We start from the raw sequence: 72,089 nt of genomic DNA, 5'->3' as shown, positions 1-72,089 counted from the left end.
AGGTTGGCTTCTTGCAGTGTTTTATTTTTGCCTCATGGGGTGGTTGACCTCTTTAGACAGTATTTACTGTCATTCTCCCTATGATGTATCCAGTGGCGCGGAGCATTAGAAACATTTAGCTATCGAAAGAAATACCATGAATAACTCTTTAAACAGCACCAGGGTTAAAGCCCCTGCTTTCTCAGTTTCAAACTTAAACCTTGTTTCCCGCGAAACCAATGAACCGTCTTCTCCAAACTCACCAGAGAGAGTTGACGGTGATAGGATTGAGTCTGTAACAAAACCTAAAACACAAAGACTACTAGTTTGCAAACATCCAGCCATTTTTAGCACTTTCAACGTGCGCTCTCTATCTCTTGTTAGTAGAAAACAAGAGCTTCTTTCGTGTTTTTCCAAATTCCAAATTGATGTGCTCAGTATTCAAGAGCATAGATTTCTACACAAAGACATTGAGTTCCTCCACTCAAATCTTGGTAAAAACAAGCTTGTAACCGCCTCAGCATGGAAAAATTCCCAGGGAACAACAATCGGGGGTATTGGTATGCTACTCTCTTCTAGAGCAGCAGAAAATCTTTTATCTCTCCGTAAAATTTCAAATCGAATTATTGTTGCCGAATTTAATAGCAACCCTAAAACAACCTTTGTAGCTTGTTACAGTCCAACTAATGTCTCTGAACAGGTTGATGTCGATAGTTTCTATTCCATTCTTTCTCAAACTATCCTTTCTATTCCTGCGCATAACTTTCTTATATTAGCTGGCGACTTTAATGCCCAGTTAGGGAATGATAATGTAAAATTTTCATACCATAAATCGACAAATAGAAATGGTAATAAACTCTTTGATTTTATGTTACAACATCAGCTTGTTGCTACAAATACACTTTTTATGAAAAATACTAATAAGCTCTGGACTTTCCAACATCCCTCTGGAACTAAATCCCAAATAGACTATGTCCTTGTCCGAAATAAATGGAAAAACAGTGTCAGAAATGCTCAATCATATTTTTCTTTTTCTTCTGTTGGCTCAGACCACAGAGTCGTTTCTGCACACATTTGTCTAAGTTTGAGATCTTCTAAAAAGTGCAAACCCAACCCTCTGAAATCTATTGATTGGCAACAAGTTTATACAAGTTCTAATCTTCGCTCTATTTATGCGGTTGAAGTGAAAAATAGATTTGACCTCCTCTCTCGTCCCGATCACAATATTGAAGAGAAATACCAAACTTTGGTAGACGCAAATGAACATGTCTGTCTCTCTCTTTTGCCCAAAAAAGTTAAAACCAAAAGAACACATCTGTCTGAAAATGATCTTGTCATCGCAGCACGCAATGAATACGATAAAGTCAAAGCAAGGCACCTATCTCGCGCAACCAGAAGAACCTCAAAACGCCTTGCTGACGCCCAAAAATATTTAGATGAAGCTTATTTAACAGCTGAAGCATCTTTTATTCAAGGTAAAATTGACTCTATTTCACATCTTCATTTTTCCAATCAACACTCAGCTGCTTGGAAGACAATCAATGAACTGTCAGGGCGCAAGGATCATCCATCGATCCAGCTCAAAGGAGGATCTCCAGAGAAAAGAAAAGAGAATTGGCTTGCTCATTTTAAGTCACTGCTTGGAAATCCCCCACTTCTCGGACCTGACCAACTTCCTCTGAACCAAGTTTTTGATCTCTTACACATTTCAACAGAGTCTTTTACTAAAGATGAACTTAAAATAGCTTTAAAATCTTTTTCTATCAATAAATCTTCCGGTCTAGACAATATACCCACAGTTTTATGGAAAGACCCTATTTTTCTTGACCTCCTTCTAGAGTTTTGTAACCATACATTTAACGATTTTGTGCCACCTTCTGCATGGTTAACAGGGGGTATCATTCCAGTTCCCAAAAAAGGTGATCTGACCTTAGCCTCAAACTACAGAGGTATCACCTTGATGCCAATTGCCGCAAAAATTTATAACAAACTTTTATTTAACCGTATTGTTCCTATTCTTGACCCCCTCCTTAGGAGAAACCAAAACGGTTTCCGGAAGGGCAGGAGCACACTCTCTCAAATTTTATCTATCAGACGAATTCTGGAAGAAATGAGGAAACTCAATAAAGATGCTTTTATATGTTTTGTTGATTTCAAAAAGGCCTTCGACTCGATCAGTCGAGAAAAAATGTTTCAAATTCTAGGTCTCTATGGTATCCCTGAGAAAATTATAAATGCTATTCAAGCATTGTATACTTCTTCCAAAGCAAAGGTTGTATCACCTGATGGGGATACAGATATTTTTAATATTCAAGCAGGAGTTCTTCAAGGAGACACTCTTGCTCCTTTTCTTTTTATAGTTGTTTTGGATTATGTTTTAAGAATTTCTGTTGATACTTTTAACAAAAAGGGAATTCAAATTAAAACGCCCCAGGGCACACGCGATCCTGGCTTGTTTGTGACTGATCTGGATTTTGCTGATGACCTCGCACTTGTTGCAGAAAGTATTCAAAATCTCGAAATTCTACTCCATTCTTTAGAAACTGCAGCAAGTCAGGTCGGTCTTTACTGTAACGAGAAAAAAACAGAATATCTTTGCTCCTCTGAAAACTTTCTCCCTTTATTTTCTTTGAAAGGTGTTGACATTAAAAAAGTAATCGATTTCAACTACTTAGGCTCTCTTATCAACAGTTCTGATAGCGACTTTAAAACCAGGAAAGCACTTGCGTGGAAAGCTTGTAACAAGCTCAACAAAATCTGGCAATGTGATCTTGACAATAACCTCAAGCTGAAAATTTTCAAGTGTCTTGTGGAGCCCATTCTTCTTTATGGTTCTGAAACCTGGACCATGACAAAATCTATGGAGAAAAGTCTTGATGGGTGTTATACCAATCTCCTAAAAAGGGTTCAAAATCTTGATTGGAGAGATCATCCCAACCTCGCCCAAATCTACCAAGGTCTTCCTAGAATCTCTTCTGTTCTTTTTTCCAGGAGGTTAACTTTCTCCGGCCATTGTTTCAGAGCAAAATCTGAAATCATTTCAGATATCTTATTGTGGTGCCCTACTGGTCCTAGACGCTCAAGGAAGCGAACTTTCCTCGACAATTTGAGGCGGGAAACAGGGCTCGAGTTAGAAGAATTGAAAACAGTTATGTCAGACCGTGAGCTGTGGAGAGAGAGATACTCGGTATTTCCGACCTAACGGTCGAAGGATGATGATGAGTCTAAGACGAGTTTCATCTAAGAGAAACAAACGTGAAGACGGGAATTTTTTTCGGGGGTAGCTGTTGTCTTGAACACAGACTCTATCCGCCGTGAAACATATTACGTTTTAGATAATATACAAACTATGTTATATCATAATAATACATTATACGGACGATAGCATCGTCTACTTCCCAACATCCAAGCTCTCAAACATCACAAGCCGAATTAAATTACTTTCGATTTCCCGTAGAAATTATGCAATGAACAATCCGGGGGTTAATGCAATGAATCAACGATCGAACGCAATCGAACGCAATCGAACATCAATCGAATCGAATGCAATCGAATATCAATCGAATCTGAAAATTGCGGTAATATTCGATTGAGATTCAATTGCGTTCGACAATTGAATTTCAATTGGTCGATTGCGTTCCATTTGGTTCGACTGGTTCGTTCGTCGATTCCGTTCGATTGAGATCGTCTGGAGATTAGAAAGGAAATAAATCTTCTTTTGTCTATCAGTGATTCTGCTGCTCAAGTAGTAGGGTTTCATTTACGTAATACCAAGCAGTAATTTAAATATGCAGAACTGTGATTTCTATTTCTATTTCTATTCAATAATTCAGAGGGTACATACGTACAATTTCCTGAATGTAAAATAAAATGGTAATAAAATAACATTGAAAACAAACTAAAAGGCTAAAAATGTGAACGATAAAAATATGTGAAGGATAAAAACAATTCTGAGTAAAAACATTTTATTAACTAATATATAAAACATAAGATAAATTGAAATAAATTAGATTGCAAGGTTGAATTGAGGAGAAAAACTACAGAAGAAGTTATGACCTCACGCATCACTGAAAGAATTTTGAAAACTTGATAAGACAAGACAAGATTAATTAACACTGAGATTTGAAGCAAACTTAAGAAAATAATCTATTTGAGGAAGGCCACTAATTTATCATTAAATATATCTAACGACTCAGCATTAACCAGACCAGCTGAAAGCATATTCCATTCTTTGATTGTGTATGGGTAGAAGGAGTAGGTATACCGTTGAATTGCACCTTGGATTGGCTGAAATCGAAGATCATTGCATCTCTGAGGTTTAATGGTATTAGGAGGCATGAACTTGATTCCATGGTGAAACTGGTAGAGAGATGTTAAGCGCTTGACTGTACGCCTCTGCTCCAATGTTTGCAGGTCAAGGTTCTTAATCATACTAGTTGGAGAGGCTTCTCGTTGCCATTGATTAGAAATCCATCTAGCTGATTTTCGTTGTACAGACTCTATGTGTCGATTGAGTTTTAGATTTCCTACTGGGTCCCATACTATTGATGCATATTCGATTATGGGTCGTACAAAGGTTTTGTAGCATTGGAGTTTAACTTCCTTGTCACACATTCGAAGATTTCGTTGCAAAAAATGTCGACAGTTATGAGCCTTTGCAGACGTTGTTGTGATATGTTTGTTGAATGTTAATTTGCTATCCAAGATCACTCCTAGATATTTAGCTGATTTTACCAATTCGAGATTGTAGCCATGGATTGAATATGTTTCTTCAGTTTTTTTGTGTTTATTTGTAAATCGCAGGACTTTACATTTGTCAGCATTAAACTCCATGGACCAGTCCTTTTCCCATTGGGTAAGGTGGTTCATGTCATTTTGCAGATCTCTGGCATCTTTGATTGATTTGATGGATTTGTAAAGTAGAGCGTCATCAGCAAAAAGACTTATCTCTGAGGATGTGACTGCTAATGATATGTCATTTATATATACTAAAAACAGCAGGGGTCCCAGTACCGATCCTTGTGGGACTCCGGATGTTACTTTTCCCTCTGGTGATTCTACGCCTCTAACGAGTACTTTTTGGGTTCGGTTACTGAGAAAATCCTCTATCCAAGTCAACAAGTTGTTTTGATTCCATAGAAGCTTAGCTTTAAAAGTAACTTGCGGTGACAAACTTTGTCGAAGGCTTTACTGAAGTCCAAAAGTATAGCATCAGTTTGCCCTTTTTCATTCAATATCTTGACTAGATCATTAACAGTTTTTACTAATTGTGTCTCACAGGATCGTTTCTTTCTAAATCCATGTTGTCGGTCAGTGAGGATGTTTTGCTGCTCTAAATGGTTGATTATGTGACTGTGAATTATGTGTTCGAGTGTTTTACATAGTACAGATGTTAGGCTCACAGGGCGGTAGCTTTCAGGGTTTGATCTGCTTTTGTTGTTGCCTTTATATAGCGGAGTAATGGTTGCTTTGCGCCAGTCATCTGGAATTTTTGATTGCTTCAGCGAAGCTTGAAAGATGAGAGTAAGGGGTTTACTTATTATATCAGCACACTCCTTCAAAATTCTGGTGGAAATTTGATCTGGTCCATTAGCTTTGCTGGGGTTGAGCTCTGAAAGTAATTTTTGAACACCATTTTGTGTTATTTCTAATTCACTGATGGGTGGACAGGTATTTCCTTTTATATCTGGTGTTCGGCCGTCATCTTCTGAAAAAACACTCAGAAATTGATTATTGAGGATTTTTGCAATTTGAGTGTCATCAGTAAAAGTATTTCCATTTGAGAGCAAAGAAGTGATTCCGATATTATCCTGCTTTTTCGATTTGATGTAACTGTAGAACTTTTTCGGATTTGATTTGTGTTCTGATAAAAAATTGTCGTTGATAAATTTATCACAAGTTTGTTTACAAGTCAATCTTGCTTTCTTTGCAGCTTTTATGTATTTGTTCCAGTCAGCTGATTGCTTTGTGCGTTTGTATCTATTATATAATCTTTGCTTTTTTCGAACAGCACGTCTACATGATTGGTTAAACCACCGTTGGTTGTATCGTTTAGTTGAATTTTTGCACGGTACATTGCTTTCTTGAGCAGTGGTAATGATATTTTTGAATTTTAACCACAAGTTATTGATCGGTGTATCGGTTGTTTCGTTTTCCAAGAATTGGTCTGACGCTTGTCTTACATCTTGCTTCATCTGGTCGAAGTTAGCACGGTTCCAGAGGTAGATTTTTCGTTGTACAGGTCGCTGTCTTTTAGGGTGGCAATAAACGTCAGCAAGAACAGCTGTCTGGTGATCTCCAAAACCTGGTGTTGGTCTGCAGCTTTCGATGAAGGACGGTCTGTTGGTAATGAGTAGGTCTAAGATAGATTTTTGTCTGGTTGGAAAATTGACAGCTTGGGAAAGACTGTTTATGTCAAATGCCTCAAGATATTGCTCATTCAGTGCTCGAGGGTATTGAGATCCAGTAATTGTGTATGACTCCCAATCAACATCTGGTAGATTGAAATCTCCTCCGATAAACTGAGGGTTTGATTTGAATTTTTTGGACAGGTTGTTTATTGATTGGACAAGGTCATTGTTTTCCTGAATTGAGCTGTTTGGTGATCGATAGCAAGATGAGATGATTATGGGCTTCTGGAATGTCTCCACTTTTACAGCGATTATTTGATGACTGTTAGAAGCCTTTATGGGTTCAGTGATCAAAGATTCCTTTGCGATGATGATAACGCCTCCGTACCCATCATTACGGTCACACCGATGAACAATTTGATAGCCTGTTTTTGGGATAAGCTCAGAGTTAAGAATGTTACAAGATAGGTGTGTTTCAGTCCCAATCAAAATGTCTATATCATTTGTAATGAGATAATTTGAAAGTTCTTCATTTTTGTTGTAAATACTTTGAAAGTTACAGATAACAATTCGAAGCTTACTGACTTTTTTCTTTGGAAGATTGTTTTCAATACTTGAAGCGGAACTGCAAGAAGAGATTGAGGTGTCAAAGAGACTGTTCGAAATATCTGCCAGTGCACAACCTGGACAAAGCCACTCCAAACTCTCCTCGTTAACATGACAATTGTAAATTTGGTCGCTCATTGACGAACATTTGCGGTGAAACCATTGATTACAAAGGTCACAAGCGATGGAAGCACCTGTAGTGACAGCTTTTCGACATTCGCCACATGGATATTTCACTTTCGAAGCTGGTCCAGGGTTTAATTCGACCGATCCACTGATTATCAATAGTAGTTGTTGAAGCAGGGGGGGGTCGGTAGTAAAATCTCAGACATATATGAGTAGTAAAAGGATTTTTACAAATTTTTACGTACCACCACCCAGACTCTTGGAAGAGGTATTTTACTACCCTGGTAGTAAAAGTTTTTGGGACAATTTGTCATGGAGACCACCTATTTTTTGGTTGCTTTTTGGACTGATTTTACAAAAAAAGCTAAAAAATGATTATTTCTGTGACACATTTTTCACTTAGTGCAAAAATTAATGTTTTGCCCTTAGCATTAAAGTCTTTTTTATTTTGACAAAAAATTTCGAAATTTTTTTGTTTGCAGCAAACAACTTTCCAACAGAAAATTTTTTCAAATTATAAAAATTTTCAGATTCTTTCAGAAAAGTCATCCAAAAAATTAAAAGAATTACAAAAATAGCTAAAATTTGCTAATTTTACCAGCTTTAACTACCCAGGTAGTAAAAATTTTTCAACATTTAACACATAGATACCACCCATTTTAGTATTTAACTACCCTGGGTAGTAAAAAAATTTTTTGATTTTTCGTTACACCACCACCGTAGTAAACGTCATTATGTCTGAGATTTTACTACCGACCCCCCCCCTGGTTGAAGTGTTGCACTTGTGCTCATTTTGTATGGATTGTATGGATAGTTTCGGTGTTCCTGATGAGAAAGGGCAAAGGAGAACAAGGAGATTTCATTCTTAGACAGGATTTTGCAGCAGAGTAGAGAATTCCCTTGGTTTAATGAAACCTCTTCTCTGGTGGGTTGCCAGATGAAAACCAAGAATAAAATTTTAAACAGGTTCATCATGAATCGAGTCAGAGAAGATAGAATAGAATATGAGGTACCTGCTCAGCTGCACGTGGATCCAATCGCACATACAGCCGGTCCTTGGTTATTTGCCGAAACCTCAAGGGTATCTACACACACGTTCCTTGGTTTGCCCACTTGTGTCCACTTGTGTCCTTGTGTCCTTGTCAGTTTCAAACCAAATGCTTCTTGTTGTTTGTATTGTCTTGTTTGTTTTTGTAAATTTTCTTTTTAGTTACACTGAAAAAGATGGCTCCACCGGTTTCCCAGGTTTTGCCTTATTCACTAATTCTTAATGGAGTGAATTTTTTTTATCTGTCAAAATTATTCATCAAAATTAAGTGTTGATAGGACATCAGATGGAAGATTACCCTGGAGGTATTTTTGAATAAATAAGATATTCATTACTTTCACCTGATCAAAGATTTTGAGTAATTTAAGTTCAGCAAACAGGGGAGTGGCAGAAGTTCTTGGTTCACTAAAGGTCATGAGTCTTAGTGCAGTGTTTTGAAGAGTAAGAATTCTATGTGTGACAGTATTGTCACACAGTCCCCAGAGTTGACTAGCATAGCGAACATGAGAAGCAAAAATTGCATGATAAATGTTTAGAAGGATGTGAATTGGAACATAGTGACGAAGTTTGGATATTGCCCCATTTGCCCTTCTCAATGTAGCAGCAACAAAAGAAGTATGAACCTTCCAGTTTAGATGATTGTCAAGGTGAACACCCAAATACTTCACACTCTTACTTGGTGATAGAATTTTCCCGCAAAGCTTAATTCTTGGAATACAGTCCATCTGTCTCCAAGAGGAACGAAAAATAACAAACTCAGTTTTGCTAGCATTCAAAGAAATTTTGTTGGCATTAAGCCAGCTGACTAAAACTCTGAGATCAGCATTAATGATAATTCGTACAACCCCCTACCGGTAGGTATTAATACCTACCAGTAGGGTGTTTTCACCATGCCTCATTTAAAGACTTCCACACCCTTATTTCTTGTGTCTGAAATATAACTTTTGCTACATTCTCTAAGCTTATACCCCTGCAGAATGGAAAATAACAATTATTTTCAATGAGAAATTGCAGGGTCTAAAAAAACTCTGGTGGTCCCCCATCAGTTTTATTCAAAAATACCAAAATTTGTCAAAAAAGCAACAAGTAATAATTTATTATGGAAAAGAAGTTGTGGTAAGTTAGAACAGTAATTTTGGTTGAAAAGTGTCTGATATATATTGGATCACCAAAAGCAGGGTAAAAATACATGCCTGTTCTCCTAAAAAAATATTTTTCCTAATTTTGCCCTGTCGGACAGCCAAAAAATCAAAACCTGTTGCTAGCTAAATTCAGTATGACTAGAATATTCCCACACAGCTAAAAAGCATTATACCATGAATTGCTACAATATGTAGGAGTCGAATGATACATTGAAACTTCATGTAAATCTGAAATATCTGGAACAAAAACCGAAAAGGCTCTATTTGTGAAAAACCCCTACCGGTAGGGGATTTTCACTCGCACTAAGAAATACTTTGAACTGTCATATTTTAAGATTTATTTACATACCCTCTGAAGTATTTAACAATTTTATTGAGTTTTAAGACTTTTCCATTCCTTCAGATCATTCCTTAAGGGCTAAGAGAGTTCATGATAGAAAAACCCCTACCGGTAGGTATTTTTCATAATTTGGATTTTGTTGTCCGCAATAGGCTTAAACAAATAAATGAACTAGTTTCCTATGGTAAAATGGTTCCTACAATAATGTCAATGTAAATAATGTAAATGAACTAAGGTAAAATATATGGTAAAAATACAGCAATGCCTAGGCAAAAGAGTCTAAAATTTCAATGTTTTGGATAATATCTAAAATAAAGTTATTTGCGTGAAAATCGACGCTTCACAGGTAAGCCGTGAGAAATGTGAAGCTCATAACAATTTCTCCCAGTACTTGGGTTACACAAAGGATAGACTTTCTGCCCATTAAGTCCAGCACAACCATCACAGTGATAACTCGTCTTACTCTCAATTGGCATTTGCATTGGGTTGTGTTGACAATAGAAGCAGTTTTTTTGAAATCTGCTGTTTTTCTTGCCATCCTTACTTACTGGCTTTTCAAGCAGCCTAAGCACATGCACTCGCTGAACTTTGGGCTCAACCTCAACCATATCTAAAGATAAGCGACGTGCCCTTTGTTCAGTCTCTTTGAACTTTGTCATGGCATTGGCAAGATTTATTTTAAACTGTGAATGCTTTATTGCTGATTTTTGGAAATGTTTATAAGCCAGAAAGGCATTGGTAAGCAGGAAGCCAATAACACCTGCAACCTGTCTCATGTTGGCATTTTTAGTCTGCCAAGCATCCTCTAATCCAGTTGAGCCAGTCCTAAAATGATTGTGTACATCTATACTAGCGCTTGATGACAAGTAGTCGTAAGCAACCATTGGTCGAGGAACATTGCCATGATACTTTGTGACCCTTGGGGGGCCACTCAATGTTGTGGAGCAGGAAGATATAAATAGCTTTTCTTGCAGATCAAGAAAGCGTGTAGCCATCACACCAACTCCATCAATCTCGGCTGCTTTTGAAATCCATTCCCCTCTTGTGATTTTGGTTTCACGCAGAAGAAGGCGGGGGTATCGTTTGTGTGCTGTTTTGACCAATAGGTTGGAATACAGGCCATTGACATTCCACAATTCAACACAAGTTTTGACTGATCCAAACCATGAATCTCCTACAACAATCCTGCCAGAACCTAAAAAGTGATTTTTATTGAATTATACTCAATAATATTACCTTTCCAATAATTTGTAATGCGGAGATTGCAGGCTGCTGTTGCTCCTAACTCTTTGACATATTCCTTGTCTGCCATGTCTTCCTTTGGTTCATGGAGTTCCATATGAAGCACAATATTAGTGGAGGCATCGCTGACGGTTTTTAATTCATTGCCAATCGGTCGAGGTTTTCTTATAATCTTCATCTTTCCATTAAGCCCTCTGTGGTAAGCCTTAATCATAGACTCATCCATGCACAATACATCCCCTGCTTTCATTGCTCCCTTGAGATGGGTGTTAACAGCATCAATGAATTCTAATACTTGCTTATCAATGTCATCTGAATCAGATAGCTGCCATACATTTACAAATTCCTCAAATCGATGGAGATCCATTATCTTCCCAAAGTTCAAAGCAGGGAATAGACAATCAGCTTCTTTTCGCCAGTACATTCTTCTTTCAGGAAGATGCACTACTTCCATCATATAGAGCAGGCCAAGGAAGTGAACAAATTCCTCAAAACTGAATGGCTTCTCCCAGCCATTTTCTTTAGCAACTTTATTTGTTGCTGGAAGCATTACATTCCTAGTATAGTCAACTGGGAAGAAAGTCAAAAAGTACTCTAGAAAGGAGTCCTGATTCCAAATTGCAGATGCTGGGTCTAGCAGTTGTGCTCTTGGAAGTGAGACTGTCCTTGGATTAATCTTCCAACCTGCTGTTTTCCACAGCTTTTTCTCCTCCTCTTTCTTCACCTCAACCTGGTCAACAGGAGTCTCTTATTCCTGCTCTTCAACTTCCTCTTCATAATCGAATTCGTTATCTGCTTCATAGACCTTTTTATTTCTTTCTGTAAGTTTTTCTGCTGCCTTTTTTCCCACAGTTACTTTGACAGGTACTTTCCTTACTTTTCTTGGTTTAGCCTTCTTTTTAGGAATGCTTTCTGAGCCATTCTCTTTATCAGATCCATCATGTTCTTTGACTACAGGTTTTGTTGTTCTTTTTACTGCTTTATGTTTTCCTTTGTTGCTGGATTTGGTCTCATTAGAAGTCTTTGCTTCATTAGTTGGTTTAATACTTTCTGAGAAATATTTATCTTTATCCCAAGCAACAAAAGCTCCAGCAGTATGGAAATCAGCATCAAAGCCTTTCCAAGTGTTATCAAGTACTTTAGTTATGAAGAACTTAGAGCGTTTCTCAGTTAGCTTTTTACCATGAACTAGGCTATCATCAGCAGAGGAAATAAGTCTCCCAAGCAAGCAGTTTTTTCTTGTTTTCCCAGAATCAACAAAAAGGGTGTATGTAGTAGCATCCAGATTTTCTTTATCAGCTGTCTTTTCATCCATGGCTCCAGCAAAATCCTCATAGAGGAGGGCATGTGTCTCTGCTGCTTTACTAGCACTACATTGTTCTTGATCACCAGCCAAGCCCTCAAAGTCTTCAGCAGTAATAACAGTTTTTGGCTTGGCTTGTAAAGGTGTATCAAACTGTTCGTATTGGACCTTTTCAAGGGACATAGAGTAAGTTATCTCTTGATCAAAATCCCACTTTACAGCAAAATTCCTGTTTCCTTCACAAATACTTGCCACACGTCCATAGATACGTTGATGATCAAGCCCTGCATCCGTTATTGATTGCAAATATCCATTGCCAAAATAATTGTTGGAAACTGATACACAATCCCCAACTTTGATTTTTGTTCTTCCAAATTTTACTGTGTCCATTTTTTATAATCTTATTCTTTTTCTATTGATTCTATTACTAATCCTTAATTTTTGATTATTTATAATTTCCTATTTTCCTAAAATATAAAGCTTGTGCTTGTGGCCAAGAAGAGCATGAAAAATATTCAAGTACATGAATTCTCTCATAGTATGAACCCCCCCTTTTTTAAGGGGGGGGATTCGAGTTTTCAAGGAAGGCTTTATAGGGGGGGATGGGCAATTTTCCAGTTAAAATGGGGGGTTTGAGCTTATAGGGGGGGATCAAATAAAAATGGGGGGGATAGTAACTTTTTGGTTAAAAAATTATTAGTTTACTGTTTATTTGCTAGTGTTTTCAAGTTCATTGACTATTGGTACGAATTCACACTGAATAATATATTTCATTCATCAAAATTCTTCCCCAATACTGGGAGTACAAATTTTATGCTGGGGGCTCGGACCCCTGTAAATGGTGCGGGATCAAAAAAATTTAAAAATAGGGGGGATACCTTTATAGGGGGGGATGAAATATTAATGGGGGGGTTCAGACCCCTCTGCACACTATGTCTCTTCCCTATTTTTTTCACCCCTCATAACATTACACATTACTCTCTCAAAAAGCTAATGAAACTTGGTACGAAAAATTCATGATTTCAAGAGAAAAAAAGTCATAAAATATGCCTAAAGTTATTGACATAATAGTATCATATAAATCTGTATTGCTATAGACTTAAAATGGGAGAAAATCTTTTAATTTAACTCATTATTCAGCATGCTTCTTTTGATTTGGTGAAGGCATAACCTCAAAGTACTCTAAGAATGTACAGAAGGCCTTTTTACCACCCTAACATCACTTTCTTAGAAGATTTCTGGGAAAAACAAGCTGATTCTCTCATTCTAAAGCCTAATCTTTTTACCCCCTACCGGTAGGGGGTTTTCTATGATGACTCTTCTTAGACTTTCAACAGGAATAATGAGAGGTTCTGTAGTTACAAGTTAGCTAAATCTCACTTGGGATTCAATTTTCTTATATCATGAATTAATAAAACCCCTTTAATCTGGTTTATAGTATCATTAACCTTGAAAGGTCCAAGGCAAATTTGATATTTTTGTGATAAAACCCCTTAAGATCAAGAAAATACTTCACTGTAACTGGCTGTAGATGTAAAATGAGACTTGTTATTATGGATAATGATAAAATTAACCAAAAAACTGCTTCACTCATATTCAATTTGATTTTTTATGAAGCTTTGTGCCAACTTAGGTTGGAAAAAGTTACCCCCTACCGGTAGGTATTTTTCTTAAGTAGACCCTATCCTGATAATTACAGCTGACCATTCAGCTTTTTCCTTTAGTTTTTCAGTGTATCTTACCTGCCTTAGATACCACAATCTAGTATATTACTATGAATAGGACCACTGAATTTATTGGGTCATTATTTTTGGATATAGCTAAAAGATGATGACTTAAAATTCAATATTTATGCAGGAATCTCAAAAAAAAGAAAAAAAGAACATCTTACTAGTAAATTTTGCTTTGTAATGCTAGGATTAGTTAAGTATGATGAGAAAAATCAAAAGATATCATTTAAAAGCACTTACTTAGGTCAGTATTAGTGAAATCATTCTGCTCCTACCCTGTATAGAAAACCCCCTACCGGTAGGGGGTTTTATACTCTACTTCAAAAGCTATTTTTCTAAGTTACACTGTAGCTGAAACTTTCTTCTCTGGAAATATTGTCATAATAACCTTGAAGTATCAGCACATTGAGAGAAAATAGCTACAGGCTAGTATATTTGAAAAAAATACATTTTATTTTAGAAAATCAATTTTTTGACTATTTTTTGAAAAAAATGCAATTTTTGATGAAAGACCCTGAGGTGACCACCCTAGATAAGAACTAACTGTTTGATAGAAAAAGAGCTCTGCCATATTACTAATAACATGAAATAATTCTTGTTTCTCATTTGGTGGGTGGGGTTTCTGAGAGTGGTGTCTCAAAAATTGCTAGAAAACACCCTACCGGTAGGGGATTTCTTGTACGAATTATCATTAACCCTCCCACAAAGACTCCATACAGTTTTTGAAAAATTTAGTAAATGAGTATCATCAGCAAAATGATATGTTTCAGAGGTTCTTATACAGCGGTGAAGATCGTTTATATACAACAAGAACAGCAGAGGACCCAAGACTGAACCCTGAGGAACTCCATGATTAATAGATTTTAAAAGGGAATTTGAGCCTGAAAGAGAAACATACTGGGAGCGGTTAGTGAGGTAAGATCGGAACCAGTCATTAACAATGCCTCTGACTCCGTAGTGATCGAGTTTTTCAAGTAAGATTTCGTGATCAACTGTGTCGAAAGCCTTTTGTAGATCGACAAATACACCACAGGCAAACCCACCATTGTCAAGATAGTTTCGGATACGTTCGACAATATTAATGAGTGTATGCTCAGTAGAGTGAGCCTTACGAAAACCAAATTGTCGAGAGTAGATTTGATTATGGTTTTCAGGAAAATCAGAAAGACGTGAGTACATCGCTTTCTCAAAAATTTTTTCAATGTTAGATAAAAGTGAAATTGGCCTATAATTAGAGACTTCAAGGGGAGAACCTTTGTGTTTGAAGACAGGCACAACTTTGGATATTTTGAGAGTAGAGGGAAAAATACCACTGAGAAAGGAGTAGTTTATCAGCGCCGATATTGGCACAGAAATATCAAGTCTTAAAAGTTTAAGGATTTTTATAGGAATACTATGAGGACCACTTGCTTTATTTATTGAGAAAGAGCCAATCACCTTCGCAATTTCTTGATTAGTGGTTGGTGCTAAGAGGATGGAATGCAGATTTGGATCTTTCATGAAACTGCTGAAGTGATTGTAAGAAGGCGGCATTTTTTCACGAATAGAATCAGCTATAGTAGTGAAAAAATCATTGAAGGAATTGGCTACTTTCTCAGGATCTGATGTCAAAGAGTCACCTGTGATGATTGAAATGGGTGATTCTGAGTTAGCCCTTGTTGAGATTATATCGCGAACACCAGACCAGACTTTTCTAGAGTTTTTAGAATGGAAATCAAAATATCTGATGTAGTGGTTTTTTTTACTACGTCTAGTCAAAGTGACTATCATATTTCGATACCTACGATATAATTCATAGAGTCGATCTTTGGACTCCTTAGTTTTAGCCTTAGCGTGTTTTGTTTGGTAGTGGTCACGTTTTTTGATTGTTTTCAAAATTCCTGGCGTTATCCATGGTTTTGTTTTTGATCTAACTTGACGTTTGGTAAGTTTGACTGCGGGTAGATGTCTCTCTACAAGTACTTTCATTCTGTCATTAAAAATATTGAAACAGGAGTCTGGATTATGACCAAATCTCAAAAAAAGGGTGTCCCAATCAACTTCAAGAAAATCCAGAATAAATTCTTCTCGGTTGAAACGAGACCAGTTTTGCTGAAAAAAAGTAATATCTTCACCGGGAAACTTACCTTCAAATGATGGAAAGAGACAAAACTGGGGGAGATGATCTGATATGGAAAAGCATATGTTGCCAGATACAGTTCCATTATCAGATGGGCTAGAAATAATATTATCAATGAGAGTCCTTGAGTCCTCAGTTATTCTTGTTGGTAAAAGGATCTGTGGAAGTATAAGATTAGAATCGAGGATATCCATGAAGGACATTATTTCTGAATCATCCTCGCATTTTAAAAGATTAAGATTGAAGTCTCCAAGAAGGAGGAGTTGCTTTTTCTCAGAAGAAATTTTACTAAGCAGAGGTTTTAGAAAATCTTGATTGAAGCCAACCATTTTTGGATGGCGATATATAGTACCAACAATGATATTGGTACTGTTTGGTAGGATAATTTCAGCAAAGCATGATTCAAGACTACATGAAGAATAGCAAACTTGGTCTAGGTCTGTCCTAGGTTTGTAAGAGAAAGAGTGTGAAATATATAAGGCTACTCCACCTTTAGAAGATTCAGTTGGTGTAAAAAACTTTTCGTAACCTGGTATAGCAAAGTCCTCTTTTTTTTCGAGAGGACTTTCTGTTTCGGTGTCAACAAGGCTTTTGGTTTCTGAAATCCCTATGACACTAAATTTAGAATTGAGGAGGGCAAGCAAATCTTCAAGGTCGTCAAAATGTTTTGAAAGTGAAGCAATGTTCAGGTGAAAGGCAGAAAATTTAGATGGAGTGTTGGCTGCAAGCGATTTGAATTCATCGCAGTCAACAAGCCTGAACCTTTCATGTCTTTAAAAACACATTGCTTACCTGGTTTGCAGAAAACACTTTTGAACACGAATGGTTCAGTTTTCAAAGTTTTTAAAAACACCGAATGTCCTGTTGAAGCCGACTGTTAAAAAAGTCCCGACTGGCTAATTTTCCCGATTTTTTCCCGATTTTCTAACCGGATTTTCAACCCGATTTTTATCTGATTGGTTCAGTCAGGACACTGCAAGAGCTTCAAAATCGTCTTGAAAAATACCAGGAACACCAGGAAAAAGACTGAATGGTTCACAAAATGGTGGTGTTTCTGGGAAATGGCATTTTTGCCTGAGTTTAGTGGAGAAAATTGAGAGTTGATTTATGGAAATACCAGGAACACAGGAAATGCTGGAAACACACCACCTCGAGAGGTAAGGTGTTTCTGGTAAAATGTTTTTGCCAAAAACACCCAGAAAACCATGAAAGGTTCAGAAAAGGTGTTTCAGGTAAAAGTGTTTTCAGTGTTTTCGGGACTTTTTTGACATGAAAGGTTCAGGCTCAACATAACTACAGCTATGAGCTTGAAACTGAAATTCAAGTTCATCATCAATTTCGTCACTAAGGCTAGTGACGACCTTGTTGAGATCAGATATTAAGGATCGAAGTTTATCACTCATGTCACCAGGGGCATCACCATTAGAATTATTAATGTTTAATTCAACAGGAAAAGGAAGGGAGTAATTGATGCAATTCGGACAAAACCAGGTCCCAGAAAGGGAAAGGACTTCAAATTGTTTTAACGTGAGACCAGAGCATTTTCTTTGGTGGATCCAATGGTCACAAATATCACATTGGATTGAGTTACATTTTTCACTGACATTCTTAGTACAAACTGAGCAAGGGAATATTTCAGGCATAGATTCTAAAAAACAGACACACTCGGGACACACAGCACAGGTCAGGCAGAGAATAAAAGGGATGGAAGAAACTTATACAAACAAAACTGACACAAATAGGTATAAAATAAAATAATCTAGATTTTTAAAGAAGAAAAAAGAACAAACCTCTGACAGGGCAATTGGCATTATATTAAAGTGTAATCTTGTATAATCTTGTAGAAGAAAGATTAAATTTTCTTCTCTTGAAAACTAAAAATAATTATATTCGCTCATCTCTTAGAACAAGCACTTTAAAAATCCATAACATTAGACATAAACTCAAACTGAAAAATCACCAACAAAGGTAAAAAATTATCCTTATTCGGCTGACGGTAAATTATTCTCCTGGGAATAGAGCCGCCAAATGATCCAATCAAAACATTGATAATGTGTGACGTCATAATTACTGCTTTTTGAAAGCTTGATGTGTGTACTCCGTGTTCGTGGAATTTCTTAATGGCATGAAAACAGAATATGCTATGTCTTTAAGAACAAATTTCTAAAAGGCTTTTGTTGTTCTGTAAATATTACTTTTTGGATTAAGAAATTCCATCTTTTATTGTTCTAATGATTATAATATTTATTTATAAGATGCTTTGTTGTCTTTTTAATCTTTGTGTAAACTTGCATATGTTTTGCATACTTTCCAACTAAATCCAACCACAGCTTTTTCGTTCCTGTATTTCTGCATACAATTCAAGATGGCGGATGGAAAGGCGAAAAGGTCTATTCATGTGGCTCTTTCAGCCTTGCACTCCATCCTATTTGAGATATTTTACTAACTAGCCCAGAGAAAAATTTTAAACCTTTATTATTTGAATGCATGCCTTTTTAATACTCAAATATAAAAAAGTTAAAATTTTTTAACTTGGTCATTAGTCAATAAAGTCATTAAAATTGATTAGCCTCTGCGATGGAGTGCAAGGCTGAAAGCCACATGAATGCCGTAACTTGGTCTAATAATGTCGACACCCCTCCTCTAATTCAGACACCCTTTTTATCAGCTGAAATTTATAGAAAGGTTGAAACTGTTTTTCTTTGCTTAGTGATTCAAGCTTTCATATTAATCCTTTCTCTAATCTAAAGAAGGATGTCGGAATTAGACAAGGGATGTCGATATTAGACCAACTTACGGTATGGTTCATCCTATAAAAGGAAGTTCATTCTATGGTGGCCTATCTTGAAGTGAAGGTGGTTGAACAACTTGCATCAGTGGAGGGAAACTTGCATAGCCCTCCAATGACTGACCAAACAAAACAGCAGAATTTCAAAACAAATGAATTACGCAGCCTCGCTCACAGCTCTATAGTACTCTACCATTTTTGTTTTGATTTAACTTTGTATTTTGATGACCAGAGGCACAGGTCATTCATTTGAGGGGTATGCAAGTTTCCCTCCACACGACCCACGGCATGGCCCGAACATGTTTGGGCCTCTTGATTAATACTTTTTTTTAAATGGCCCGCGCAGTTTCGGACCATGTTCGGGCCAGATTTTCGAAAACTTGCTACGATCGCGCGTGTAATTTCAGGACCCAATATTTATATTTTAAATTCCTTATTTTAGTAAACAAATTTAAAAAATCTTCATCTTTATTCAAATATATATTGTTCAAATATAAAAGTTAATCATCTATTTTCCAATTAAGTTAGGAAAATTATTAAAAAGAATGATTTGAATCTTACATAATAATATGGTCTTCTTTTTATTCTTTGTTCCCTTTTCTCGTGGTCTTCTCCTATTCAAAGCAGAATTTTTCTGGATCGTTTTTTGTACTGTTATACAACTTTGTGAATCAAACTGGTATTTGGAACTTTGAATTTGTCTAATGAAAATATTTAACAATGGACGATGATAAACAGGAAAGGTAAATAAAATTAACATGGCCCGAGCAAGTAAATCCGTATTATGAATTGTAAATACATGGCCCAACATGGTCCGAACAAAATGTTCGGGCCGATTCAATAGTACTTTTTTGTGGCCTGAGCATGGTCCGAACAGGCCCTAACATGTTCGGGCCATGCCGTGGGTCGTCCCTCCACTGATGCAAGTTACCAACTTCCACTACTGGGTCAGAAACCGTTCGATTCGGACACACGAACACTTTTCCATTCGTGACGAACGGGTTAACCGTTCGCAATGAATGCTTTTCCATCCTTCTTCGCGAACGCCCTACAAAAAAGTTTGATTGCGACCGTTCGCGACGATCGCTTTTGCTTTTTAACCCGTTTGTGACGAACAGCTTGAAAAGAAAAGTGTTTGTGAAGAACGCTTACAAACATTTGAGAAATGAAACCGTGCGCGAAGAGTGCTTTTCCGTTTGCCGTGAATGCTTTTAAAGAATTATTCAAAAAATCGTTCGCCACAAACGGTTTAACATACGCAACGAAGGGATTCTAATGGGAAAGATTTCTAAGAATATTTTTGGAACGGGGAATGAATTTACTTATTGAGTTACTTCTTTCATTAATGTTTTTTTCAAAAGGATAACTTTATAGAAGGGGTCAAAATTGAAATAAAAGTCATTAAAGATTTGCAGCAACATTGCTTTAAAAACTGTTCTGGTTCGATAACGTATAAGGAAACTTTAGGTAAAAATCATTTGTAACTTTTCTTTTCAAATCAAATCTTCATTCCGTCTAGAAAGTCAAAACCAGAATATTTAAGAAAAACTTTGAAGATACCCCTGTCTGACCGCGAATGATCTTTTAGAGAGCACCTGTATTAGAATGACCTAATAAAAAATTAAGTTTGGTATATATACCACTGTCCCACTCATTCAAATTCTTTGTTATTATTTTTGATAATGCAGGGCTGCAATCGGACTTTGATAAAAGTGATATTTGAAACAGTCTTAAAAGTTTCGAAAAAAGCGATTTGATAAAAGTGATCTTAGAAAACACTCTTAAAAGTTTCAAAGAAAGCGATTTGATAAAAGTTATATTTGAAACACTCTTAAAAGTTTTGAAGAAAGCGATTTGATAAAAGTGATCTTTGAAACACTCTTAAAAGTTTCGAGACGATACGACATCTCCTATAACAAATCATATCAGAAGGGATGTGTGCAGCCTACAACGTGGCCGAAATTATAGCCGGTAAAAACAAGTGCGACAAGATTAGAAAAAGGATTTGAAAAAATGAGAATACATTGAATAAAAAAACATTCCTCATTCCTCAGACTTTTACTGATACTCTTTGGAATCTTTTTATGTTTATAATAAATAGAACGTTTTCTATCTTATAATCAAAACATTCGATTGTAAATTTGCTCGAAATCAACTTTGTTATTTTTTTTGGAGGCTCGGAAAACACGAGTTAAAGAGGCCCCCTCAGTCGACCCTCAATTCACATATTCACGCAAATTTTTTTGCCAATTCACGTATTCACGCGTGAAAAAAACCATTTTCACGTTCACGCGCTGATTTTGCTTTTAATTCATTTTGTTAAACGATTGTGACCTTATTGGGCTAAATTTGACCTTTTTATGGCCAACATGAAGTTTTCTGCAGTTTTTTGACCTTATTCTCGACAGCGTCGACCTTTTAAGACCTCTTACAATTATTGGAGGTTTCATAGGGCAATGTTTAAGGTCTGTCTATCACGTCTATCACGCCAAAGTTACAAAACACTACCTCTCTGGCGTACGGTGGTATAAACCCTTCCTGAATTTGCTTTTTAAGGGAGGTAAGTGTAAAGTCAAGCCTTAGCTTTAAGGTTTCCCCCCGAATTTTCTTTGTCGCAGGCACAAAATATATTTTATTTTGAAAATAAATTTAAATCGAGGTTTGGCCCAAATTCATGGTCTGGAAAGGCGCGAGCTTCAAAGAGGTGGTACAACCAGAGGACACAAATTCCCCCTGTCTCATTGAAGAAAAGGTGTGGAAAGGAAAAAGCGAGCGAAGCGAGCGCGAAAATTTTTTGACAACTTTCACTCTTTCATTGCTGAGAAAACGGCCTTAACACACTATTGTTACCCTAATATGCCTTGTTTGGTCATACAATGCCTTGCTTGATTGTCAAACAATTCATTCAGAATCTTTGATTATTTTCAACACTGACCATTTACTGGTACAAATCTGGTACGGCGAGTGACGTACCTGCCTTACACGGTGCGGTGTCCCAAGAGTTTTTTTCTGAATGTTCGATGATGCAATCATATAAAATTTTTTAGAACTATCTACCTACTTTTGTAAATTATCGAAGACTCAAATACCCTTCACTGTCTCCAAGTTCATGCGGTATCATTTTGTGTACTGCATTTAGTAACAATATAAGCGATTACAGAAAGACGACCATCATTAGCGCCGACAAAGAAAATTTTCTCATTTAGACTTTTTTGTTTTGGCTCAAAACACTCTCGCCGGATGCAATATTTGCATCACAAAATGCGCCCTTAGAAAAATAAGGAAAAAATATTGGTTTCTGTTTCAATTTTTGATTATTTTGAATAACTTTACAATGGCAATAGGTCAATATGATATCAAGGATTATGCGAGCGAAGCAAGCAAGAAAATTTTACATATTTAGGTTTATTCAGTTTTGTTTTAGACAATAATTTGCTTTTCACGTTCATGCTCAAAATCTCAATTCACGAATTCACGCTGGTAAAATCTTATCTTCACGTTCACGCGGATATCTCAACTCACGTATTCAAGCGTTGAAAAAGTCCAATTCACGTATTCACGACAGAAAAAAGGGTCATTCACGCGTCGCGCCAGCCCCTGGGGAGCCCCGTTAAAAAACACGAGTTAAAAAACACGAGTTACAAAAAACAAGCGTTAATTAAATGTGACGTCATCAATGGGAAATTATGACGTCACAAGTAGATAATTTAACTCGTCAATTTATGGTGCACCATAAATTGACGAGTTCATTAACTCCTAAGATTAAGGTGCACCATAGATTGACGAGTTAATTAACTCCTAAGATTAAGGTGCACCATAAATTGACGAGTTAATTAACTCCTAAGATTAAGGTGCACCATAGATTGACGAGTTAATTAACTCCTAAGATTAAGGTGCACCATAAATTGACGAGTTAATTAACTCCTAAGATTAAGGTGCACCATAAATTGACGAGTTAATTAACTCCTAAGATTAAGGTGCACCATAGATTGACGAGTTAATTAACTCCTAAGATTAAGGTGCACCATAGATTGACGAGTTAATTAACTCCTAAGATTAAGGTGCACCATAGATTGACGAGTTAATTAACTCCTAAGATTAAGTGCACCATAGATTGAACGAGTTAATTAACTCCTAAGATTAAGGTGCACCATAGATTGACGAGTTAATTAACTCCTAAGATTAAGGTGCACCATAATTGACGAGTTAATTACTCTCTAAGATTAAGGTGCACCATAGATTGACGAGTTAATTAACTCCTAAGATTAAGGTGCACCATAATTGACGAGTTAATTAACTCCTAAGATTAAGGTGCACCATAAATTGACGAGTTAATTAACTCCTAAGATTAAGGTGCACCATAGATTGACGAGTTAATTAACTCCTAAGATTAAGGTGCACCATAGATTGACGAGTTAATTAACTCCTAAGATTAAGGTGCACCATAGAATTGACGAGTTAATTAACTCCTAAGATTAAGGTGCACCATAAATTGACGAGTTAATTAACTCCTAAGATTAAGGTGAGTAATAACACCCATAGAATTGACGAGTTAATTAACTCCTAAGATTAAGGTGCACCATAGATTGACGAGTTAATTAACTCCTAAGTTAAGGTAGACCATAATTATTAAGATTAAGGTAATTAAGTAAATTAAAATTAACAAATTAATTAACTTGACTAAATTAAACTCAAGAAGGTGCACCAAGATTGACGAGTTAATTAAACTCATTAAGGTGCATAAATTTTAATTCTCCTAAGAGAATTTACCAGATTAAGATTTAATTAACTTAATAAGATTAGGTGCACCATAATTACGATTAATTAACTCCTAAGATTAGGTGCACCATAGATTGACGAGTTAATTAACTCCTAAGATTAAGGTGCACCATAGATTGACGAGTTAATTAACTCCTAAGATTAAGGTGCACCATAATTGACGAGTTAATTAACTCCTAAGATTAAGGTGCACCATAAATTGACGAGTTAATTAACTCCTAAGATTAAGGTGCACCATAGATTGACGAGTTAATTAACTCCTAAGATTAAGGTGCACCATAAATTGACGAGTTAAATTATCTACTTGTGACGTCATAATTTCCCATTGATGACGTCACATTTAACGTAACTCGTGTTATTTGTAACTCGTGTTTTTTAACTCGTGTTTTTTAACTTGTGTTTTTTAACTCGTGTTTTCCGAGCCTCTTTTTTTTGTTTACAAATGCAAAAGAATGTGAGGTCACATCTCGAAACAACTTTTCGCTACCTTAATTCAAAAGGGGCCTAAGTCCTGTGAGCCTTAATTCAAAAGGGGCCTAAGTCCATTTGGGTCATTTTGAGAAAATTGCAATTAAAGTTTTTCCTTGATTCTGAAACCATTTTTGATGGTAAAGCTTTGAAGTAAATGTTTTCTGAAAGCCATAGCTATAAGTTGTTTTTCCAATGAAAAGGCATTCGTTTGAAAGGAATGTATTTTTGTATGTAACAGGTGCAACTTAGTATATCTTGCAGAGTGGACTTAGGCCTTTTTTGAATTAAACATGAATTTTGAAAAACGTGTGAGGGTTAATTTCTGCCTTTTAGAGTTCAAAACCTGCACATATGACACTCCAAAATAAAACCACTTACACCTAGATTCAAGATAAAGAGAAAAGACAATCTCAGTAAAATAAAGAAAAACTCAATTAAACTTTTTAGGATGCATGGACTTAGGCCCATTTGCAATTCAATTGGACTTAGGCCTCTTCAAAACTTAACAAACTTATTTTGGTGGACTTAGGCCTTTTTATTGTAAAAAGTTGATGGACTTAGGCCCTTAATTGTAAAAAGATGATGGACTTAGGCCTCTTTTGAATTAAACATCACTTTTATCAGAGCTTCAGTATGAAGTTTTGAACCTTTTTAACTTTAAAAACTACTTGTTATGTACATCAAAAGAGAGCAAATGAGCCAGAGATTGAAAAAAACTAAAGATCTCAAATTTCATAAAAATGGACTTAGGCCCCTTTTGAACTGGGGGGTACCTGGACTTAGGCCCCTTTTGAATTAAGGTAGCGTTTTGATCTTTCACTTGTTTACAGGATATCGTTGCATAAAAAATAGCTTTGATTTATCTGACTCAGCATAAAGACACTGCCTAAAATAAGCTCCTTTTATTCCCAAAGAATACCTTTAAGGACGATGATCTTGACAATTGTTAAGAAGGGCCATTCAGCACACATTTTTAAAAACTTATAACCGTTTGTGACGAACGATTTTAAAACGATTGTTCAAAAGCATTCACGGTAAATGGAAAAGCATTCTTCGCGTATGGTTTTATATCTTGAAGTTTTTAAAGCGTTCTTCACGAACGGTTTTATTTAAAAACCGTTCGTCACAAACGGTTTCCCGTTCGTGACTAACGCCTTTATTAAAATAAGTTTATGGTTCCACTGCCTAATTCCGACCCCCAAATAACTGTTATGAAAAAAAAATTCTATGTTTACAAACATTCCCTCTCCAAGTTGAACGATAAACTATTGCTAGAACTCTCGAAACAAAACATCTAACAAGATAGCTGTAATGTCAAGATGTCAATTAATGTAATTAAAAAGTGTGAGTTGTAAAAATAATTACCTTTTATTCTGGATCAGTTGCTCATTTTTAAAACGATAACAGTTTTGTAATAAAAGTGACTTGTGCGGGAAAAATATGAAACAACTTGGGCTGGTTTCCATCAAGAAACAATCAGACTAAATTGTAAAAATGGCGCAAACGAAGTTAAAAAAAGGGCGGATGCGGTATCACTTAATTTGAATAACAAACATCGAATCAATGAAGTGGCAACTATCAACGCCCTCTTTACCACCCATAAGTCCGGATGTTTATTTACGGAAGGCCCAAACCAAGCCAAGTGTAAAGTAATAAAAACCAGGCTTGATTACGTAACGTTTCAAAATGAGCATGCTCGTACACAGACCTCTTTTATATTTTCGTGTGCTTTGGAAAATCAAAACATCTCATTACTTTTTACGATGCTGTTACTACTGTTGTCATTTATGATGTTGAGCATATTGCAATAAAAAAATATGTTTTGCTATAAGAAGCAATTATTGTTATTTGGTTCAATTGGTTCAGTGTATCAAATCTCTCAGTTTAGTTGACACTTTGGTATCTTCGTTGCGTCACAGCGAAAGGTTTGTTTTTATTTTATTTTGTATCTTTGAAAGACCCCATCAGATTTAGGCAGTGGTGTCGGATTTAGGACCTCTCACGGTAGTATATTGAAGCTGAATATGACCAGACGGTGTCAATCGAACGAATTGAACGTCAAATCAATTGATTGCAATCAAACACAATCGAATAATTGCAATTCGATTGTCGAACGCAATTGAATTGCAGTCGAATATTACCCAGGATTTGCCGTTCAATTGCTTCGATTACGTTCGATTACGTTCCATTATATTCGGGACGAGTGTACGCAACATGGGACTCTTTGACAACAAATTTGTTTTGATAACTCCACCAAGTTTATCAATCATACTGTCATAACATGTCACTATAACTTTCACTGATAGCGCGCCCTTTTTAACTTTTGTTTTCATTTAAAATGACCGGACGCTGAATGGAGAATTAGAGAACGCCCACCGCCTAACCGCCTACCACCTGATGAGATTAACAAATAGCAAGCAAGTGTGTAACTTGCTGCGTGAGTGACATCAAACGCTCACATTTCGCGCCTGTTCCACTATGGATTTTTTTCATATTTCGATTTAAAAGCTTACTCGGTGCGAAAGAGAAATTGTGTATCTTTTAATACGCGGTTCATTAAACTCAAATCAAATGAATTTGGTGGTTTGGTGAAAGGGTGGTGGAATGGCCGTCCCATGTTGCATAGTCCCAAGTTGGAGCAGTTGACGGTACATTCGATTGATTCAATTGTATTCAATTTTATTTGCCCTCATACGTACTTAAAACGCTCGGAATAATTTAATCGCAATCAATCTTATCGAACATGATTGTAATCGATTAAAATCGAAGATCAATCGAATGTAATCGAACCAATCGAAAATAGTCGACTATAGAGAACGAGCTGGGGCGTCTTTTTATTCTGTGGTACAATTTTCTATAGAGAAAGAGCTGGGCGTCTTTTTATTCTGTGGTACAATTTTCTATAGAGAAAGAGCCGGAGCGTCTTTTTATTCTGTGTTACAATTTTCTCTAGAAAAAGTGCCAGGAATTTGATGAGAGAGTTAGATTGTCAACAAAGTGCCATAAAAAATCATTGAATAAAAGAAGAATTTTAAATCTTAAATATTTTCATTTTGAAGAATTGGTGCAAAAAAGTGAAACATGGAAAAGTTTTATCTTTTATTGGTTCAATCGAAATATGGGATTCAGAAAATTTTCTATGTTTGCTTTTTTGCACAAACCCCTTTAACTATGGGTAAGTACCCCGTTGCTAAGATTTTGGCTTGAAATCGAAAGTGAAACCACTAAAAACGAAATTAAAATCGGCCAGCACTCCAAATCCCGTAATCTTGATATATAGGAGTTTTGGTCTATACTGAGGATACTGACAGCCCTTTTTTTGCATGTTAGGTGGTGGCCAGCCCCCTAAAAAAATTTCACTTTTTTTCAAAATGTCGGTGAACAAGCTTTGACCATTGATTTTAGTCGATTTGAGGTTGCTGATTTGGAATGAAAATGTTACCAAGCTTGAAAACTGACAGTTTTTGGGTAATTTGCGATTTTTTGATTTTTTTTAGTATCAATATTATTAAAGGTATTCATATTTTATGATTTTAGCATACAAATTATAATAACTTTTGGAGCAATTAAGATGAGTAATATTTATATTCAAGAGCCACCTACCAACGGAAAGGTGAGTTATTCTTCCAAATATGTCAGAAATAAGTCCCTTGTTAAAATTCGCCTTGAGTGATTTCAGAAGATAGATTTTTTTTATTTTAGTATATAGCTTTTGATGTAATGGATGAAATTTTATCTTCCAATAGGATATAGTTTGATTCAAAAAAACTTTACAGAACTCAAGAAATTTCAACTGGGAGTAGCTTATTTATGACACACCTAGTAGATGTTGTTTTAATTCAATTTTACTTTCCATAAGACGTTTTTCTTAAGAGGCGGTTAGATCAGTCGCTATTAAAAATCTTTTTGCATTTAAGTATCCTTTACAATTTGAATTAATTCTCAAATCTTGTCAAAGGGAAACCCTGTTAAAATACTTTCCTTCAAATCTCCTTCCTTGTAATTCGAACAAATTAGACTAATTAGTAAAGTCAACTTCTATGTATAAAGGGATGAGTTGGAGTTTTAACAAGCTTTTATTTGATTTGGTTGGTCGTTAACCTGCAATAAAAGAATTTTGATACTTTTTTTGAAAAGTCTATTACTACAAATGACGAAATAGTGAAGCATCTTATAAAAACTCCAGCTCATCCCTGTATAAGTACATGACATATCTTTTTATCAGGTTTTGATGAAAACATCCCTGGGTGAGATTGACATTGAGTTATGGTCTAAAGAAACACCCAAAGCATGTCGCAATTTCATTCAGTTGTGTATGGAAGGTTACTACGATGAAACTGCTTTTCACCGAGTTGTTAAAGGTATCTGTCAATTAATATTTACATGTCTTTCTTTTTATAAAAACATCCAATATTTTTGAAGCTGAAAACATTAAGTGTTGAACTTTGTCAATATATTTATTAAAGTTATTTTGGGATTTTTTCAAACATAGTAGTGGGATGGGTTGATAAAGACATTCAAATCTAAACCTGGACTCCTTTTTACTATGCTCAGCTATGCTAATAAAAGTCAAAAGTAACTATTTAGTTTAGGGACAATCCTATTCACCACAAGTCAAAATTGCTTCACTTTGATAATCTTATTTGTTAATAATTATTTTAAAACCTTGAAAATTACTTCAAAGGTGGAAACATTTTTTGCGGCACACAGCATTTTAGTTCACAAGTAAATTAAACCAAGCCAATTCTCGCCAAAATTCTAAAGGCATTTTTCAAAGCCTCTGCAATAGAAGGAAAACTATTTTTAGCATTGGAATAACTTAAAAAACAATATTGACGTTACTTTATCGCTTCAATGCAAGGCTATTTTGCATTTTTAACAAGAGCACTCCTGCACTTGTTCATCATCGAGAAGGATTTTCCATTTATTTTCGCTACCAGTCTCCTCAAAAGCATTCAGATGGTGATAAAAGGCTGAAATTTAGCACAGATGACCCTTAGGGGTTGTAAGAAGAGGGTTGATAGATGTTTTAAGTTAATAGTAAGTTTTTCCAATATATATTTCTTTTTATCCAAACAGGTTTCATAGCACAAGGTGGAGATCCGACAGGTACTGGTACAGGTGAGACAGTTATGAAGTAAGGTTTAAAAAGAATGGTAATCTCTGATAGGAATTTAAAACTTGCTTGCATTGAGGAGACATTTCAATTATAAGGGTTTGAGTTGAATACTCCATTGTACTACGATTTTCTGTCCAAGTTGTTTACAAGCCTTGGAAGAGTGACTGAAATTCGGTAAAGTTTTTGTATTAATTTGAACTTTCCATCCACATTTACCAAAGGTGTTAAATGCACCATTGTTGTATGCGTGTTCTTTGTATTGAGATCTGATCTAGACATGAAATGCTCGGTGAAATTGAATAAAAGCTAGGCCCTTATCTTAGAAAAAAACAATAGGATACAGTGGTTACTAGGCTTTTGAACAGTTTCAAAAATTAAGGGGGGTTTTGTGACATTTTTTTGACTTTCTTATTTGAGCCACATTTTTCTTTATAATTTTTTGTCAAGGTGGGTTACATTTTTCAAATAACTTTAGAAAGAGAGCCTGATTGTTGAGCTTTCCAATGATATAATTATTAAATTTTGTGGGTAACTAGGTATGATTTTATTCGAGTTTTTCACAGGTAAAGTTTTGTGGGTTACAATAGCATGTGGGTTACAACATGGCCTGGTTTGTATTACATGTTGTACATTATAGGAACAAGATATTTGAAAAAAAATTGCTGGTATTGTTAGAGAATGTCTCAAATATGATTTAAACAAGTTTTGTGGGTAACATTCTTCCAAATAGAAGCAAGAAATGCGGGTTACATTTCTGAATAAGGGACCCATTGGTTTCACATTGATATTTGAGCGTAATTTTTTGTACAGACATTTTCCAACCTATTCATAGCTTCCTCAAATAAAAAAAATTGCTCTTTGTCAAAGTTTGTGGGTTACATTTTCGATTTCATCTTATTATATATAAGTTGTGTTTGCTAAACATCTTCCTTGCTTATACATAACTACTAAGAAGTTTTTGTACAAATTGTTCTAGAAACAATTCTTAGAAATAGTGTTTACCTTAAGCAAATGCATTTTATCTTTTAGAGAATTAAGGCAAGAATTGTGGGTAACTTATCCCGTTTAATACACTGAAGCTAAGTTTTGAATGCTTTGCCAGTGACCTAACTTTTTTATTTTTTTCTCCAAATTGTTTTTTAGTGTTCTTTTTCTCTCCAAGTAAAATATTGAATTAAATGAAGACATAAATAATAATGTTTCGTTGAAGAATTGTGGGTTACATTCAAGGTTACAAAGTTACTATTCTTTCACAGAGGACATTGCATTGCATAGCGTTTTTAGAAAGAAGAATGTTTAGAATTTTTTTGAAGGAGTTTTTACTAAACTTTTGAGAAAGTTTTGTTTTACAAATGAATCAGTAGTGAGAAAGGTTTTGTGGGTTACAGTCCAACAGTGGAACAGTTTTTTTCAATTCTAGTTGCCGAAGACATTGCATTGTAGTTTTAACATTTGTTACAAAAACATTTCCTTTTTTTAACCATTCTTCTGTGTAACCCACAAAAGTTGCTCAGAAGATAGTGTTGTATGAATATTATGATGAAAAAGCTAGAAAGAAAGATATTAGGCTTTTAGAAACCTGTCATCTTGATAATTTTCATTGATTACCAATTCATCCTTTATGCTATGATGGTTTTCATCGAATTTAGGCTCTGGCTGATGTAAATCTTGTAACCCACACTATTTGATGAAAAGTTCTTATTTTTAGTTAAAGTTGTGTACAGTTGTTTTTAGGGTTTCTAGGTTATTGAAAGAGTTATAGATTTCTATTTTATGAAATAAAATGACACAGGGTTACATCCTGTAAAATCTTCTTTTTTTAAGGCGTGTAACCCACAAAAATTGCTCGGAAGTAATTTTAACTTATATACGATGAAATTAAAACCACCATAGAATAACCTCAGTGAGTTTCAACAGCATTGAACAATGTAACCCACACTTATCTAAGATTTTCAATAACACATACAATAAATATTACTCGAGTTTGACCCACAATATTTGCCAAGAACCTTATCCGACTACTTTCCTTTTTCTTACTGATGTCCGCCAAGCTATTTTGAACTAATTCTATGTAATTGTTAAAATGAATCTTGTTTTCAAAAACTTGTGGGTTACGTTAATAAAGAGGACTTATATTTTAATGTAACCCACAAAATTTGACTTAAAACAAAAATAAAAGTTACCCACACTGTTAAGCATATTGTAACCCACCTTTCTACAAATTTTTATAAATTTTCGATAAAGTAACCCACAGATATTGCAATTTTCCTAATTCTAAGAAAAATAGAAACTTTTTTTAATGTCACACTATTTTTGAACCTGTTTACTATTAAAAGTGGTGGATAGTATGCCTGTCCTCCTGGGTTGGTCCCCCCTATTAAAAATCCAAATTTTTCTCGATTCCCCCTCTTTTTTATCCCCACCATGTTATAAAAATTTTTGGCTCCCCCCTTCTTTTTTGCTTTCCCCACGTTATTTGACAATTTTGCAGTTCCCAGATATGTTTAACATAAAAATGCCGTAGATCAAGTTTAAAGTTTTGGAAAGCTTGAAATCAATCGTAAAAGGGGTTACGCACGGAGAACGAGTCTCGTGTTCGCAAAGCGAAAGGGATTCTATAGAGCCAACTATTTCCCGAGTTAGAAGATCAATAATAACTCGGAAAGCTAAGGAAGCAAAAATTCCAAAGTTAAAAAATGAAAAATAACTTCCGGGTCTCTATAATTTCGAATGTTTTTGTTCGAAAATCTTGTTAGATTCGAATTTTAGATTCGAACAAAAACATTCGACCGAAGTTCCCGCCAAAATTATGCACATCAAAATAAAGAAAAATTTTGTCGATCCAGAAGCTTCAAAATAAATGAGCAGCTTTTTCAGAGATGTGAAATTATTATACATTACAGTAAACACAGAAAAAGAAGATGCATTGAATTTTTTCGATTGAGAAGAAATTCTTCATTAATGAGTTTCTCTATCAGATTGATAACACTTTCGATGTTTTTGTTTATCGATGCATAGATGAGAAAATGCATACTGGTTTAAAAGCTATGAATGGTCTGAAACAACATTTTTGCAACAAAAACTAATTGGGTTGAATTTTCGAAGTAAAAAGTGTTGATTGTTGAAGAATTGATGCTGAAAAGTCAAAGACACAGTTTTGTGGAGGATTGGCAGAGACACAAGAGACTTTTTACACAAATCCCTCGTTTTACCTGGTTTATGGTTTAATCAAAGAAAAAGACATTGAATTTCCCTCGTTTTGTTATGGAAAATATTCTTGACAAGTATTAAAGAATTTCAAGTTTTTATCCATACATTGATAAAAAGAACTGTTTGGTTTTCGCAAAACGAACGAAAGAGCCGAAAACTGAATCCATTTACTTTGGGTCGTGTCACGTGTGTGTCGAGTAGTTTTGTAATAATTTCTATATATTTCATCAGTTTTAATTTCACTGACTTTTTGGAAAGAATGGAGTAAGAGCTCATCAAAAAATAGTTTTTTAACGCTTTTCCATTATTTATTTCGAGAGTTCAGTTCTTTTCGGCTGTTTAGTTTTGATTTTCTCACGCTGCTTACCCAAATGTTAACCAATTTTTATTTAAAGTCGTCCTAAGGCCTCATAACACCCCTCTCTCATTGCATTCTCGATAAATTTCCCGATCTAAAGAGGGGTCAACGACCTCCTAATTCCTTTCCAATCTCGAGTTATCGCATTTTTTTTTGATGACGTCATCAACTGAAAATGGCTAAAAATTCAGCCAAATTTGAAAGTCCTACTCAAGCCTTATAAACCCTCCAATCTCATTCCCCATAAAATTAAAGATAGAATGAGGGGTCAACGACCTCCCAACTCCTTTCCAATCTCACGTTATCGCATTTTTTTTGTTTTGATGACGTCATCAACTTAAAATGGCTGAAAATTCAGCCAAATTTGAAAGTCCTACTCAAGCCTTATAAACCCTCCAATCTCATTCCCCGTAAAATTCCCGATAGAATGAGGGGTCAACGACCTCCCAACTCCTCTTCAAACTCGAGATTTCGCATTTTGAACTTTTTCCCAAACCCGTGACGTCATTGGATCCCTTTACCCCTAATGTTATCAACGGTCAATTCGCAAATTTTGGAATTTTTGCGGTCAACAGGTACTTTATACCCCAAGGGTCCCAAAAAACCAAAAAACGTCAATTTTTTCCAAGGGAAAGTGGGTTTTTAAATTTGCGAAAGATTGACACTGCAACGACTTCTCTTAAAAACGCTAATTTTCACGAAATTTTCAAAGTTGAACCATTCCAGAGGCTAAACATGTTTGAATAGCGGCTAGACGAAAAAAAATCGTGAAAAAAAACTGAATTTCCATTTTTAGGGCCCGCATATCATTGAAATTTTGTAAATTTTGCTTACGCGCATGCGTTTGCCAAAAGAGTCGCACTCCGCTCGCTTACGCTCGCTCCGTGCGTAATTATAGCCTTGAAACTGCTTGAAAATGAAAAATTGATTTGGTTCAAGTAAGGTTTGCTGATTTTATTGTTTAACAGGTCTTCCGCAAGATTACCTTGAGATCAGTGAAGTTCCCCCATCAAAATTTCCAAAATTTATGGTTTTTCCCCCTCTTTATTTTCTCCCCTCAAATTTCAAATTTTTCATTCCCCCCCCCATACCTCAAAAGTTTGGGCGAAATCAGAATCCAGGGGGGGGGACAGCTAAATTCAGATGTTAGGAGTGTGATCGACCACACGTTTGAAGTTTTCAAACGACAAAGCCTGTGAATGATGATTGAATTTTTTTTTAATCAGGTGGTGAATCTATTTATGGAGCACCTTTCAAAGTAAGTTCTTTTTAGCAACTTATAACTATATTGTTCTACTAATTATCATATTCAAGTACTCCAAATATTAAGTCAAAGCGTCCTACCCTTATGGATAAACCTTTAAAAGATTTTATGGAAAAGAACGGTCCTTGAAACTAATAAACAGCTCAAGGTTTGTTGTAGGCAAGCGTTCTAACCATGGGTGGTTGTAGGACCAAATCAAAGGGTGGGATAGATTTTCGGCCAGGACCACTATTGTCTTTTCACATTTCTCACATCATTCCAACAGCTAATTGTTTATAAGTGACGTGTATAATCACTCAATACGTCACTTGCAACCAATCAGGTGTTAGGTCTGTAATGTCATTTTGGAATGTCATAAACAGGTCAAGGTTTGTTTTAGGACTGAATCAAAGAATAGGGTGAACTCCAATTTTGGGGGTATGGCTGCCATCCTTAGAGAACGCTATATGAACAGGTCAAATGTCTGATTGTCAATCCAAAACATAACACATAAAAAGTTACTTCTAAAATATCTATGACGTTAGTTTTTCATAGGCTAATTGCGAATGATTTACCTGGCTTATTAACGTGAAATTGTCAAAACTAACTTCACGTCATTGAGGGAATGAAGCTAAATCGACGACAAAGATTTTGATTAACATCGTAAACAGCTTCATCCTTTTTCTCACAGGATGAGTTTCATCAACGGTTGAAGTTCAACAGGCGTGGCTTGGTTGCCATGGCAAATGCAGGCAAAGACGATAATGCAAGCCAGTTCTTCTTCACGTTGGACCGAACTGAAGAATTACAAAAGAAACATACCATTTTCGGAAAGGTTTGTTGCTTTATGTAAAATTTGTACACTTTAAACGCTTGATAACCAATATTGCCTGGTCTTCAGCTACTAAAGTTAAAATGATTATATTTTTATCAAACTTGACCAACCAGTCTCGACTGTAATTAGAGGTAGTACTTACTTACAGTTCTTTAAAAACAGTTTAAAGGAGCAATGGGATCATGGCGGGGGAGTGGCGGCTTAGCAAAAGCTTACGTCTATTTTTTAGATATTTTCGAGACCAATCTTAACGGGCATATTGTGATGGAAATGAGTTTGTTTGAAAAACTACATTATCGTTAGTTACATTCGAAATTTACTAAATTGAAATAATATTTTACACAATCATGAGAATAATTAGTCTAATTAATCATGCTATAGATTAAATTAAAATTTACCCTAAAACCCATTTTATTCAAGTTAGTGGGATTTTCAATTTAATTGTTATTATTGATCAATGTTCTGTCAAAATGTTCAAGAAAGCTTAATAGATTATTTTAGTCCTCATGGAATCTTTCCACTGTAGAATCCATCGGACTATTTTGAATTTCCGCATCATTATCCACTACTTTTTCATTTTGATTTGAATTGGCAACTTCGTCGACATCCATCACTTGAATGTTCCCACCATCGTTTTGTTCTTGGTCTTGTTCTAACTCTTCGCCCTTATTTTCATCTTCGTCTTCGTTTTCATTATCTTGTTGTTCAGTCACATATTCCTCATCTTCGTTGTCAAGAGAAGATTCATCTTCCCTATTTTGCTGCTCCTCTTGTTGTTGCTCACTAATATCTTCGTCATCTAAATCCTTCTCTTCATCATTAAGATATTCGTCATTTTGATCCTTCTCTTCGTATTCAAGAGAAGCTTCCTCTTCTTCTTGTTGCTCACTCATATCTAAATCCTTCTCCTCCTGTTCGTCCTTCTCTTCTATGTCATTTTCCGAATTTGTCTCTTCTTCATCTTTCACACTTCTCTCGCTCTCATCTTCGATATTATCTGTTTCTTCGTCAGCACTTCTCATCACATCATCAACTTCTTCGTCACTTTCGAAGGAATCGCCCTCGTCATTGCTCAAGAGATCGTCGTTCTTTTTGAGTGAATTATCCTCGTCATTGCTCAAGGAATTCTCGTTGCTTGCGAAGGAATCACTCTCGTCATTTCTCAAGGGATCATCCTCGTTGTTTTCGAAGGGATCCTCTGTGTTGTTTTCCAAGGAATTGTCCGTAGAATCCTTTGTGTTTTCAAACGAATTCTCCTTTGGATCATTGGAATTTTCCACAGATTTGCCCTGAGAATCATTTGTGTTCTCATCATCATTTTGCTCTTCAGAGTTGTCAACAGAATTATCTATTATTGGTTCAGCATCATTTTCGATTGTTTCTTTTTCGTCCTTAGTCAATTCTTCACCAGTGTTATTGATTTCAAATGCATCTTGTTGGGCAACATCTCCCTCCTCACTGTTGATGTCAATTTCATCTGAAATGGATTCATCTTGGTTTGTTTCAACTCCATCAGCTTTGTTTTCTGGTGTTTTCTTGGCAACAGTTGGCATGTCTTGCTCACTTGAATTCGCTTTATCTAAATTTGATGATTCTTTTTTGTCATTCGTCTGATTTGGGGTATCGTTCTGTCCGTTCGAACTATCAGCAGCAACAACATCTTGAGCATCATTTCCGGTACTGTCTTTATCATCTTTGTGGTCATTTGAGTTTTCTTTCTCGTCTTTTTGCAGTAATTTGATTGGCTTTTCCCCAGTGGGTTTTTCGTCTTTAGCAAGAACTTTGAGCGGCTCGTTCGATTCATCAGCGCTGTCGTTGAGGAGATTTACAGGAACTTTGTTTGGTTTTTCCTCTTCATCTTTTTGTGTTTTACCTTGTTGTTGTTCGTCTTTTTGTGCGCTATTGTCTGGTTGCATTGCATTTTGAACGGATGGTGAATCTCTCTCAATGACCTGCTCGTCGTCCTTCAAATCTGGTTAAGAAAAATGGTGAAATGATAGTTTTAGATTTAGTTAGTTATTTTCCATAACTCGAACAAATTTACGCCCCCCCCTCTGGGCTTGCGCTGTGGGGACTCCACTGTTTACATCCATTACACATTTTTTATAAGAACAAACAATATTATAAGAACATAAGGCTTCGATGGCCATAATGCTACGAACAAGTTAAGAACATTTTAAGGCCTTGCGGACTCTAAAACACACGATTTCATTAAGAAAATAGGCATAAATGCTCATGAAATGGTGAAAATAAGAACATGCTAAGAACATTCTTAGGCTTAAAACTCAAAAAGTTAAGAACATCAATGGCTTCAAAAATTTTGGATGTTCTTATAAAAAAACGTATAGCTAATTTCTAAGTTAGTTACCTTCAGAAAAAATGGAAGAGCATGGAAAAAAATGATCAAAAAAGCATAATAATTAGAACTGTCTTGTACCTGCTAATGGATAACAGTAAGCATTATACACCAAACAGGATAGTAAAACACACAACTGTAAATTCTTCATAATTCCCTACAAAGGTGTAACGTACGGATTTATTCTTGAGCCGTGTGTTTCGATAATTCCGTTCTGAACGATTGCTACTGCACAAATCAACGAAATGCTTCTGAAATAAGATTTATAACTTTCTCTCCCAGCTGGCACACAATGTTGTTTCAACGTTAATCTAATGTCCAGAACGTCCCCGACTAATTTATAACTTCCGCTGATACAAGGAAGTGACTTGAATAGATTAGCGTTCATATTTTCTTTTCAGAAAGTCTCTAAGGAGACTTGACACAGACCAATATTATAATGTAATATGATTTGCTGACAATAATTAAATGACTTGCTCTTATAAAAGTCAATCGTCAATAAAGTTTTCTTTTGATAGAAATATGATCTATCTATTTCGAATCTTCAAATGAAAATATAATTGAATCTTATTAATTCTTACTCCCAGTGCCGTAGGAAGCATGCTGATGGAGGGGGAGCATAAGTCCAGTGACATCGTGAGAGGCAACCATGGTTTGGGCCGAGGGGAGGGGGGATTTTGAAATCTAGAGCTCTAGATTGGCTAAAAAGACACTCAAAAAACTAAAATAATTAGAAAAAAGGCAAAATTTAAAGGTAAAATACTCCATTTCATGAAAAAAATCACTCTTAAAGATACCTACCCCCCGGTAGCTACGGCACTGCTCACTATTTTTGTATATTTTATCCAATTATAATTCTGACGATGACCAAAACCGTCTAAAATGCCGAAAATGCCACCGCATGGTACACTATGAGTGCACCAATTACCGCTTTATCAGCTGCAAATTTTTGCCAACACTTATAACGAACAATATCTATGTCAGAATTGCGTGCGGATAACACGATCTCCAATGAGTAAAATAGGTGAGAACTCGTATCATATGATGCAGAGGGAGATTGAGAAGAAAGACGACGTCATTAAAAAGCTTAAAAACCAGCTAGCAGCCTTAAGAACGATATCGAAAGCATCTTAACCAATAAGATGGCTGACTTTGAAATAAAAACCAAGCAGATTATAAAAGAAGAAATAAAGCAAACGACGAATTACATAGAAAAAACATCAGAAAAAACATACGCTGAAATAACTAAGAAACACAAGGATAATTTCAAATCAGCAGTGAGAGAACACCAACAAGAAAACAAGAATGAAGAAAGAGACATCGAATCAAGAAAAAGAAATATTATTATACATGGAATGGTGGAATTAGAGGTAGATAACAAAGAGGAACAACAGGAACAAGACAAAATAGATATTGAAGGTATACTAGGTAACATTGGCGTCCAAGATATCAAACCGTCCCACCATTATCGCATTGGACAAAACAAAAAAGGGCTACATTGGCGTCCAATCAAGTTGATCTTAAAAAGTATAGAGGAAAAAGAACGGATAATGCAAAATCTGCATAAGCTGAAACGATTCAATGAAATTGGTGGCTTTAGCATTACAGACGACTTCACCATCAACGAAACAAAAATTATTAAAGATATGTGCCAAAAGGCGAAAAAAATGAATTTAAAAAATGATGATTTCGTTTGGCATGTAAGAGGAAGCCCTAGAACAAAGCTTCGCCTAGTTCAAAAACCTAGGATAAAGACCAAAACAACGTCTTCTCTGTCCATATCTTCTGACGACTGGACGACAGATGAAGAATTAGACAATATTTTATAAATCTAAAATTATTTCGTAGAGGTCGATAGACCTGTGAAATATAATTCTATGAATATAAAAATATCGGGTACATGATAAGCCCGACCTCTAGTACAGTTGTATTTTTTCGAATTAGAGAAATATTCGAACCACAGAGAGTAAAATTTTAACCACTTTCCAGTAGGGGGGGGGGCAATACTTTTTTCAGATTTGAACTAGAGAGAGAGAGAGTTGAATGTATTAGTTTAGCCTAAGTGTAACAATTTGATCACTTTTTCTTGACAGGTGACAGGAAACACGATTTATAACATGATACGTTTCAACGATTTGGAAGTCGATCAAGAAGACCGCCCTTTATCTCCGCCCAAAATTCTTAAAACCGAAGTAAGTACGATTTCTTAATTTCTTTTATGATTAAGATTCAAAGCTCCACCCTCCCCTCCCTGTCAGATTTCCACCTTTAGCCAAGTACAAAAAATTACATTCCAATTTCCAAATTGTCTTGGGAAATTTTGTTGTATAAGCATCGTCTGAAAAAGTTCGAAAAAGTTCGACGTTTAAACCTCTATGGTTTTTTTATGCCTTTTGCGAAAATTTGATTCCAAGAAATTCCTTGAATCAAATTATTGGTTTTGTATATAGTGTTGAATTTTGTGGGTGTGTGCGCTGCTCGCCACACTGCATTCTGCTTAATGGTTGGTTTGGAGAATCTTAAAATTAGAAGCATACAAAACCCTCTATTTCTGGAGAAGAAATTCCTCCCTGGTGGCACACAACGTTGTCTTAACGTGATCTAATATTCAGAACGTCCATATAACGATAAATAAAACAACGCTGGGCACCAGCTGGGATTATTGATATCAGATCTTGTAGCGCAGGTTAACAAAATCTAGTCAAAACAAGATAGTTCTTGACATTTTATTCTGCTATTTAAAATCAACATTTTCTTTTCCTTCTCACGTAGATTTTATCCAATCCCTTTGAAGATATCGAGCCACGTGATCGTAAGAAAAAGAAACAAAAAGATGATTCCGAAAAGGCCGGCAAAATCAAAAGCAAATCTAAAGCGACAAAGTAAGAATTACAACAATGATTTTGAATCTGTATCTGTGAGCTTGTCACTGCAATGGAATATTTTGGCAACATCTGACCCTGCTAAGCTTGAACTAGTCTCCTTCATCAGGCTTTTGGTTGATAGTTTTTAACTCTTAATAGCATGCATCGATCCTCATATTATGATTATTACATGACCCAAGCTTCCAATTTCACTTTGTACAGGAATAATATTGAGTTTATGTATTTGCCCTTTTGAGGACGACGGAGTAGCTGAAGCGATTTCGAATAACCTTCTGACCCGCGTAATCGAGGACGGTAAAAGTGCTTGTTTACCGTCGTTCTCAGTTGATCAGGATCTAAACAAATCAGAAGCTAACCGTCTCCGTCGCTGAAGAACACATAAACTCGCTAATGGCTAATTTTATAGAAGGATGGAAATACGGTGACATTCTATTGTATGGTTAATGAAAGACGATTACGTCATTTCTTACCAATAGTATTCATTGTTTAAAGGAATTACAAGTTGCTTTCGTTTGGTGAAGAAGCAGAAGACGACGAAAATGAAGATGAAAGCACAGAGGTTGGTTTTAAAAACTTTTCAATTCTTTTATATCCAATCTGTTGTGTATTAGTCCACTAGAACTTCATAGAAAATTAATTCATTAAAAGGTTTCTTCTATACACCGTTGGAATGATGATTTTATCAGCCTTCGAATGAGGGATAAAGTCAATTTGTAGGTGCTGGGAAAAAAAGTTATGGACAAAGAGTGACAGGTGGTAAAAATCTTAAATACCGGAGATTATATTATGGAGAATTAAATTTTGGTTTGAAATAAGTGCTTTCCGCCTGAATTTTATGACACGTTTATTTTATAAGAACAAACCATATAAGAGCATAAGGCTTCGATGGCCAAAATGTTAAGAACAAATTAAGAACATTTTAAGGCTTTGCGGGCTCTAGAACACCGAATTTCATAGGAAAATGGATGGACAAAGATACTCAAAAAATGGCGAAAATAAGAACATGTTAAAACATTATTAGGCTTCAAAAATTTTGAATGTTCTTATAAAAAAAACCTGTTCTCACTCACATTACACAGTTTACACAGCATCTCTGTCATAAAGTTTGTGAGGAGCTCTTATCTCCTGAGCTTGACGATTATGACGTATTAAAGTGCTCATTATAAGGCAGAATTTTGATTATCATCATTAAGTAAGTCAGTGAATAGAAATAAACTTATGCGTACAACTGCGGAGGTAACGATTTTTTATAAGAATGGTGTTTTTCTATTTCATCATGGATATTCTTAACTTTTTTGGGAAAACTATCCTAAAATATTCTTACACTACAGTATTCTTATTCTTACATTATTCATTTTTGTGAAAGTTAAACTAAAGATATTCTAAAGAATGGCAATCTTAGGTTCAGTTTGCAATTCCATAATTGTGATATTCTTATCACATTCTTAATTTTTTTGGCCAATTCAATTATGAATATTCCATTTATTCGCCGTATAAAGAAAGCAATGCATTCTTATCAAATGCATGAAAGAAAAGATCATTTTTTCAAAAGATTATTCTGTTGTCAAGCCTCGCGTCTTTTTTTAAAGCCCCTTCGAATTAATCCCTGTTAAAGGTTTCATATTTACATGAGTGTTCCCGTTTCATATCATATAGATACTTAATCCCAAGACAGTGTTTGCCTATTGTTATATCATGCTGGCATAAGCAAAAAATATTTTTCTTTTTTGACCAATCTTGCTGCGCATATGTGTCAATACACCTTTTCGACCGTAATCGCGCGGTCAGGCGCGTGCCACTTAATTATTTAAGAGCCATTTTTTTTAAAAATCTTCAGAATAAAGAAAGTGTGATACCTCACCCTCTTAGATTTTGATGAAATTTTGACCAAATGATCCATCACACAAGAAAATAAGACCATGAAAATTTCACCTTGATATCTCATGTAGTTTTGAAGATACAGCGTCTCAAAGATAGGCTACTAAGCGAAAATTGACCCCTAAAAATCATGAACTCTGGTGGGGAGCAGATTTTGAAAGCCAATGAATTTTTATTCAAGTACATTAGAAAGCTGATTTACAGTGGATTTCAAGAACTTTTTGTAGGGAATCAGAAAAAATCAAATTGAGTCTCCAAAATTTTCCCCGAAAATCTTTAGTATCTCCTGTAGAGGGCTTCAAACTTTGTGTAATCTGGGTTTAGAAGCACTTTTAGCTGTCTGCTGATGTTCCTTGGAGACTTTTTTGAAGCAAACTTTTGACCTGGAGTGGTTTACTGGTGGGTTTTGGCCACAAAAATAACATTTTCAGGATTTCTATTTTTGCGTAACCGTCAAAAATGGCCGAAAAAATTGCTATTTTGGCAGATCTGGAGCAAAATTCAAGATGGCGTATCTTTTTGAACCCCCTACAAATTATTTTGAAACTTTCAGTAATGCTTCCTAAGTAGGTCTAGTTTATAACCTCAAAAAATCTCAATGGGGGCTTGAAGTCTCTTAAAGATATGATCGATTGAAATATTGCTTAACTTCGTCGTTTTTTCCCAGTCTAAAGTTAATCACGACACTTGGACTTAGAAATTTTGCGGTAAAGCGCAAATTATTGTCAAAGTAGGATTTCTGAATGAGTCTAAAAAGTTTTTGAATAGGAATTAAGTACTGTTAAACCCATTTAGTTGAAGTAACCTGCTTATATTTAGGAATAATATTTACCAAACTGTGAAAGGTTGAGGCTTTTCCTGAAAATATAGGCCCTGGAATGGTAGGAAAGGCCAGATGTCAGTCCCATTTTTTTACATATTCTAAACTTAAAAATAAAGAAACAGTCATAAAATGTCATCTGTTAATGGAAATGACCTGAATTTTTTTACAGTTGTTCCCTTAATGCCAATGATTAGTTGGCTAGAGAAGATCAACCAATATTTTGACAAAAATTTACCATTAGAGCCCTTAAGTGGGCCTGATTTAGCATTTTAGGAGGGAAAAAAAAAACAACGAAGTTAAGCAAATTTTCAATTTCAATCATTTTCTTTAAGAGACTTCAAGCCCCCACTGAGATTTTTTGAGGTTATAAACTAGACCTACTTAGGAAGCATTACTGAAAGTTTCAAAAAAATTTGTAGGGGGTTCAAAAAGATACGCCATCTTGAATTTTGCTCCAGATCAGCCAAAATAGCAATTTTTTCGGCCATTTTTTACGGTTACGCAAAAATAGAAATCCTGAAAATGTTATTTTTGTGGCCAAAACCCACCAGTAAACCACTCCAGGTCAAAAGTTTGCTTCAAAAAAGTCTCAAGGACCATCAGCAGACAGCTAAAAGTGCTTCCAAACCCAGATTACACAAAGTTTGAAGCCCTCTACAGGAGGTGCTAGAGATTTTTGGGGAAAATTTTGGAGACTCAATTTGATTTTTTCTGATTCCCTACAAAAAGTTCTTGAAATCCACTGTAAATCAGCTTTCTAATGTACTTGAATAAAAATTCATTGGCTTTCAAAATCTGCTCCCCACCAGAGTTCATGATTTTTAGGGGTCAATTTCCGCTTAGTAGCCTATCTTTGAGACGCTGTATCTTCAAAACTACTTGAGATATCAAGGTGAAATTTTCAGGGTCTTATTTTCTTGTGTGATGGATCATTTGGTCAAAATTTCATCAAAATCCAAGAGGATGAGGTATCACACCCTGAAGACTCTTAAAAAAAATGGCTCTTAATCATCCCCTAAACTCGATCCAATCCTTTTTTGACACATTTTTCTATTGTCTATAGGTGCGAAAAAAGGACTGGGACGGTTTTAGTGGGATAAAGCGTACAAAAAAATGCCCGCGCGGCAATTGGCAGCTACGGTGGAAAAGGTCTATCCAATGTGAAAAAGGTTGTAAATTGAAATTAATGAGTAAGCAAACGATATCACTCTTATTTAAAAACAAAACCTTCAATCCCTGTTAAAGTATAGATGGATGGTTTTAAATGAAATGAGTAATTACTATTACTAGATCAACTAATCAGCCTGCATGAGATCAAACATCAATCAAACTAATTAAAGTTGTCTTTTATTCTCTGTGCTATTGATTAAATAAAAGGTATTCAACGTTCTTTCTTTTATAAGAACTTTAGGGTTTTGCCATTTAGGCTGTGCGAAAATTCTTATTTTCTTCACTTTTGCCACCGAACTAAAGAATTGGATCTACCTATGTATATATTCAGCTGTTATTATTTCAGTTTGCATTTAGATTTTTTCTTCTTTTCAACCAAATGTTTCTGTAATGTTTTAAGATCCTTTCTTTGGAATTTAGATTGCTTAAAAATGTTGTGTTCTTAAATTTGTTCTTAATATTAATTTTAGTTTTTACCGTTGAAAAAAATTGGGTGTATTTTTTTGTGTATTAGTAATGCGTGTAGAGTTGATTTTTTTTGACGGCTGAATTTTTTTTGCTTGATTCTGATGTTGTTGATGTTATTATTATTTTTTGTTGACTTTCACGCTTTTTTAGTCGATTCCTTTTGTTAGTACTTGTAGAGTTGATTTTTTTTGACTGCAGAATTGTTTTTGCTTATTCTGATGTTGTTGATGTTATCATTATTTTTTGTTGACTTTTACACTTATTTAGTCAATTTCTTTTGTTAATACTTGTAGAGTTGATTTGTTTTGACTGCAGAATTGTTTTTGCTTATTCTGGATGTTGTTGATGTTTATCATTATTTTTTTTGTTTGACTTTTACACTTTTTTAGTCAATTTCTTTTGTTAATACTTGTAGAGTTGATTTGTTTTGACTGCAGAATTGTTTTTGCTTATTCTGATGTTGTTGATGTTATCATTATTATTTGTTGACTTTTACACTTTTTTAGTCAATTTCTTTTGTTAATACTTGTAGAGTTGATTTGTTTTGACTGCAGAATTGTTTTTGCTTATTCTGATGTTGTTGATGTTATTATTATTTTTTGTTGACTTTTACACTTTTTTAGTCAATTTCTTTTGTTAATACTTGTAGAGTTGATTTGTTTTGACTGCAGAATTGTTTTTGCTTATTCTGATGTTGTTGATGTTATTATTATTTTTTGTTGACTTTTACACTTATTTAGTCAATTTCTTTTGTTAATACTTGTAGAGTTGATTTGTTTTGACTGCAGAATTGTTTTTGCTTATTCTGATGTTGTTGATGTTATCATTATTTTTTGTTGACTTTTACACTTTTTTAGTCAATTTCTTTTGTTAATACTTGTAGAGTTGATTTGTTTTGACTACAGAATTGTTTTTGCTTATTCTGATGTTGTTGATGTTATCATTATTATTTGTTGACTTTTATACTTTTTTAGTCAATTTCTTTTGTTCAATGTTATCAAATTCTTAGAACGAGTTTTGTAATTTTCGTAATTTGAAATTAACGCCAACAGCTTGCTTTTTGGACCTACATTGAAATTCTTTAAATTAAGTCATATTGTCAATTCGGCCGTTCATTCGTTCGTTACCAGCTTTTCTTCTAGGGCACCATTATGGATTTGTAGGAAATTTTTGAAGACTCAAAATTGATATTTCCTGGAGCTATCTCTGAAATGTTTCATTGCTGAAAATTTCAAGTGTGTACCTTGAAAAGTTTAAAAGTTGTGGGTACCCAGAATCAGAGAAAATCGGCCTGTTTAGCCTGAAATTGAAACATTGAGCAATCTCACTGGGGTTATTTTGTCTTTTTATGTTGAATATTAGTACAAGACACCATGTTGTGCGCAGATTTGTTATACTTGCGCAGATTTGTAATACCTGCGCAGATTTGTAATACTTTCTGCGCAGATTTGTAATACCTGCGCAGATTTGTAATAAATTTTGCGCAAATTTGTAATACTTGAGCTGCGCAGAAATCTAATACTTCTCTGCGCAGATTTGTAATTTGGAATTTAGATTTTTACTTCGAGGGCATATGTTTCCCACGAAGAAAAGTTTCGAAAAAAGACTTAGAAAATAATCAGAAAATCACACAAAGGTTGTATATCTTTAGTATGAACATTAACTTTATAAGAAACGAATCAATATCTTTTAATCTAATGAAAATTGGCTTTTGGCAGTTGGTTCATTCAATACAAACATGGGATTTTGATGAATTTCCATATTTTCATTTTTCTTATAACATCAACTTTATAAGAAACGAATCAATATATTTTAATCTAATGAAAATTGGCTTTCGGCAGTTGGTTCTTTCAATACAAACATGGGATTTTGAATAATTTCGATAGTTTCATTTTTCTTATAAGCATCAACTTTATAAAAAACGAATCAATATATTTCAATCTAATGAAAATTGGCTTTCGGCAGTTGGTTCTTTCAATACAAACATGGGATTTTGAATACAATTTCAATATTTTCATTTTTCCTATAAGCATCAACTTTATAAGAATGGAATCAATATATTTTAATCTAATGAAAATTGGCTTTTGGCAGTTGGTTCATTCAATACAAACATGGATTGGGAATAATTTTAAGCATTTTCATTTTTCTTATAAGCATCAACTTTATAAGAAACGAATCAATATCTTTCAATCTAATGGAAATTGGCTTTCGGCAGTTGGTACTTTCAATACAAACATGGGATTTTGAACAATTTCGATATTTTCATTTTTCTTATAAGCATCAACTTTATAAGAAACGAATCAATATCTTTTAATCTAACGAAAATTGGCTTTTGGCAGTTGGTTCTTTCAATACAAACATGGGATTTTGAACAATTTCCATATTTTCATTTTTCTTATAAGCATCAACTTTATAAGAAACGAATCAATATATTTTAATCTAATGAAAATTGGCTTTCGGCAGTTGGTTCTTTCAATACAAACATGGGATTTTGAACAATTTCGATATTTTCATTTTTCTTATAAGCATCAACTTTATAAAAAACGAATCAATATATTTCAATCTAATGAAAATTGGCTTTCGGCAGTTGGTTCTTTCAATACAAACATGGGATTTTGAATACAATTTCAATATTTTCATTTTTCCTATAAGCATCAACTTTTTAAGAAACGATATATTTCGACATTTTTTGTCATCATCAGGTCTAAAAACAAATAAAATCAGTTTAAAAACAGATTAAAAACAAACAAACTTTATACACGATATAATATGTACATACTCTCTCTCTCGTAACACTCTCTCTATACACATATTGACAAATTAAAAGTAAAACGAATAATGTCGCTTAAAATTGCAAGCAATCCCAAGGGACATTTCCCGTCATGACACTAATTAAAATTTTATTATTAATGTGTGGCTTTTAAATTCATCCTTTGTGTTGAGTGATGGTCTCAGTTCTTTTATGTACAACGCTTCTTTAATGAGTAATTGTCTTTGATACTTTGCTCTTGCAAGAATTACGACATCGTTTTCCATTGTTATTTTTACGTCACATGCTTTACAATGAATTCCCACTGGAGTCGACTGATTTGATTGTCATGTCAAGGATGATGCTTGTTTGTTTGCCAGGTATATGGATGACTACTTACGTAACATTAGAGCAGATAAGATCAACGAAAAATTGGAGGAGATAAACAATCTACACCAATCGCTTAAATTCACGATTGAATACGAAAAGGGCCGTTCCTTACCATTTCTTGACATGCTTATTCAACGTAGCCCAGATGGAGACCTGACATCTACTTGGTACAGTAAAGAGACCGACACTGGGTTACTTATGAATTTCCACGCGTTAGCTCCCATTACTTACAAACGTTCAGTAGTAGCTGGTATGGTACATCGAATTTTTCGTGCATGTAATACATGGAAAAACATTCACCAAAGTCTTGAGAAGGCAAAAAAGATATTGGAAAATAACCAATATCCACCTGCGTTCTACGATCCAATTATTGAGAAATGTTTAAATTCAATAATCCAGCCGGAAGTTGTAAATGTGGAAGAAGAATCCATCGAGGAGGAAGAAAAGCTCTTTTTCCTTCAATATCGTGGAAAATTGACGGACAAGTTTAAGTGTACGTTAAAACGAATGCAAGCCCCGTGTAAAACCGTCTTAACTTTACGAAAGTTAAAAACCGTACTTCCTCCATTGAAACCACCTATTGAGAAAGCTCTTCAAAGCAGTGTAGTGTATATGATTTCGTGTCCGCGATGTGATTCGCGCTATGTCGGACAGTCAGTTCTGCATCTAACTACCCGAATTAAAGAGCACGCAAAACCGTCAACTCCAGTGGGAATTCATTGTAAAGCATGTGACGTAAAAATAACAATGGAAAACGATGTCGTAATTCTTGCAAGAGCAAAGTATCAAAGACAATTACTCATTAAAGAAGCGTTGTACATAAAAGAACTGAGACCATCACTCAACACAAAGGATGAATTTAAAAGCCACACATTAATAATAAAATTTTAATTAGTGTCATGACGGGAAATGTCCCTTGGGATTGCTTGCAATTTTAAGCGACATTATTCGTTTTACTTTTAATTTGTCAATATGTGTATAGAGAGAGTGTTATGAGAGAGAGAGTATGTACATATTATATCGTGTATAAAGTTTGTTTGTTTTTAATCTGTTTTTAAACTGATTTTATTTGTTTTTAGACCTGATGATGACAAAAAATGTCGAAATATATTGTTTAAATTGTTGGTTACATTCCTTATTAATGTATGAAAAGCCACAATGTTTTTGAGCTATTATAAGAAACGAATCAATATATTTTAATCTAATGGAAATTGTTCCAATAATTTTCTACTTGAGATATTATGCTGGAATGTAATGTAGGTGCTATGAAAGGTTATAAAAGAAATCCAGTCAGAGGGGACAGGTTTCCTAGCTGGGTAGAAGGTGGTTTTAGAGCAAATCAATATTTTCTTATCATATCATCTTATGAATTGTTCATCAATTTTGGTACTACATCTTGAAATGTTAAAATGTTGACAAAAATATTTTTATATCATTAATTGTTTTTTCATAACAAAGTGCATCCCGTACACCCTGTGCCCAAGTTCAGGAGTTGCCATAAAGCCATTATGGTAATAACTGGGAGGGCACATTTCTATACTTTGTAACAAAGTTCTTATAAAAATAAACATGTTCATGTTATTCTTCGTACCTTGTTTACTTCGAAATAAACAGTTACCGACAAGAAATAATTTTTATTTTACGAGTTATTGGTTAGTTTCTTATAAAAGCAGTGCTTATAAAAAATATGTTAATGTTATTCTTCGTACCTTGCTCACTTCGAAATAAACAATTACCGACAAGAAATTATTTTTATTTTACGATTTATTGATTAGTTTCTTATAAAAGCAGTTCTTATAAAAAATGTACATGTTCATGTTATTCTTCGTACCTTGTTTACTTCGAAATAAACAATTACCGACAAGAAATAATTTTTATTTTACGAGTTATTGATTAGTTTCTTATAAAAGCAGTTCTTATAAAAAATGAATACGTTCATGTTATTCTTCGCACCTTTTTTACTTTGAAATAAACAGTTACCGACAAGAAATTATTTTTATTTTACGAGTTATTGGTTAGTTTCTTATAAAAGCAGTGCTTATAAAAAATATGTTAATGTTATTCTTCGTACCTTGCTCACTTCGAAATAAACAATTACCGACAAGAAATTATTTTTATTTTACGATTTATTGATTAGTTTCTTATAAAAGCAGTTCTTATAAAAAATGTACATGTTCATGTTATTCTTCGTACCTTGTTTACTTCGAAATAAACAATTACCGACAAGAAATAATTTTTATTTTACGAGTTATTGATTAGTTTCTTATAAAAGCAGTTCTCATAAAAAATTATGTCCGTGCTATTCTCATAAACAATTTTTATATTACCAGATAAATTTCTTATAAAAGCTCTGCTTACAAAAGAAATATTAATTGATTATTTATTCGATGTGCTCAATAATCACAACTTTAGTTGGGTATTATTTTCTAAGTCTTTTTAATGCATTTTGTTCGCAGAATAGAATTTGGTTACCAATGAAAATATCAATTCCAAATTACAAATCTGCGCAGAGAAGTATTACAAACCTGCGCAGAAAGTATTACAAATCTGCGCACAACACACCATTTAGAAACCATTTTGACCTTTTCCTGGATTTTCATGGCCTTAAAATGGCCAAAAATGCCATTTTTACTCATTTTTCGCTTGAGTGAGAATCAAAGACTCCCTGAGGAATGCTGGGTTTTTAATCAAGGAGGTTAAAAATTGCGCGAAATGTCTTACAATAGATAAAATTTTCACAAAAAAATACTACACTTTGAGATTTTTGACATCATGCTAAAAATGGTAGTTGACGATCTACCCTATCTTTGGACTAGACCACTGAAAAATGTGCAATGGTAGTACCCAAAATGTGAGGGATCCCGATTTTGAAAAAAAAAAAATTTGGGGTAAATTTAAGCTAAAACCAGCTTAAGGTATAAAAAGAAATATTCATAGGGTTTTTTGCATAGTTTGCCATTTTCCAGGGGGTATCAACACATTTTCAAGAAATGTTTTTTGACTTAAAAAAGGTTCGCCAAACCCCAATGATCCATTTTGATTTTGAAAGGTCTGTTCTATACAAACAGTAAGATATGAAAGATCGACAAAAGCACGTGGTTGAGTTGTCACGTTTGAAATGGTTTTAAGTGAATGAAATAGAGGCGGAGTATTGTATAGATAAATTTTTTTAGCTTTTGAGATATTTTCCTTTTGAATTGAATTAATTAGAGCTGTACCTGTCATCACTAACCAGTAACTTGTAACCTGTGTTATACAGCAACCTGATCTCTCAAAGACGCTTTAAAAAGTGATATTTACACGAAAACGAGGCCGAGGGCGGTAAAGTAGGCTACATCATATCTTCCTCCGTTTCGAGCGTAAAACTCCTACTATTCGGGATATGAGCACTGCTCTTGTTTTGAATATTGAAATTCTCCGGATAAATCGCATGCGCACTAAGGTTTTAATGAAACTATAGAGAGTTTCGAAACCTAAACCAATCAGCTGTGTTTTAAACATTCTATTTTTGAAATCTCTATTGATAAACATCTTTTGTGAAAGTTGTCTATTGTGTTTAAACCTAATAAGCATTTCCCGGTGGGGGTTACTAGTGGCCGCCTATAGCAGTGCCTATAGACCAAGAGTAACGCATAAAAGCCTGGAGCTGTCTATTGTGTAGACTAGGTTAATGCCAATATTTATATTAAGTTTGAGAAGAGTTTATATAAGCAATTTTTGTTAGTTGTGGCGTTATTTACCGCTGTTTACCACTGGCGTGAGCCCAAAATTTGTCAGTGTCGGATAAAGAGCCGTCATCAAAACACAGATATCCTAAATAAAACACTAGATAGAACTTCTTCGTCTTCAGCTGAAGTAAAATAACGCGCCATCTTTAAAATAAGCTGACCACTGTTTAGCGCCGGCAATTTGATCGATCAGGTCCATTTCCTCGCCGCCTCGCTTCGCGCTATGCAGGATTGCCGGTACCAAACTACTATGATCTACTCAGCAAAGATTACCCATTATTTGTTTCAACTGCTGTGACTATGGTCGCACGGTGAGACCTAGCACATATTTCTGTTCTTGTATTTTGATTGGCTTAGAAAACTCAAGAAAGCAATTATCTTACGCGTAATGACTTTAGGAAATTCATACCCAGAATCGTGTCAAAAGACAAAAAATGTTTGAGAGATGAAAAGACAAAAAAAAATTTAACATAAAGTTTATAATTTAAAGACACTTCTTAGAGTCATGAGAAGGAGTGTGTAGTAGGTGTAATCTGGCTCTCTCGCGAACAGTATAACAGAAAAAATGTCAGAGCCAGATTTTTTTGGCTATGTCTTTTAGGGAATCAAATTTTTAGTATTATGAATTTTATCTTCCAGCATGTAATTGAAATTATCTAAATCAAACAAGAATGTAGAAAGCAATGAAGTAACCATGGCTACCCTAGAACAAGAAATAAACAGTCTTGCATCTCGAGTTATTGATCATACAAAATGTACACCATCGACTTCATTACACCAACAAATTGCAGGATCAATAGGCAACCAAAAAGCAGTATTGACCGGTCAAATCAAACAATTCGATCTTGGTAATGGCCAAACGTTTCAAGACCCTTTTCTAGCAGCTGAAGAACTTTTGAAGAGAGAATATGGAGAAACTTTCTTGTTCGATTCAAACCGGCATGATCCAATCTTCATACCGGAAGAGTTTATGTGCAGCCAATATTCAAGAGAATGTGCAACTGCAAACTTAGATCCTAACATAATGGGTCAGCTGAAAAAGGTACTTAATAACCTCAAGGAACAATCACCAGACGATTGGTTTACCAAAGACTTGGATCAATTTCTTCAAACTCAAACTACTACTGAAATCAATCAAACAGAATATGATAAATGGATCTTTAATGCGAAAGTGATGTACCTTGTGACCCAAGAGCACGACATTCAAAGATTGAATTTGCCTTCCACGACATCTTCGCAATTTATTCCTGCGCTGGACAATATCAAACCAAAGTCACCTCTCTTGAATATCTTAGTAGGAAAGAATAAGAAGGCTAAGGTCGATAAAAGAATTGCTAAGCTACCGCCACAAGACCCAAGACTTAGTTATTGTTTCAATTTGAACCTTAATGAGTGTGGAGAAAAAACTGAGCGTTCAATATTCGAAAAGTTAATCTCTCTTAAGAACAATGAAACCCTCCAAGATATTGTCGTTTTATCATCACCTAATTTCATGACAGAGGTTACTAGTAAAAAACACCAAGAATTTGATATGCTCATCTTTTCGTGGACACGTAAGCTCATTATTGGCGTTGAAGTCAAAAGAACATTAACGAATAACACAACAGCATTTGAACAACTCACAAGTACCATTCAATACTCGAGAAACAACTCGGTGACCAATTCGGTCCAGGGTGGTCATTTGTCCCTGTTCTATGTGTAGAAAAAAACAACACCAAATTTTCGAATCATCCTTATTATATTGATTTAGATACTGATTTAGAGACATGGCTTTCAGACGTTTTCAATAAATGTTCAACATCTCAACCGCTCCAAACCTCCTTAGAACAACTCAAAAAGATTCTTCAAATGATCGTCTTTTCAATCCACGTATCGACCAAAGACAAACCGAAACCTATCACTACATCATACTTATTTGACTATGTTAGGAATGCAATCGATTCACTCTCTACTGCGCGTAACATAGTTTTCTACTCAAAACAACAACTCCCTGTTATAAGCAGTAACGACCCATGCTTCAATAAAATCATATTCATGGCTGGTTTTGGGACAGGAAAGACTTTCTTATTAAGAGAGAAAGTCATGATTTTAAGTAAAGATGATTTGTATAAAGGTAGAATATTGTATGTTGTTTGTAACGGAGAGGGATTGTTGTATCACGACCGAAAAACTGAACTCGAGCAGCAAGGGATTACTGTTGTTACTGGTAAATCAGCAATTGTAAGTTTTTTTTGCTGCACTGAAAATCCATTAAAATGTTTTTCAACCAATGTTCTATTCTTGATATGCAACATTGCAATGTCTTCTGACTTTATATCACAGACCCAATAGCTGATTGGTTGTAAGTGACATAAAATCAGTCAATACGTCACTTTCAACCAATCAGCTGTTGGTTCCGTGGAAGACAATTTGCATTAGTGCATATCATGAATGATGACAAAGCAAAGCAATCTCTTACTCAAAGGTATTGCCTCGGCCGAAGAACAAGAAAAATAGAACGAGAATCTAACATGAATGAACTTTTTTTTTTTGTAGGAAAGTCTAAAGATTCCGTGGATAAGGCGACATTTCAAAGCTATCGTGTTTGACGAATGGAGCGAAAACTATGAAAAGGAAATTGACCTAAAATGGCTGGACAATTTTCCTGTGTGTTGGATTGCGCCGAACTCATCTTATCGTGCCAAAGCAAAAGTTTTCGTTTCTATTAAAACCAATTTCAAGGGTTTTGAAGTCATTCAACTACACACAAACCTAAGGAATACAAAGGAAATAGTGGAGAAAACGAAAAATATAGCTGAAACTCAACTCTATAAATATGTGCAAGGTGTTTCGGAAACTCCAGTTAACTTTCTTACTGGTGATCCTCCTATTTACGTGTCCTCTATCGGCGAGGCTGTATTTAAAGCAAGCTCGCTAAGAAAGAAAGGATTGTTAATCGTCACAGATACAATCGAATTTCCCATACCGCCAAGTGAACCAATCAAATTCTACCATTTATCACGTAATGATTTTGATGAAAATAACAACCCATGCGACTACCTAAGCCAAGGAAATATTTTAGTTACATCGCGAAATTACGTATCAGGTTTCGAATGTCCTGTGGTTATTTACGAAAACGATCAAACGGCACGAGAAAACCTTGAACACCACGAATGTAATATTTCTATGCGATGTACGACACAGCTTATTATCGTTGGCCAAAACAACGATTCTTCTCAAACTTTAGCATATTTCGAGATTGCCAACCTACTTCAGCATTCAGTGGAAGAAAGCGCACTTTTAAGCCAGTTTAAGGTTTTGACGATGAATTACATAATTGACCATGTGAAACATTTTGCACGGCGAGATATTCTTACGAATATTTTATACATTCTTAAAATTACTCTTAAAGACTTGACCGAATTCGATGAAAAGAACTTTTCTGCAGAATCTATCTCTAAAGTTTTACATGATTTTCTGACATTTATCGTTGATGATCTTGTGGAGGAGCAATCGTCAAAAGAGGATTTCAGCCCAAAAACTTTAAAAGCTATTTCATTCCTCAAAAAAATTATCATGCATGTTTTCTGTGATTGCAAGAACATTGAACAAACTAACAACAAGCTTCGCCGTTTTCTAAGCTTCAAATCATTAGTAGATTTATTTGAAAAGAGTAAGTCTGGTCTATTGAACTACTTTGATTTTTTGGAGAGATTTTTGGGGCTGGATTTTCAGGTGTTTTTCCTTTCACCCAATAACAATCTTTTTATGCAAAATTTCAAGATATACTTTGGAGAATATATTGTAGATCATTTTTTACATTTCGGGGAAACCGATTGGCTTCTTGAACTTTCGCGTTTGTTGGAAAGGACATTTAGAATTTGTTCACAAGCAACACACGTAAACTCCTTTTCAAAACGTGAGCAACTTTCGCTGTTGGAAAGCATCATTAATTTTGTTATCGAGGATCTCGTAAAAAGGCAGAAAAACATTCAAGACAAAGAATTTTGCAGAAGTTTCCTCAAAGCTTATTTTACCGCGGACTGTATATCTAAGAAAGATGTATATTATGTTGTCTCTAGCTTGAATTTCAAGGACCTTTTGGAACTTTCTGCAGATTTTGATGGTTCCAAACTATCGCGTATAATTGCAAAGAGAAATTTGGAATTTGAAATTCCTTTCTGGAAAGAAATTAAGCACTACCAAATACCTTTTGTACTCCGGTCCGAGCTCGATATGTTAAATTTCCAATCCATTGACAGTGCCTTTTCAAAAATGTTTAAATTATATGCAGCAATTTACATCAGAGATCATTGCAATCATTACAACAAAGATAGCGAATGGCTTAAAGAGATTAAGCCTGTATTGGAAAGTACATTAGAAAAGATTTCCAAAATCGAAGAAGTTCCACCGAAATTCAAATTATTGTCGATTTTGAACGACTATCTCAACTTCATCACATCTGCCATCATCAAAAGACATAATCTGACGAGCGTGGTGGCAGCAAATTTGGTTCTTGACAAAATCTTCCTGTATTCTTCTATTGATGATAAACGATTTATGATATTTTCTTGGCTTCGTAATTTCATATTATCTCATGTACCCTGACAGGCCCCTGAAGAAGAAAAGTAATTTGAAAACTCAAACGTACATTTTTTATCATAGTGATCCCAGAAACATTTTCTGGAACTTTTTTTTTTCTACAGAACACTAGCACTAGCTATATTTCTTATTATACTGATAAGTGCTAAATTGGGAAAAATTTTAATTTATTGTATTATCTTGACTTTCTTTTAAGATAATTTTAAATGCTGTATTAGGCTAGACAAATTTAATTTGTTGTTCTACGGGGTCGGTCGGTCGGTCGGTCGGTCGGTCGGTCGGTCGGTCGGTCGGTCGGTCGGTCGGTGTAATAAAAATAAAATGCGAATTCAATATTATTATTTTTTGATTTTGGAAAAAAAACAGAGAGACAGAACAACAAATTAATTTGGTCTTGTCTTACTTTGAACAACTGCCCGAGTGTTTATAAAAATTTTTGTGTTTTTAGGAGAAGCATTTGTTCAAAGCGGGCATTTGAAATAATAGGAAACAAAGGAAACCATATTTTGCCTTTTCCGTTCTTCGAGTATAAAAGTATCATTTTTAGGGATGACGAAATGGGTCAGAATTAGTTGGAATGGGCTCTTTCAGAAAATGTCCGTACATGGGGGGTGGATGATATATTTTCCGGGGGTAGCGAAAAGTCATCAAAATTTGCCTTGTCCGGGAGGTAAATTTGCTCTGTTCGAGGGTAATTTGGGTTATCCGGGTGGGGGGGTTCAACTGATGCTTGTCCGGGGGGTAAATCACTGAAAATTGTTATATCCTCCACCCACCATATTCAAATTTTTTCTGGAAAAGCCCAATACTAAAAGAATGTAATTACTGACATAGAACTAAAGTGTTTTTTTTTCATATAACACTTCTTTACAGCTACTTGTTTCAACTAAACGCCCCTCTTAGGGGAAAGCTTTATTTGAAGTGGGTGGTTATTGAAGATTTTTCCTTTGATTTAGGGACGCTTGGGGGGGGGAGCTTTATTTAAACGTGCGTTTATTTGAAGTAATGTATTACAGTATTAAATGTATTAAAAAATTTGTTTTTGTAATATAGAAAGTTTTGTAAAGTAAAAGTCTTAAAGAGAATTCTTAAAACTCATTATCTCACTGAAGTTTGAATAATTTAATAAAGGGGAAATTACTTTGTTCGATCAATAACGTAAGTTGGTCTAATATCGACATCCCTCGTCTAATTCCGACTACCTTCTTTAGAGAAAGGAGTAAAATGAAAGCTTGAATCACTGATTGAAAAAGGATTATTTCTCTCTGACCACTAAGCAAAGAAAAACAGTTTCAACCTTTCTATAAATTTCAGCTGATAAAAAGGGTGTTGGAATTAGACCAAGTTACGGTAGATAATCAATTTACAAGGTCATTTTAGTTCGTCCGAGTCTTCTACCTAGCGCTTTTTCGCTACCATATGGAAACTACTCTCAAGGAAGTTACATTAATGAAAAATCTTGGAAGTTTTTTATATTGGTGAGAACCTATTTTGGCGGATGGCAGGCTTAATCAATCTGACCTATATTGCATTATTTTCAGCAATTTTGATGAATTTTAGGGACTATTTTTGCAAAATACAAAAATTTAATTTTGGCGAGAACTAATTTTGGCACATTTTGTTATAACTTCTTTATGTTGTCTTGAATGAAAAATAATGAGTGTAGCATTTTTTGGGAGGTTAAACTAAACGAGATTCTAATAGGCTGTTTTACATTCTTCTAATCTTCAGGACTTTGGCATCAAAAGCAGTCATGATGTTTTGAAAGAAGATAAGAAATTGAGTGCACTACCGGCCGTTGATGAAAATACTCTCAAACGGAAAGACCAACAGGTAAATGTTTTTTTTATCTATAGTATCTATAGTACATGAACAAATAGTACAAAACTAAAGGTTTCTAACTTCCCGCAAAAGGACCACCAGATCATACCGCCCTGGGGAAGGAACCCAAAATAAGCTAACAATAAACTAATAAATGGAGAAAAAAAACTAACTATTACTATGATAATTACTAACAGAAATGAAAAACAAAAACAAAAAGAGCTAGGAGAGCAGTTAGAGTAAAAGACTAGAATAACGGTCTCCCAAAACGGTTAGTATCGCAGATGAATTTTTATCGTTATGCTCAATGATTTGGACAATGCTAAAATCGAGGTAGAGGTAAATGTTTTGCTTATGAATGAATGAATGAGGTACGCACAATGAATGAATGAATGAATGAATGAGGCCTCGGACTTTATAAAACTCATGGATTTACCTTTAAAAAAGGAATTTTAGCTCAAGCTCTTTACTTTTTACTTTTTACTTTAAATCGTCCACTTTGACGCTGGCGACTTCCTCGTTCAGTTAACTTGTCGTATTGGGGCTTCAGAAATACTGGATACACGTTTTCTTTTATGAGAAGAAACTACATATAAGGACATAAGGCTTGCTTAGATGGCCAAACTATTTAGAAAAGGAAAACATTTTAACGCTTTTCGGACCTTTACAACGTTTGCTTCTCACTTACGAAAAGACTATACTCTTTTCAGTTAGATTCAGCATCGATAGCTCGCAAGAAATTGAAGAAAGACACAGAAGTATCAGCACCACAAAAAGAGGATCTATTCAGGAACAAACAAAAAGTTGAAAATGGCGAAGATGAGGAGGAGAAGAAAAAAGCTGAACGGAGGTTTGTGTCTTGTGCCGATAGACCTTATTAGGTTCTAGTCTGTTAAAAAAAGAGGAACGGAGGGTTGTGCTTGTGCCGATAGACATTAACTTCGAATTCTAGTCTGTTAAGAAAAAAAACTGAATAGAGGTTAGAATAGGTTAGAGTTCTCTTAGAATTCTCGTATAGAAAAAGATCTAGTGATGGTTTTTGCTTTTTGAGGAAAAAGCTGATCTGAGTTGTGGGCTTGTGCTTTTGTTAATGATTCTAAAAGAAGGTTTGCGCTTGTTGGGATATACCAAATGTTGTGTCTGTGTCGCTTCTTTTAACACAAAAGGCTAGCGGAAGTTTGTCTTTGTGTTGGCAAGTAAGGTAAGTAAGTAACTATATCATCTGATGGCTGTCCCCTTTTCTATTTGCGCTAGACCTGGGAGGTCCAATGCTGAGGTGGAGCGCCACACCTACTCTCAGCTCCCAATAACTTACCGCTTGGATCAGATTACCCAATCTAAGCTACTCATTCGCTGAGTTTGGTGACCCGGGATCGAACCCACAGCCATTGGATTGGAAGGCGTATGCTCTACCGACTGAGCTACCTGACCGGTGTTGATAGACACTGGGAATTAGATGAAAATTTGGATTTTGACGACTCTATTTTAGGGAATTTGTTTTTTCTTTAAGTACACGAGCGAAAAGAGAGAGAATTATTTCTTTTTTTTTTCTGCTAAAATACCTGTTTAGGGGTGGAAAAGAGGTGGGAAAAAGAGGTGGAGCATCTTTCGGCACCCCCTAGAAAAATAGACACTCCGCCACTTCCTCTCTGCCTTCCACCACTCTTCTGTTGACTCTATTATTGAATAATTAGAGGTCAACGATTTTGTGTTTGACAGGAAAGCGCTACAAGAAGAAGCCAAACAACTGAAGAAGGAATTGAAATCGAAAACTTCTTCATTCACTGATGCTGATCCGAAACAAGAAAGGGATGACAAAAAGAAAAGTATGCTCACACTTTTAGAATTAGAAATCACTGTTTGTCCGAGTTTTAATCCCATCATCCTTTGCATGAATTACACTTATTGACAACACAAAAGTAATATCTAATGCACGCATTTCGAATCAATATGAAAAGGATTGTGGGATTGAATTTCGGTCAAATGTCAAAAGTAATAATTATGACGGTGTGTTATTAGAAATCACCGTTCGATGGGGTGTAATCGGTTACACTCTTTATCCTGGGTGGAAGTTCTTATCATTTTCTCAGCCGCATTCATAGCTATGGATGTAAAACCATCTGAAATAATTGCCCTGATCACTGCGTCAGTGAAAGTTAATTTCCTCGACCTCTCAGCAATCTACTTGGGCACGAAAATGATGGCCAGTGAAGAAATAGGTTTAAGAGAGCCATGGATATTTTCCAAATGATACGAGTCTTAGGGGTAGTTTTGACACCGGGGATTTTTAAAATTCCTATTTGGAAGGAGGTCCTGCCAGGTCTGATAAACAGGGAAGTCTCTATATTCTGTGGTTCAATTGGTGCATTATCGGGCCTTCCATTAGCATGTCGCTGTCTGTGGTGCAGTATGTCCGTTTTTGATGAAGATGCGCTTTGTTTATTCAAATTCGTTTTGGAATGCTGCTTCGGTTTCTTGTTTTCTATAGAGCCGCAGCGTCTTTTTATTCTGTGGTACAATTTTCTATAGAGAAAGAGCCAATCAACGACTTGATGAAGCAACTCACTGAAGAAAGAGACCAGTATAAAAATAAGAAGAAGAAAGAAAAGTTGTTACGGAAAGGAGATGACAGGCAAGCTGAGGTATACGGGTATCTAACTCACTGATCTCTAACTTCTTGACTAGATCGGGTTTCTATATAAAAGTAGTACATATTCTAGTTTTTATTGTGGTTTCTTCCGAAGCAAGTTATCCTATGATACCTTTTTCGGTTGGTTAGAACTCTACCTTCTTGACTAGATCGGGTTTCTAGATCAAAGTCAACACTTCCTAACATCTATTTCTACTATATGTGTAGTTATGTAAAGATCCGTAAATCTACTACCTTATCGGGGAAAAATCTCGGAGTTTTATTTTGTCGGGGAAAAATTTCGTCACCTAGATCTTGCAATTCGACGTTTAAAGCACTAATTTCGGTTTATAAAGGTGTAAGAAATTTAGATTTTAATTTTGGTTGGGGTTTAAAAAATCGGGTAAAAGTTTTGGTCGGGGACAATAGAATTTCCTCGAGGAACACCTAAGAGATTTCTGTTGTAATACCCCCGAAACAATCCCACAATGGATCGCTTTTTCAGAAAAATCAAAAACTCCAATAAGGTCTTGTTCGAAGGAACAGTTGTGTAATAGAGGTTAGAATTATGGAGATTCTACTTTACTTTTGTTTAGACACTGGCTTTACTACAAAGTTTCCAATCATCGATCGCTTCAAAAATTGAGGAGAACTCTACAAACAATGAAAATGAAACAAATGAAGAAGATGATGATGACGAAGGGTGGTGAGTATCACTGAGCTTTATATAAACCCTTGAATCAGTGGTACCTTAATGCTAATGGTAGCACTACTCAATGTCGGTGTAAATACATCGAGAGCGCTTTCCGTCCATTGAGTTTAAAGCCCGAAGGGCTAGAGTAGAATCTCTAACCTTTCTCAGGCAAGAAAAAGTGAAGCCTTAAAAAACGTACGGTATTTTTGACGACAGATTGAATCTAGCAATTCCTTTGTTTACGATTGATATTTTTTTCGAAATTTAGCGGTAAATTTTAGTTTAATCTGTCATTTGTGTAAAAAACCAGGCGAGCCGCTCAAGGCTGCGCAACTTTGGTAGGATTTGTTGGCTTCAAATCCTACCAAGGAGATTCGATTCTAGCCTATCGGGCTTATACTTCATTGTTTTCGTCCCTTACCACAGATTTATAAAGCCCGAAGGGCTATATGTCGTGCTTTAAACCATCGCAGGCAAAATACTGTTGCTATTTTTTTCGAAAACCCGCGAAGTTTCTGATTGGTCAAGCGCTGAAATCCTATTGTAATGTCACGAACAACGACACACTTTTCAGCCGAAGCACTGTGTGGTGATATAGCAACATTTAATTTAAAATTTTAACACTACAATTATTTCTTTGCGGGCACCACTTTGATAAAAACTCCAATCGAAGATGGCGGATGTAGCTTTGTCCATGGTTAGTTGGTTAGTGGTAAGCGCTCTACTTTGGAGATCCATCAAGTCATAACTGATAGAGGTTATATGTGACTCCGGCAAGATCCCGGGGGCGGAAAGAAAAGAGGAAAAAAGAGGTTCAATAAAAAAAACTCACTTAGATACTTACTACAATGGAGTCTTTTTAACGTGAATCTCTATAAGGAATGGAATGCCTTTTTAACTCGAACTAACTTTATGGTCCTTTCGGTTAACAATGCCTGATAAACTTTACAGTACTCCGTAACTCGAACAAAATTTTGCTTCCGTGTGTTTTTTCGAGTTATGGAGACTCTACTGTACATAACTATTTTCTTGCTTTACAGGCTGACACATAAACTGGAGTTTGAAAAGGATCCAGAGTTGAGCGGAGCAAAAGATGCAAATATGAAAGGAGATGATTGGTAAGGGTTATTCATGATATTCATGACGTAATGTTTTCTACGGAAAGACCCCGGTTTTTGCCAGTAGTGGCAAATTTTATACAACTTTTGTCTAGTTTAAAAGTGCCGCTACTGGCAAAAACGTGGTATTTTCATAGAAAACATTACTTCATGAATATCATGAAATCTAATTTTGTAATTTGTAATTGTAATTTTCTGACTTGCTTAATAGCACTGACCCGAGTCGAGGAAGACCCGAGTTCGATACCCACCGTGTCACTACGATTCGCTTGGCAAGTGAATGGTGAATTGGGTACCATTAATCTGATATAAGAGTGTGGGTAGATTAGACTGGTATTTTAACGTGCTGTGGCGCTCGTGAGCATCGCTCTCTAAGTGTCGTTCGAATGTCAGTATACGCCATGGTTTGGCAGCTCGCGTCCGTCAGCGCTGTGATTCCTACTTGGGCGTACAGGTTTGGCAGTGTAACGGTATAAGCCCTTTGTCAGTGTTTCGGTGTTTGAAGAAAAAATTGACGGTTTTTTGTTGTCAAAAAATGCCAGGATTTTAACAATCTTACTGTTGGTCTTGATTGTGATCTTAAGAAAAACGCCGACATTTCCGACATTTCCAATAAAAACGCCGACATTTCGCTCTTCGCACGCGACCCCCGTACGTTCTCTCTATTCTACCATTCGAAGACCAAGCTTATCCCGCTGAAGTTCCTTTTGTTTAAATAATTTGGAACCAAATCACAAATCTTCTGATGGTAGCAAAATAAAACCACAAATAGTCCTGTAGAATTTGGTCGAAAACAGAGTCAACCTAGAAAAAATTCAGATAAAAGGTTTCTATATACCGTTGGAAAGATAATTTTATCAGCTTTCGAATGAGGGGTAGAGTCACATTTTACACCTTGGGCAAAAAAAGTTATTGACAAAATGGTGACAGGTGGTATTTTTGCTAAATTCCGAAAATGAGCACTTCAGAGGCTTTTGAACAGTTCACTATAAGTCAGGATTGGCTCATGATACAACCTTGAAACTTTGCAAAACTTCTCTGAGAATGGTAAGGAGTATTTAAAAAATTCAAAATTTCAAAAAAAAAATCGAAAAAAATGATGACGTCATCAAAAATGACAATTTCTGTTAAAAAAGCATGTTTTTCGACAAAGTTTTAACGCAAACGTAGTTTAGAACCACACATTCTTTCCTACAAAATTGTTTATAGCCCTTATCGAAACAATAGCAATTAGCTTTAGAAAATGATAGGAATTGCTGACATCAGAAAAATTGCTAATGACTTTTTATAACCTTAGATTAAAACGTGCTGCCAATTCCCGAAGCACAGAAAAGCCTTTACGTTTCTTCAATTTTAATTGGGGTTGAGCAAGGATTTGTGAACTTTTAAAAAACGCTCTGTTGAAATGTTCTGTTCAAATGAATGTGAAATAGCAATAGTGCAGTTTGTGTACTATAACTTGTGAATAAGATGGAAAATATTCGAAAGGTTGAGGCAATTTTTTGATATTTTTTCTTTCGTTTAGAATACCTGCATTAAAACTAGAAATAATAATTTGAACATGAAATATAGCAATGAATGTTGAAGGAGAGCTTTTATGTGTGATATGTGGTGAAGCCGAAGCAACCAAGGATGATCTGAACCAAGTAGGCAGATATTGGAACCCTCAGAAAAACAACGAGCATCCTTTAGAGGCACTTATTACGTTGGCTGAAAATTGTTGCTTGGAAAACCTCTCTTCGAAGCTTAAGAAGAACAAAGAAAATAACATCAAAACTTATACGCACAAAAACTGCAGAACGAAATTACGAAACCAGGCTCGGTCAACAAAAAGGAAATCGGCAGATGAACCTGAGTCTAGGTCAAGTAAGCGGCTTCGGGGAGGTGCGTTTGACTTTAAAAAGCTTTGCTTTTATTGCGAAAAGCCATGTGAGTTTGATAGCAAGCATCCAGATCGTTTCAAGAAATATTGCGAGGTTCGCACGTTAGAGACAGACATTCACAAAGAAACGCTTGATCTTTGCAAGTTACGAAACGATGAATATGCCATGAACATTCAAAGGAGATTGTTATCCGAAAAAGATCTTGTTGCACCTGAAGCACGTTATCACATATCTTGTAGATCATCATTTGAAAACTCCAGTAAACAGAAATCCATTGGTCGCCCAGCCGCTTCAAGTAAGCTAGAACTGTTTGAAGAAGCCTGCACTAAATTTTTAGAAAACGACATTGAGTTATATACTGTTGCAGAATTTCATGATAAGATGTCTTCTCTCGGAGATGAGGTATATTTAATCAAAGCGACCCAAAATAGACTAGCGGAAAAGTACAAGGGATGTATCAATTTTGTTTCCAGAGAGGGAAAAAGTAACATTATCTTAATGGACAGAGCTGCACGGGTTTTAACCGAGCAGTGGTATTTGGAAAGAAAATCAAAAATTCAAGATGAGACTACACGAATCGTACGAACAGCAGCTGTCTTACTAAAAGAAGCCATCAAAAATCACGAATCTGATGCAAAAACATACCCTACCAGTGAGGATATAAAATCACCAGCAAACAAGACACCAGATCTTTTGGAACAATTTTTGAAGGAACTGTTCACATCTCAAATTAAAATCTCAACAATTTCACAAACGATTTTTGCTGCGACAAGGCCGAGATCACTAATGCCACTTCAGTTTGGACTAGCAATCTCCACTGATAATCAAATTGGGTCAAAATGGATGAACATTTTGCTTTCAAAGTTGGGTTTTGCAGTTAGTTACGACGAGGTATTGACTTTAGGTCAAAAACGTGGTTTCAAATACCCACTTTTTTCATCAATCCATTGCCCTATTTAGATTTGATAAGAACTCTTAGGCCATTCAACTAGTCGATGAAAAGTTTATCTCACGATGAACTTAGCGTGAATTTTCTTGAATGAGTACGCCCGATCTTTGGTATAATGTGTTCTAATTTTTATTTTATTCAATACAAATATATTATTGATAAAGACATTCTTTATTACAGGTGACACGTTTCAAGCAAAATGTCGTTAAACATGACAAATCTGACCAAATCATGCGTCCTGAAGGAACTTCTTTCCTCCAATACGTGTCCGATAATTCCGACGTTGATTTAGCTACGCTAGATGGCAAACATACACATCATGGATTAGGTTCGTTGGCTATTGCTAATGGAAACTTCACTGATAAAAAGCTACCGACCAATCGTATCCCACGTGACAAAAGAGAAAAATGGAGTGACATCGAAGACCAACAGGGTATTGTGATTCACGAATACTACGAACCAGAGATTCCAGCACTTAAGAAGACAATGTTTAAACCAATAGAGGTAACTATTTCTAACTCGTGCGGCCTTTCTACTCATTTCTTGTATATAACTCATTACCTTTTAAATGTCCTTGATTTCTAGCACTAGATACGCTACAATAATTTATTTTGTGATAAGTTTTTATTCTTTACTTTTCTAGGGGAAATTGCCAGTGTTTCAATATATCGATCTACTTTGGACATCGAGTTATCTATTCAAAAGCATGTGTCCTAGTTGGTTCGGTTACATGAGTGCAACTTTCAATGGGCAACCGTTACCAGAATCCCACGTAACTATGCTGCCGATCATTGATTTGCATGCAACTGATCCCAGTGCTTTGTATTCACTACTTTTGTATTTAATCGACCAGAGTACCAAACTCAACATTCAAGTACCGTGTGTAACATTTGACCAGCAACTTTATATCAAGGCATATGAAATCGTCGCATCAAAGAAAATGAAAGTGTTTGTTCGTCTTGGTGGGTTTCACCAGCTTATGAGCTTTTTGGGTTCAGTTGGCAATCTGATGGGAGGATCTGGCCTCGATAAAGCCCTTGAAACTGTCTATGCCCCTGTTACCGTCGGACATATGTTTACTGGAAAGGCTTATTCCCGCTCTGTCCGTGGTCACCTTCTTTGTGCGACTGCACTCCAATCCATTTTGATGGAAGAATTCTGGAATAAACTAACCACGTCAGAAAAAGAAGAATTACAAGGGTTTTATGATTCAGACGACCCCAGTCAACACGAGAGCAAAGATTTGAGTGTAAAGCTGAAAAATTGGATCGAAGCCAAACACAAAGCAGTCTCCACAGATTCAAGAACGGCTGCTTTATGGTCGAGCTATGTTAGATACGTCGGGATCGTTCAAGATTTTTATACGAGCCGAAAGGACCAATGATTGGAACATACACATCACGACAACCAATGCAATGTTGAACCTATTTGCAGCAACTGGCCACAACAACTATGCAAAATCCTGCAGGCTATATCTCCAGTCGATCGCTAAGCTTGAAATCAACCAACCAGAAGTCTATGCAGAATTTTTGAAAGGCAATCACACTGTTCGAAGAACGCTGAAGAGTTGGGCTGGTATTTGGACCGATTTATCGATCGAACAAATCTTGATGAGATCACTGAAAGGAAGATCAGGGGTTGTAGGTAAAGGCATAACGGAGAATGTCCTACGTGTCTGGACCAAAACGATGCATCGTTGCGCGGAAATTTCAGAAGCTATGGATTCAATGGTCTCCAAATCAACATCAACACAGTCACCAAAACACAAAGAAATGTTTGCTGGCAGAATCAAGCGTGATTACGAAGACTTTCAAAAGATCAAGGTAAAACACTTCTTTCAACTCCACATATCATTTGGATTGTAAGAAGCCTAATGTGAAATCAAATATTGTTATGAGTAAATTATATAACGATTTGAGCTATAGATTGCTGTCCAGGCCGAACAAAAATATAGGAATAGAAACAAATTGTAGGGTAAAGATGACAGTTGGTTATTTTCTTTCTCCTTCTATTTTTATACAGGCTTGGTTCGTGAATCGCAATCCTTTCACCGCTGGGAAGGAACTTGTATCTCTTGAATCAGGACTGGTAGATCACGACAACAGTCTTAACTGTGACAAAGCTGAAGAAGTTGGGGCAGCAATTCATAAAGAAATGGAAGGCAAATCGTACACTGATTTTCATGCGAAAAAAAGCAAACAAATCACCAATCTGCTAAGTCTCTACTCAAATGTGAATATCGACAAAGATAAAGTTACGGTAGACCCATTGACACTCTTCCTCCGACTGATAGTTCTCATTGAGCGAAAACCCGAGAAGGAAATCGCCGAGTATTTCGATTACGAGTTGGCACCTTATCCTATGGCACTGTTCAAAGATGGTCTGATGCGCACAGCTAAAAAATCCGCTCTAAAACCATTTCTTCAAAAAGGTATCTCCTCGGTTGAACCTAAAACGGGACCCGAAACAGTTAGAATCGTCGATGGTGGAGCTTTGCTGTGGTGTTGCGACTGGAAGAAGAACGAAACCTTCGATACTATCTTTGAGAGATATGCTAGTTTCTTGAAGCAATTAAAGATTGACACGATCGTGTTTGACGGATATGACATGTCAACGAAAGATTCAACACATCAAAAACGGGCCGGTTCTATATCTCAAGATATCGATATCAAAGGAGGCAACCCCTGCCCTGCGAATCGGAAAGACTTTCTTGGGAACTACCAGAACAAGAAGCATTTTGTTGAGCACCTGGCAGCACATCTTAGCTCTACCTTCAAAGTAATCGAATGCCCTAGCGATGCTGACACCTCAATTGTGAAAGAAGCACTGATCATTGCCAAAAATTCAATTGTGACGGTATTTTCCGACGATACCGATGTTCTTTGCTTGCTAGCCCACCATGCTTTCAAAGATCCGTCACTCAAAGATATATATCTTGGCGACATGACCAAAAGGAAAGGCCGCAAAAGGGAGTTTTATAAGATATCTGACATCACAACAAACAACGAGAAGCTTTGCCAATATTTGTTGTTTTTGCACATGCTTTCACTGGATGCGATACAACTTCAGCCATCCACAATTTTGGTAAGACATCAATATACCAAAAAATTGCTGCTTCACCTGAATTACAATCACTCGCCAGCAAATTTTATGAAGAAGCATGTCCTGAAGAAATAGGAAACGCTACAATACGTTTTTTTTGAGCTCCTTCATTCTCCATCGGATTCATTATCTGTTATCAGAAAATCAAAATACGAGCAAATGGTTTTATCCAATCGTGCCAGCATCGATCCTTCGACGTTACCTCCATCTCCAAGGGCAGCATATTTCCATGGGCTAAGAGTCTACCATCAGATCAAAGTATGGAGGGATCTAAGAGACTTAGACTTCATGCCACTCAATTGGGGCTGGCAACTCGTTGGAGATTTGTTGTTTCCAATCATGACGGACGAAGAAGCTGGTCCTCCTGACTTGTTGAAAATCATTCGATGTGGGTGCAAAAGTGGATGCGATAGCAATCGTTGTACCTGTCGTAAATCAGGTCTGAAATGTACCACTTTTTGCAAAGAGTGTCTTGGTACATCGTGTAGAAATATCGAAATCGATAATGATAATGAGGACAATGTTCCTATTTATGACGTAGATCTTGAAGATAGAAACTTTATGGATATTTTTGTTTAGCTCAGTACAACTTTTTATTAGAAATGTCGTCTTCATAAGTAGGTTTCTTGCAATTATGTTTTTCATGCTTCCAGTCAGTGTTTTTTATTAAGGATTTTACGAATAGTTTAAAATGAATTAATGTCGTATCGAGTCTCACGTTGGAGTTTGCTTTAACTTTTCACATCTACCATCTAATTCACTCGTTATAAGCTAACCTTGCTCAGAATCGATCTTTTGAGAAGCATCGATGATGTTTATGGCTAAATTTTACTAAATTTATGTCAGTTTTATGATTAGCAGATAATGTGTAGAAAATATTAGGTCATTTTAATATAAACTTACTTCGCATTAAAACAGTTTTTTAGTTATATTTTTGTCGAAAAACATGCTTTTTTTAACAAAAATTGTCATTTTTGATGACGTCATCATTTTTTTCGATTTTTTTTTTTGAAATTTTAAATTTTCTAAATACTCCTTACCATTCTCAGAGAAGTTTTGCAAAGTTTCAAGGTTGTATCATGAGCCGATCCTGACTTATAGCGAACTGTTCAAAAGCCTTTGAAGTGCTCATTTTCGGAATTTAGCAAAAATACCACCTGTCACCATTTTGTCAATAACTTTTTTTGCCCAAGGTGTAAAATGTGACTCTACCCCTCATTCGAAAGCTGATAAAATTATCTTTCCAACGGTATATAGAAACCTTTTATCTGAATTTTTTCTAGGTCGACTATAAATTCTACAGGACTAAAAAGATGCTTAATGAAATCGATGGGACCTCTAATTGACACAGCAAAATTAGGAAACATCAGTACTAAATTTAAGCCTCCATAGCGCAGCACTTCCACGATCAGTCGGTCAATCAAAAGTTTTCGACGAGGAGAGTCATTGAAATATAGTAAACGCCACCCATTAAAAAACATACAGTTACTTTGTTTTTAAGGTCACAACGGGCTTTTGAAAAAATGTTTGTACAAGGGGGAGGGAGAAATCTACAAAATTTGCCTCGTCGGGGGGGGGGGGGTAAACTTGCAATGTTACTGAATTTTGCTCTGTTTGAGGGCAATTTTGAATGTCCAAGGGGTTAACTGATGCTTGTCTGGGGGGTCAAAGGTCAAAAGTCACAACACCCGGGGGTAAATTTCCAAAAGATCTTATATCCTCCACCCTCCCCCCATATTCTTTTTTTTCTTTCTGGAAAAGCACAATTTAAGTACAAGACGTGGTAAGAAAACCTTCTTTCATTGATTCCAGGTACGATATATACGATCCACGCAACCCGATGAATCAACGTCGTCGCGAGAAAAGTAAAAAATCTTCCAAATCGTCGAAAAGGTAGAAACAAGTAGACTGTATCTTTGTATGGTACAGTTTTTTGATCTGAAACGTGAAGGAAAGATGTTGCTCATAACAAGTAATAAAAGGAGCTTTTATCGTACGAATCAATCCTTGATTGAGAGAAATAGATCGTCGTTTTTCTAATTCACAAAGGAATCGATAAGATTGATGGTAATGGATTCGCAATTATTACGTCACTATTACGTCACCGTTACGTTACATGGTACGGATAAAATCGAAACAAAAAATCAACAAAAAATATGAAACCTAGCTTGGAGACTTGCACAGTTTGAAACTAAAGGGAAAATCAAATGGTTTGAGATATTTGGCATGTGAACTCCCACTAGTCCTGAGCAAAATCTCAAAATATTTTTACCTATTATTTTTCAAAGTCGAGATACAGTATTCAGTTTTTGACTTTAAGAAAACAATAACATTCCAATGTGAAAACCCATTTTTGGAATTTCAAATTGTGATATCTTGACTTCAGAAAGTATTCAGGCAAAAATGTTTGGAGGTTATACCTCAAGGTTTCTACCACAGAATGTTTCTGCAGGCTGAAGATTTCAAACCATCTGATTATCCCTTAAAATGTTTTAAACTGTTAAAATGACGTTTTTTGATAAAAATTCCAAAATGACATTGGCAAAAATGCGAACAATTGAATTTTTTTTGAGACCTGGAATAATACGATCTATAACAATTGTTGTATGAGTTTTAAATTTTTAATTGTAATTAGTAATATTTTGGAAAATCCAGAAGAATCGGTTTCCACCAAAATCAAAGGTCATATATATTGTCCATGACGCTTTAAGAGTCTGAAAGATTTAGCTAAAAAGGCTCAAATCTTGAGATAAATCATATATGGCTGAAAGTTGGCATAAAAAAACAGTCGATTATAAAAGTTTTGGACCCTCTTTACGGTATTTTATGATCACGCCAATCTTCAATACAAACCCCTGCAAACTGTTTTATCTGTAAGATCGTGTTGTTTTTGAATTTCGTAATTAAACCTTAAAATGGTACTAAAGTCTGTCTCAATATAATCTGCAGTCGTAAATTTTGATAGCAGTTTTGGGCTCGTTGAAAAGATGATAGCGAGTGGTATACTATCAAATAAGAACAAATGAAGAAGAAGAAAATCAACTTTTTACAATATGGCTTTGATAAAAAAGTGTGGCCGAAAACTTTGCCCAGGTTGCCCTGAAGGTTTTTCTCATTATTAATGATGTTCTAAGATTAAAAAATCACTCGTGTGGAAATGATAATTATAGGACAGTTATTGAATAAGTTGATTTTCTTCTAATTCCTTTTCAATCCTCATTCTCAGATCTTTTTTCAATTTTTGAATATCCTCTCGAGATTATCTAACAAGGGCAACACCAATAATTCGAGATTTATAAATATAGTTATAAAAAGTTACGGCCTTTTTTTTGTCTCCGTTGTAGATCATTTTGAAATCGTAGAAATTTTAGCGAGACTAATTTTAGCGTATATTAGCAAGTCAGGAAAATCTTTATTTTTTTTGGATTTATTTTAGCGAATCACGGATTCAAAAAAATTTGCGAATACTCGTATTACATTATTGATTGAAGTCGTTTTCTAGCATTTCTTTGCACTGAAACCCTTCCTATTGATACAAGAAAGCCTGTCGGCTTTGAGACTACGCGCTGCTCCGATTTGCGCAAGCTACCGATTGAATTTAGATGACCAGAGAGGTAGCCAAGAGTTCGCGTTTCGGGGTGATTGAAATTTGGAGGTATTTTATTTATAGAATTTTAAAGATCAAGCCATTAAAAAACGTCACTTCGTAATTTTAAGTTTTCAATAATTTTGAATATATCCGCTTACACCTCGACTAAGAAAGAATTGTTAACTTACTATTCAGGGTGGGTCAAAAATAGGGCAGTATGGGTCGAGGTACTAAAAAGGTAAGGTAAAATTCCCATGGGGGGGGGTATTTAGGCAAATGGAGGGCACGGGTATGTGCCGCCCTTAAGGGTACCTTTTTGGACTACACACTGAATATTAACTCTCAGTCCCATTAAGGGTCGAAAATTTAGTTTTTTGCCCTAAAAAAACACATCGAAATTTGATTGAATTAGACCCAATAAAGGGCGGGTTGTAAGTTGTAAAATTCACAAAATTTTCCAATCTTTCCTCCCTCCTTTTTGGTCCCAC

The 72,089-nt window shown here is 35.5% G+C and overlaps 5 protein-coding genes across 9 annotated transcripts in view; 2 read left to right on the top strand and 3 right to left on the bottom strand.

Moving 5' to 3' along the window:
• LOC136806345 (ATP-dependent Clp protease proteolytic subunit-like) overlaps positions 1-8,350 on the bottom strand; it is a 284,569-nt gene extending 276,219 nt beyond the window's left edge. For all 4 annotated transcript variants that reach the window (XM_067062910.1, XM_067062908.1, XM_067062911.1 and 1 more), the window contains exon 1: positions 8,314-8,350. The gene's annotated coding sequence lies outside the window, so the exon portion shown is untranslated. The remainder of the gene's footprint in view (positions 1-8,313) is intronic.
• Positions 8,351-10,600: 2,250 nt separating this feature from the next.
• On the bottom strand, positions 10,601-12,528 carry LOC136806350 (uncharacterized). The gene is made up of 2 exons (XM_067062916.1): positions 10,828-12,528; positions 10,601-10,786 (listed from the first exon to the last, which is right to left on the bottom strand). The coding sequence occupies exon 1, from the start codon at positions 12,524-12,526 to the stop codon at positions 11,582-11,584; it is 945 nt and encodes a 314-aa protein (XP_066919017.1). The 5' UTR covers positions 12,527-12,528; the 3' UTR covers positions 10,601-10,786; positions 10,828-11,581.
• A 13,048-nt stretch (positions 12,529-25,576) lies between these two features.
• Positions 25,577-70,693, top strand: LOC136806341 (spliceosome-associated protein CWC27 homolog). The gene is made up of 16 exons (XM_067062903.1): positions 25,577-25,948; positions 27,561-27,636; positions 28,249-28,384; positions 29,103-29,144; positions 33,937-33,968; positions 34,645-34,788; positions 39,238-39,336; positions 39,917-40,026; positions 40,522-40,588; positions 57,548-57,649; positions 58,348-58,487; positions 59,357-59,463; positions 60,167-60,279; positions 60,863-60,972; positions 62,001-62,078; positions 69,825-70,693. The coding sequence occupies exons 2-16, from the start codon at positions 27,595-27,597 to the stop codon at positions 69,907-69,909; spliced, it is 1,407 nt and encodes a 468-aa protein (XP_066919004.1). The 5' UTR covers positions 25,577-25,948; positions 27,561-27,594; the 3' UTR covers positions 69,910-70,693.
• On the bottom strand, positions 35,078-37,404 carry LOC136806338 (protein starmaker-like). The gene is made up of 2 exons (XM_067062901.1): positions 37,226-37,404; positions 35,078-36,760 (listed from the first exon to the last, which is right to left on the bottom strand). Exons 1-2 carry the CDS (start codon positions 37,293-37,295, stop codon positions 35,286-35,288), a joined length of 1,545 nt encoding a protein of 514 aa, XP_066919002.1. The 5' UTR covers positions 37,296-37,404; the 3' UTR covers positions 35,078-35,285.
• LOC136806334 (uncharacterized) lies at positions 51,887-56,082 on the top strand. Of its 2 annotated transcripts, none has more exons than XM_067062889.1 (2): positions 51,887-53,455; positions 53,771-56,082. In XM_067062889.1, exon 1 carries the CDS (start codon positions 51,930-51,932, stop codon positions 52,935-52,937), a length of 1,008 nt encoding a protein of 335 aa, XP_066918990.1. In that variant the 5' UTR covers positions 51,887-51,929; the 3' UTR covers positions 52,938-53,455; positions 53,771-56,082. The 2 variants fall into 2 exon arrangements, with proteins under 2 accessions (XP_066918990.1, XP_066918989.1); XM_067062888.1 differs by having other exon boundaries at positions 51,888-53,455.
• Positions 70,694-72,089: the final 1,396 nt, after the last annotated feature.

This window comes from Clytia hemisphaerica, unplaced genomic scaffold (genome assembly GCF_902728285.1).
Source record: "Clytia hemisphaerica strain Z4C2 unplaced genomic scaffold, Clytia hemisphaerica genome assembly, whole genome shotgun sequence".
NCBI lineage: Eukaryota > Metazoa > Cnidaria > Hydrozoa > Leptothecata > Clytiidae > Clytia > Clytia hemisphaerica.
Note: the sequence above shows the minus strand (reverse complement) of the source record. Positions and strands in the feature narration are given on the sequence as shown.

Coding starts and splice junctions, on each gene's coding strand:
- LOC136806334 (XM_067062888.1), top strand. CDS start 53,084: ATGATCGTCTTTTCAATCCACGTATCGACCAAAGACAAACCGAAACCT. Junction 53,456..53,770: donor TTACTGGTAAATCAGCAATT/GTAAGTTTTTTT, acceptor TTTTTTTTGTAG/GAAAGTCTAAAGATTCCGTG.
- LOC136806341 (XM_067062903.1), top strand. CDS start 27,595: ATGAGTAATATTTATATTCAAGAGCCACCTACCAACGGAAAG. Junction 40,027..40,521: donor AGCAAATCTAAAGCGACAAA/GTAAGAATTACA, acceptor CATTGTTTAAAG/GAATTACAAGTTGCTTTCGT. Junction 57,650..58,347: donor TCAAACGGAAAGACCAACAG/GTAAATGTTTTT, acceptor TACTCTTTTCAG/TTAGATTCAGCATCGATAGC.
- LOC136806350 (XM_067062916.1), bottom strand. CDS start 12,526: ATGGACACAGTAAAATTTGGAAGAACAAAAATCAAAGTTGGGGATTGT.
- LOC136806338 (XM_067062901.1), bottom strand. CDS start 37,295: ATGAAGAATTTACAGTTGTGTGTTTTACTATCCTGTTTGGTGTATAAT. Junction 36,761..37,225: donor TTACTGTTATCCATTAGCAG/GTACAAGACAGT, acceptor TTTCTTAACCAG/ATTTGAAGGACGACGAGCAG.